General features: G+C 40.4%; 1 protein-coding gene across 1 annotated transcript; it reads right to left on the bottom strand.

The window, feature by feature from the left end:
* Positions 1–6,464: 6,464 nt before the first annotated feature.
* LOC124144324 (protein white-like) lies at positions 6,465–48,169 on the bottom strand. Its single transcript, XM_048381317.1, has 20 exons — positions 48,033–48,169; positions 41,821–42,169; positions 38,434–38,482; positions 33,272–33,458; positions 31,887–31,958; positions 30,529–30,627; positions 28,159–28,325; positions 27,386–27,457; positions 25,604–25,706; positions 24,664–24,765; positions 22,604–22,635; positions 19,444–19,549; positions 18,549–18,680; positions 15,529–15,621; positions 14,119–14,176; positions 13,054–13,131; positions 12,230–12,335; positions 9,783–9,883; positions 7,759–7,862; positions 6,465–6,953 (listed from the first exon to the last, which is right to left on the bottom strand). The coding sequence occupies exons 2-20, from the start codon at positions 42,131–42,133 to the stop codon at positions 6,849–6,851; spliced, it is 2,079 nt and encodes a 692-aa protein (XP_048237274.1). The 5' UTR covers positions 42,134–42,169; positions 48,033–48,169; the 3' UTR covers positions 6,465–6,848.
* Positions 48,170–55,154: the final 6,985 nt, after the last annotated feature.

Genomic DNA, 55,154 nt, shown 5'->3' with positions numbered 1-55,154 from the left:
ATCAAAAATATAATATTTCGGAAAACTAGGATCAACCTTAAACTGCACAGCAGTCTAACAAACCAAAGTGAGTGAGTATGGAATATCGAGGAACATAGAGTATGCAAAGCCTGTGAAGTAAGACTATGAATAGTACATCAGAAACATAATATTTTGGAAAACTAGGATCAACCTTAAACTGCACAGCAGTCTAACAAACCAAAGTGAGTGAGTATGGTTTTACACCGCTTTTAGCAATATTCCAGCAGCAATATCACGGCGGGGGACACCGGAAAATGACTTCACACATTGTACCCATGTGGGAATAGAACCCGGGTCCTCGGCATGACGAGCCAACGCTTTAACCACTAGGCTACCCCACCGCCTCCTAACCAACCATAGGAGGCAGGTTTAAACATGAATTCACAATGTGACTATGAGCAATAAAACAGCACAACCGTTCACCACCATTATACACAACCACACATGAAATATACCACATTTTATTTACTATATCATTCAGAGCTTTTTGCTAACCCAAACAAAAAACAAAATAACATTTAAACCGTTCGTACAACTCAAAATTTCTAAATTTTACTTGGCATGAAATTGTTTGGGTTGGTAAATTTAGTGGAGAAAATTATGCTAATTCTGTACAAAGAGGGTCTTGAGTATTCTTACAGTAACATATATATGTATTTATTTCAGGGTAGGCTAAATTTTCCAAAGTTGCCAGAGACTATATTTATTTGATCAATTATTACTTAAAAGACAACTTTTCCTTCTGTTTTATTTTTGAAAATGTTTTTATCTTCATAATCTTTCAAATATCGTCAATATTTATCAACTAATATATACACCACGTTCCTCCTCCATCTGTGAGCGAACGAAAACTAGGCTCATGTCATAACTAGAATGCAAGGAAATCATAAGTATCCCGGAATATCGAGGAACATAGAGTATGCAAAGCCTGTGAAGTAATGACAATGAATAGTACATCAAAAATATAAAAAATATTGTTGAACTATTTGTATGTATGCTACTTTGTGCTTTTGTCGAGGTGTGAACTCACCTAAGAACTAAACACCTGATCCTATAAATAGAGCATCTTCCCAAAGAAAGCATGTCCACCAGCTTATATCAAAGCCTAGTTTCTACCCTTGCCACATCAAGGCCACTTTACTTGGCTCGACCCTGGCGCCACCTCGCGTAGATCATGAGTTGTACCCCTTGTAATGAAAACGCAATATCCAATCAGATAGCTGTTCTTATCTCGTATACCTTCACAAAGATGGCGACTACAACAGTCGACAACCTAGTCGATCAGATAACGAAAACATTCACAATTTGTTCCCTAACACAAAAACATAGGCAATCGTTTGGGAGTTTAAAAGAAGAAAAAGCAGTTACAACAAAGACAGGCAGCGGTAAATCACTTTCATACGAAGGTGAACCAGTCGTGGACGTTGATTTTGTCAAACGTTCTCTGATTGGAGTATCGATATGTGAGGTAGTCCAATCATATTCGCACAGGAAAGTGGGCTTGATGTGGCAACGGCGGAAACAAGAGGTTGATAAAAAGGCTAGTGGATGCTCTTGAAGATGTCAAATGAGGGGCATAGAGTGATCTTTCATGTTAAAACAAAAGTTGGCACTGCAAAAACACCACAAACATTTACAGAGACAATCAGGGCTGTCGGGTAGCCTAATGGTTAAAGCGTTCGCTCGTCACGCCGAAGACCCGGGTTCGATTCTCGACATGGGTACAATGTGTGAAGCCCATTTCTGGTGTCCTCCGCCATGATATTGCTGGAATAATGCTAAAAGCGGCGTAAAACCATACTCACTACAGAGAGAATCAAGAAGTCACTTAGCTTCAGGCTGGGATGGAGAGAATGGGACAATTTCACCAATACAACCTCATGCTGTCAGGTTAGATGCCCTTTGATCACATTGGCCTGGTTACAGGCTATGTCTTGATGTGATCCATACATATGCCAGGATGAATGTAAATACCATTAAACCAATAATAAATATTTCCAATTATGAAAAAACATTTGGCACAGACTCAGCTACATGTACAAAAAAGTCGACAAATAGTTGTCAGGTAAATAGTTTGTAAAATATCATGAAACACAGTGCCTAACTGTACAAGAAAGAAAAACGTTCCTTGGTGCAACAATCTTAGCACTAAGGTGATCGTAACTCCAATACCCTAACCGACACTTACAACAGTCATGGTCCTTAGGTTGTTTTCAATCTCATTAAAATCAGATCTTAGTTCTCGCTGCCGCTAAACAAAGATATGAGGACATGCCATTAGGGGTTACGTCAGAACGACCTTTCATTCGACCAATCAGAGCGTCCCTTAGCAGATAATGAAAGTGACAGTCGGAATGTGATTTCTAATCATGCAACCTCGAAAACTTTAACACGGGGTATTCCAAACGATAGTTACGGGTAAACTACTGAATCCATACAATCTTGACCATATATTTGCCATTCCAGAATGTTCTTTTGTTCAGGTTTCAAATTTTTAATCGAGAATTTGTCAAAATATGTTTCGAAGCGTAGTCGCCAATTTGAAATTAGTGCCTTAAAGCATGAGAAAGCTGTCTTCTGATTGGCTATTGTCGACATCTTGTCAGTCCTTCAATTGGTCGGTCAAAATTTGTGCTAGGTCGGTCTGACGTGACCCGTCATGGGATGTCCTCAGATCTTTGTTTAGCTATAGCAAGAACTAAGATCTGATTTTAATGAGATTGAGGCTGTTTTTTATACCAGGGCATCCTGGGTTGCCAGAGACAGTGTCTGTCAACATGGATGAATTACAAGACCAATGGATACCGCTACTTCATAGGCCTATGAATGTGTCATAAAAGGGACAGAAAAACAAAATATCACCACGGATTTGTTGAACGTAACAACAAAAAAACATTTTATACCATGACAGATTATTGTTGGATGATGCCGCACTAAGCAATATTCCAGCTATATCACGTCGGTCTGTAAATAATCAAGTCTGGACCTGACAATCTAGTGATTGACATCATGAGCATCGATCCACGCAATTGGGAATCGATGACATGCATCAGTATAATGAAGTGACCTTATTTATTTCCACTGAGAACTGGACATTTGAGTTTATTTTCTAGGTACCGAATTTAGATACCTTGGTCTGAATGTTTTGCTGATTCGTACTGAGAATTTGGAACCTCACTGCTGATTGGCTGATTAGTAAGTTCACCCGTTGTGACTCCTCTGGAGGGCTTGTCCAATCTTCACACAGAGAGGTATGGTATCGTAGTAAAAGATACCTTCTAAATGACACTGAGACTTTGTTAACACAGTCAGCTAACTCTTTCTGTGACAACTGTAAGTCTAAGTTAGGTATGCAGGTATACAGTTGTCGCCTGTCTCATGCCAGCCATCTTCCCGACGCAAAGGAGTTAACTGACCATAAAGGTCCAGTTTCCACACTTGCCAAACTAGGCTGGAATTATGGAATTATCGTAGAACAAAATCGACATTAGGTTCGTAAAGTGACGTGCAGATTTCAGTCGATTCCAGGATTTGCAAAGCATCTCTACTGACAACCCTTGAAGTGCCCCCCAAAGGCTGTTCTTTTACACAACTTAGAGATATTTTCCAAATCTTTTCATGTTTTTAATCAAGGTGCCCACATGATTTGATGCACTTCACGAAGTACGACCCGTTTTATTACAGTATAGATCGTATTATTGATCAGATCGTCTTCACTAGGCGACGCCATTTTATTTGAAGAAAATGCAAGGAATTTGATTGGTCAATAGGAGGGACATATGGAAGGGATATAATTCGTAATAGCCACTGGTGGCAGTATGATTGAGCACAGAAATTCCAGCCTAGTTCAGCAAGGGAAGAAACTGGACACTTACAGTCAGTTAACTCCCTTGCCTCGGAGAGATGTATGTCAGTTGTTTTCTGTTCATCATTGTCAAAGTTAGCCACCATGCCCTCAATCCAAACACTGCTACAAATTCCCAACTAAGGCTTCCACTTTCATGATATTTGTAACATCACACGGTTTTCCACTGGATTTCTGGACTACCGTATTCGACATAATAAGCGCCCCGCTCTAATAAGCACCCACTATATTGGCTAGTGAACAATCTCAATTAGCACCCCTTTCCGATTGATCAATGTACACAAGACATATTTATTCGTGTAAAATACGCATTCGTGTGTTATATGCACCCTTAATTATGGGTAATTAAATTCTGGAATAATATATCTCTCGTATATAAACATTTCAGGCTGTCAGCATAAACCACGAAATTTATCTTTCAACTCTGTTTTTTTTCACCAAAATAATATCCTAATAAGAACCCCCTATTTCTAATTTTGAGAGCGCCCTGGGCGCTTATTACGTCAAATACGGTATTCTCACTATTATAGTTTGATGATGCAAATTCGGTCATGACCTGGTACAGTGTGGTACACACAAGAAAAACATCAGATGTGCCAGAAATGAACCTTTGATATAATCTCATGAGGTGAGTTGGTAATTATTCTATGAATATCTATTTTACAACTTTTCCACTAAATAAACTCTGTCTTAAAAATTTTCTTTGACTAGTAAAATTTATACCAATTCAAAACATCATCAAATAAGAGAGCAGCTTGTCTTTGATAAATAGAAATAGAAAACATAGATAAAGAAATGCTTGTATAAAAGTCTGTACACACAAAAATAAAGCAGTCAGACTTTACTCCAGGCTTTGAGGTACAACCTCTATGTACACAAGATAGGAACATGGAACTCCGTGTGAAGAAATCCTGCAACAAACTTGGACAAAAACATAGGATTTCAGTCAAATAATCCTCTTGGTACACACCAGTTTTACAAGTAGACACTGTTAATCCTTGTAGCAAGGTCATTGAAATCAGATCTTTTACTCCGATATGACACCTCTCTGCGTGACGATGGGATGACACATCTATAGGACGTTCTTGTGACCTTGAGTGACCTTGAGTGACCTTTAGCACCCAATCTAAATGGAGGATGCAAGAGTTCTAAGCCCTTCAGATGTCAGTATTAATTCTTTATAACCTCAATTTCAAAATTTGGATTTGTACGAATTAAACCCCACACAGAAGGCAATTATTCCTTTGATGGTACAGTAAACTACGGTTACAACGAACTCAAAGGTACCACTTATTTTAATTTTGTTATAACCAGATGTCAGTATTAATTCTTTATCACCTCGATTTCAAAATTTTGATACGTACGAATTAAACCCCACACAGAAGGCAATTATTCCTTTGATGGTACAGTAAACTATGGTTACAACGAACTCAAAGGGACCACTTATTTTAATTTCGTTATAACCAGATGTTAGTATTAATTCTTTATCACCTCAATTTCAAAATTTTGATTCGTACGAATTAAACCCCACACGGAAGGCAAATATTCCTTTGATGGTTCAGTAAACTACGGTTACAACGAACTCAAAGGGACCACTTATTTTATGTTCGTTACAACCAGATGTCAGTATCAATTCTTCATAACCTCGATTTCAAAATTTTGATTTGTACAAATTAAACCCCACACAGAAGGCAAATATTCTTTTGATGGTACAATAAACGACAGTTACATCGAACTCAAAGGGACCACTAATTTTAATTTTCGTTATAACCAGATGTTAGTATTAATTCTTTATAACCTCAATTTCAAAATTTGGATTCGTACGAATTAAACCCCACACGGAAGGCAAATATTCCTTTGATGGTTCAGTAAACTACGGTTACAACGAACTCAAAGGGACCACTTATTTTATGTTCGTTACAACCAGATGTCAGTATCAATTCTTCATAACCTCGATTTCAAAATTTTGATTTGTACAAATTAAACCCCACACAGAAGGCAAATATTCTTTTGATGGTACAATAAACGACAGTTACATCGAACTCAAAGGGACCACTAATTTTAATTTTCGTTATAACCAGATGTTAGTATTAATTCTTTATAACCTCAATTTCAAAATTTGGATTCGTACGAATTAAACCCCACACGGAAGGCAAATATTCCTTTGATGGTTCAGTAAACTACGGTTACAACGAACTCAAAGGGACCACTTATTTTATGTTCGTTACAACCAGATGTCAGTATCAATTCTTTATAACCTCGATTTCAAAATTTTGATTTGTACAAATTAAACCCCACACAGAAGGCAAATATTCTTTTGATGGTACAATAAACGACGGTTACAACGAACTCAAAGGGACCACTAATTTTAATTTTCGTTATAACCATAGCTGGTTATAAGCCTATGTACAACATATATACAGCAAATGGGTGGGACCAAGAAATAGTTCGTTATATCCGTCAGTTCGTTATAAGCGTGTTCGTTATGAACATAGTTTACTGTACTTCCATTTGGCTGTGATGCCATAGAACTGAGAAAAATCAGGGTGTAACGCCAAAAACATAAACACCAATGTTTTAATACTGCTGCCCTATTTATCTAAATTCGGTACTTGTCGGTTTAATTCATTTTCGATATATAGAAATCAGATATTTCTAAATACTTCACTCAGTCATACCAAGAAGTTGAAAGCATGAGAAGGTATAGTATTGCAGTAACACATCTGATTTTAAAGAGACTGATCTTTGAAGAAGACATAACAGTGGTAAACAAATGACATTCGTCATTTTGACAGTCATTTTTCTAAATACTTATATTTTCCCTGTATCTCAAGTCCACTGTGAAATCACAGAATTCAATTGCACAACAAAGGACACCACAAGTTGTGATTGGTTTGACTTTGTGGGTGTCTAGATGATGATTTGTCCGACAGCGCCGACACCAAGTGGAATCTCCACCTGTCTAAGACTTTGACCTCCGTGCCTTGATGAGGAGCACGAGGAACGAGAGGAAGCGGAATCCAACCAGCAGTGCACACATCAGCCCCAGATCTAGGACCACGTTGTCCTACAACATATTAAACATTGTTATCACATGCTGCATTTCGTTGTCTCTTTGTTTGTGTGTTTGTTGTTTAATGCTATGGGAAAAAAAATACATAGTTGAAATAACGGAAAAAAGAATGCAATAATACCAATCTCATTAAAATCAGATCTTAGTTCTTGCTACCGCTAAACAAAGATCTGAGGACATCCCATTAGGGGTCATGTCAGCTGAGCTGAGCTGAGCTGAATTTGGGTTTAACGTCGCGTCCAAGATTATTGCACTTATATATGCACGTGTGTGTGTGTGTGTGTGTGTGGCTGCTTGTACTAGTCCAGACTGATGTCGATTTATAGTGCTAGCACACTGAGATACCATGCCGCAGTTTAACATGAATACCCCACTCAGACACAGTATACCAACTCCGAACCGACCAGTCCTTGTTTTAGCCCCTTAATGCTGAGCACCAGGCAGCAGGGTAACAACAAGCACCATCTTTTAAAGTCTTTTGGTGTGACGTAGCTGGGAATCAAATCACCGACCTTCCATTCTCCATACAGACACTCTATCCACTAGACCACACACGCGGTTCAACAAAATGTGAAAATATCAATAAAAAAATTCAAAAATAATTAATATCCTTGAGTGTATCACAGGGTAATTTGTCCTGGAAATACAAGTTTCCATAGAGAACAATCTCATTAAAATCAGACCTTAGTTCTCGCTACCGCTAAACTTTCTAAACTTTGTTTAGCGGTAGCGAGAACTAAGGTCTGATTTTAATGAGATTGCCATAGAGAATTAAACCTAGAACCTAAAGCTAGGCTACCTTAGAGAAGTTGAGGTAGTTCAAGACATCTTTGCCATCCTTGTAGCACCGCTGAGGCCCATCGGTGCCGTTGCCGGGGAAAGTACCGTTGTTACCGCCACACTCTTTTAGGAAACAAACAATCAGAGGTAAAAATAATAATTTAGAGATCAAACAAAAAATACAAAAACAAAGCAACTAGGTTCTGCAGCTTGCCTGAATTATGAAGCAATAGCTTTACCATGCTTCATCCTTAATATGTGAGAAACATCTAGTCAGTCACATTGTAATTGGTACAATGGGAAAAACAATGAAGTAACAATGTATAAACATCATTTACAATAATGAGATTGCATGCAAATCAACAAATAACTTGAACAAACTTGAATTTTGGGGATTTTCTGTTAATTCTTAGCTTCGTTTTTTGGTGTGTTTAACCCCTGCAGTCATACTTTTCTTGAGTATAGTGCGCACCCAAGTATAATGAGCAACCCCCCTCTAGTGGATTCAGTATTTTGGATTTTTCTTTTACAAATATTATATTCAGAAAAAAATAACACAGTACCCCTTCAGTGAATCCTGGTAAACAAACGGGTGATAAGAAACTTGGTCAGTACAAATTTGAAATTTTAGATAAAAAATCACCAGACATGTTTATTTACTGTTCAAATTGTATTTTTTGTTGTGCTAGGCATTATTTTACATCCAGGGATTAAGATTACCTTGTGTATTTTCTCGTAAAGTAAGCCGGAAACAGCAGTCAGCTGTACACACGTTTTCTTGGAATCTACCGGTGATTTGGTTAAAACTTACCCAATGATTTAACAATAAAGGATTTTGATGCAAGGATCGGGAAAAATTGTATCTGGAACTATTTTTTTATCAGGAATAATATATTCCAATATCTTGTTATTTCAGTGGCAGCTTTTACTAAATATATCTAAAATAATAATAACCCTAAGCTTAGCTGATCACTATTGCCAGTTATTATCTTTCACATGGAACAATTTGACCAGTCACCGTAGAGTCTCCCTCGCACGTGACTGCGAGAACTACATGTTGACATAGATTCGTCAAACTACAACAAATATGACTTTTAACAAGTCAAAGTATGGCATTTATGATTTATGTATCCATTCTCTGTCAACTTAAGTTCATTTCAAGGCGTCAATAGCGGTAATCTGACCGTGGTTGGTGTTATAACGGAGAGTTGTGCTATATTCCGATTATTTCACACATGATTTCACCAGAAATTAATTAAAACAATATCAAAAGGAATTTTGAATAAAATTAAGGAAATAAGCCCCAAACGTAAGTCCAGATATACAATTAACACTTTTTATAACCAGTCAGTGTAATTACATGATTAATTTGCGTACTTCAGTATGGATTTGTTGACATGGTATTTCTGGTGTTGCGTGCTCACGGTAGTGTCTTTGTATTGGAGGAAAAAAACATCCAAACTCAAACCAAACCCTTCTACATAGCTGTGTTTTTTGGGGAAAAAGTGTGCACTATACTCAAGAAAATACGGTAAGATGCATTGGATGCCTGTTGTCAGAATACGTGGTCAGATGTGTGGTCATTTGTTGAAACCAGTCCGTATCACTCTCGACATTTAATCCCAACAGCTTGAGCCTGACCAATACTCGGTCAGGTACACATAAGTCAGGTATATGTATACTGAACAACAAAAGTTCCTGTGACATTGAATAAGATTTAATGCAAAGTTATGTTTTTTACCAAATCTGAAACAATTTCGGTTTGCTACAGATAAAAGACTCCTGTAAGTGTTCAAATGGTTTAATTTGCCATACTGACTTCAGAAAAAGCGTGATTTCATAAAAAACATGAACATGCCAAAATGTCATTTTACAAATCAAAAGCGTGTGTGTCCACCTCTGGACAACACATCTTCATCTAATGGAATGGACCAGGCGTCGCACAAAGTCCTGTGGGATGTGGCAGCCATGTTAAAAAAATTGAGTGTAATTCTGTCTGCCGTGGATATCCTCCCAAGGTAAACAGTCGACATTGAGCCTCACCTAGATGGTCGACATTTTCCCACTGGTTGACAGACAGGACCTCATTTGCATATTGGAACCATGAGAGGTACTTGAGCCAGATGAAGTACACGGGGACTGAGCTGGAAACAGTAGTTTAGTATCATTATCCATCAAACACATATTGGTTGGTTGGTTGTCTAACACCACAGTATCACATCTAACAAACACATATTGGTTGGTTGGTTGTCTAACACCACAGTATCACATCTATCAAACACATATTGGTTGGTTGGTTGTCTAACACCACAGTATCACATCTAACAAACACATATTGGTTGGTTGGTTGTTTAACGCCACAGTATCACATCTATCAAACATATATTGGTTGGTTGGTTGTCTAACACCACAGTATCACATCTAACAAACACATATTGGTTGGTTGGTTGTTTAACACCACAGTATCACATCTATCAAACATATATTGGTTGGTTGGTTGTCTAACACCACAGTATCACTTCTAACAAACACATATTGGTTGGTTGGTTGTTTAACGCCACAGTATCACATCTATCAAACATATATTTGTTGGTTGGTTGTTTAACGCCACTGTATCACATCTATCAAACACATATTGGTTGGTTGGTTGTTTAACGCCGCACTCAGCAATATTCCAGCTATATGACCGCGGTCTGTAAATAATCGGGTCTGGACCAGACAATCCAGTGATTTAAGGGACCGGTCATTTATGACACGGGTGGGTGGGTTGGAGATTGTTGATGCACTAATTAAGGCAGGGACAGGTAACTCAGGTACTCAGGTCGAATGGGTACTGAGTAGGACCCATATACCTACAGGACTACCCGGACCGTGATATATTGCTTAATGACAAAAATTGTCTAGAACACCACGGTTACTCTACAAGTCACTAATGTCGCATTTGTGTCTGAATATGCAAACATTCCTTCTGACTTTTACATGTTTGAATAAAGATAAAACTTCTCAACTTCAGTGTATGCATGACCAGATCGTTTTATACGTGCACATCTAAATACATTTTTCCAAGGCTACGGTCAAACTGTTCCCAATCAGACATTTTGTACCTATCTCTTGAGACCTTCAGTGGGTACCCGGGTAGGGTCGGGCAATAAGGGTGTGGGTACCTGGGTGAGAAATTTGGACAAGTCCCACCTCAGCCATCTTCCCAAGGCAAGAGAGTTAACTGACTTTAAAAAAACAGTTTCCACCTTTGCTGAACTTGGCTGGAATTACTGGGCTCGATCGTAGTGCCACCAGTGGCTATTACCAGTTATGTCCCTTCTAAGCCTCTCCTAAGGACTAATCAGATTCCACCTCTCGTATCATTTGCGTTTGCTTCACACAAAATGGTTGCACCCAGGCAGGATCGATAATCAAGATCTACATTGGGATAAAATGCGTCTTACATCGCAAAATGCATCAAATCATGTGAGCACCTTGATTAAAAACATGAGAAGATTTGGAAAATATCTGCTGACAACAAGTTGGTGGTGCACATGCTTTGCAAATCCTGCAATCGACCGAAATCTGCACGACAGTTTACAAACCGGATTTCAATTTCGTTGCGCGGTTTTGATTGGACTATGCATAGACTCGTAAGTCCAGCCAAAACGTAACTCCATAATACCAGCTTTTTTTTTTATAGTCAGTTAACTCTCTTGCCTCGGAAAGATGACCTCAGCACAAATGTACTGAAAATTATAACCCCCCCCCAAATGCTTGTCATATATGCCATGTCCTTATACATTTTTGTCCTAATCCTCCCTGGAAGGAAACATGCAAAAGCACTTTATATTTTATTAGCAAATGTCCATATACTCATGACCCTCCTCAAATTTGTTTATTATTTTTTTAAGACTCTCCTCAAGCCATTGTCATATTTTACTCCCTTTGATCCACAAGTACAGGTTTGTTGGTGACTGGCAAACCAGGATTCGAACCCATGATCATAGATTTCTGGTACGCAACTCTGCACAGCTGATTGGGCCACCTGTAGGGCTGGGACGGGTAACTCGGGTACTCGTGTCGGGTGGGTCCTGAGTATGATCCGGGTACCCACAGGACTACCCGGACTCGTGGTTAGTCACATGATTGATTGTTTAATGCCGATAACAGTCCAACTCTATGGTTACACAAAAGTCGCTAAATGTTCGCATTCCTTTCTGACAATGATTCACGCATTCCTTCTGACTCATATATGTTTGAGTAAAGATAAAGCTTCTCAATCCGACATTTTGTACCCTACTTGCGACTTCCAGCGAGTATGGGTCGGGTAATAGGGATTGGGTACCAAGGTAGTAAATTTGGACTCGTCCGATCCCTAGTCACCCGTGTCCCCTTATCAAGTGTAATACCTTATTTCACATTGAAAGAATTAGCAGAAAAGGTCTTACTTTCAAATATGAGTTTGATATAAAAATGGTGAGTTCAAGAGCGCTCTCAGCTCTTACCCATTATTGAGGAAGAGTCCACCAAACAACATGAAGGGGATGAGTAACGGGGGTGCAATGGCGAGAGCGATGTTCACGGAGCCCGATACTGTGGAGATGAGGTAGCCTGAAAATAGCATATCAACTTTGTTAGAATAGAAGTCCATCAAACCATTTTTACCATAAAAACACTCTCATCAAAAATGTATTTTTTAGAGTAAAAATATCATTTATACTTATCCTGACTCATACTATTGCTTATCTCAACTTATGTTTTAAAGGCAGTGGAAACTTGCTGAGCTGTGTTCCCAGAGAACATTCCCGAATGCACCCCTAAGCCACACAGGTGCACTGGAACCACGTGACCTAGCCGGTTCTCGGTCTTACAAATCGTCTACATCGTTGCAAGAGTTGCGCCCCTTGGACAGGCCAGAAACCTATGATTGTGGGTTCAAATCCTGGTTCGCCCCGATTATGTTTCTAGGGTTTGTCAGCACCATACCCATGCTCGTGGGTTTCACCAAAGAGGTAAACGTCTAAGACCTGCATCACTTGAGGCTTTAAGCTGACACGCCGTGATATAACTGGAATACTGTTAAAAGCGGCATTAAACCCAACTCACTCACTCATTCGCTCACTCCGAGTCATTCTTTATCCTTCACATAAACACACATAACTTCACATAAAGCATATGACTGGCTCAAACACCAACACATCCGTCATTCTAGCTGAGCAGTAAGAGTTTGCTATGAGTTAATCTGACGTAATCTACTACGGCCGGTTTGTCAAATCTTTAATATGAGAAGCATCAAGTCTGAATAAAACCTTTTAATGTAGCAACTTACCAAAAGATACTGCCACATTGGCTACAAGTATAACAACTCCAGAAGTTATCAAGAAGGTGACAGCATCATTGTACAGCCCTGCAACAAATCAATCAGAGCACATGTTACATATGTATGCCTTAAAAACAGACTAATCAGAGCACATGTTACATAGGTATGCCCTCAAACAGACCAATCAGAGCACATGTTACATAGGCTTGCCCTCAAACTGAACAATCAGAGCACATGCTACATAGGTATGCCCTCAAACAGACCAATCAGAGCACATCTTACATAGGTTTGCCCTCAAACTGACCAATCAGAGCACATGCTACATAGGTATGCCCTCAAACAGACCAATCAGAGCACATGTTACATAGGTTTGCCCTCAAACTGACCAATCAGAGCACATGCTACATAGGTATGCCCTCAAACACACCAATCAGAGCACATGTTACATAACAGTTGACATTGTAGAGATTACAAGAAAAGAGAGAAGGATTTTCCATAAATTTTAGTATAAATAATAATTGTAAACATAAATGTCTAAATCAAAAGGATACAAAATCTTCTGATTGCTTCTAGTCCTTATTAGATGAAGCAAAAGGATTCAATGATAAAAGATCTGACAGCACTTTTATATCGTCGGATCATAGGTGTTTTCAAACGGCCATGTTCATTGCAATTACTCGGGCTATAATGGGGGTGGGGGGGTGGTGTAGCATCACACAGACATTGTAAATACTCAGATGATGGTTTGTGTTGAAGAGAAAGATGTCTTTTATAAGTGAATGAGGTGTTTTACAGTTGTTCATGTGATAAGAGAGAAAACAACGAATGTTTCTTAAGCATCCGAAAACCAATAACACAGGGATAATAGATGGATACTTGACCTAAAACACATGTTCAGTAACAACAAATAATTGAGTTAATTAATTACAAACAGGCAGATATTTTTTATAATGCCTCTTAGAATTTTATGCAAAATGGCACAAATTAAGCACCACAAAACTTTGTATCATGAGTCAAGTATTGCATATGTATCGATACGTTAAGTAGGGGTATGGTGACACCTCTAGTATTTACCTATCATCCAATAGAGGACTAGCACCATCAGCCAGGGCAGGAACACAAAGGTTGGCAGCTGCAAAAACAATCAGAACCATGCAGCATGAAATACACATATCCCTGCCAATACTGCCATTTTCAGTCTAAGTCAAAATCGTTACCACGGAAACTCGAAAACAATTTTTTTTTATAAATCACAAACTATCAATCAAGGCACCAGTTCACAACAGAACCATCTATGTGAGACAAGTTTGGTTAAGAAATAGCTGTTGAAAATAATTTTATCTTACCTCCATGTAAGAATGTTGAGATCTGATTTGTTTACGTGATCTTGATAAAGAACTATGAATACTATAAATAAATTTCTGAGACGGAGAGTAAAATCCCTAATACCCCGCCATGAAGGAAACAGGCAGTGTGTGGATTTCTTAGCAGGATAATAAATCCCATATACCCCGCATCGAAGCAAAAGGCTGCAAATTGCTCACAAGTCTATGAAAGTCATGTATAAAACCCAACGAGGGATGCATAAAACTAATTATCATACCGCTATGTCATAATAAGATCCGGGGTAGAATAGGTCTCAGCAACACATGCTTGCTGTAAAAGGCGACTTTGCTTGTTGTAATAGGCGACTAACAGGATCGGATGGTCAGACTCGCTGACTTGGTTGATGCATGTCATCGATCCCATATTGCGTGGATCGATGCTAATGATATTAATCACCGGATTGTCTGGTCCAGACTTGATTATTTACAGCCTGCTGTCAATAGTTGGAATATTGCTGGATACGGCGTGAAACAACCAACCAACCAAAACCAACCATGTCAGAATGATGTGATCTGATTGGTCCACATGATCTTGATAAAATACTGTGTATCCCGCCTTTGAGGGGAATAATTTTCTCAGCTGGGGAATAAATATCTTATACCCCGCCACGAACAAGACAGGCTTCACATGGATTTCTGAGAAGCAGATAAAAATCCCTTATAACCCCGCTTCAATGTTAAAAGCCGCACGCTTTTTCTGAGAGAATGGAAGTCACGTGACATAGCATAAGCTTACCTCATCTCAATCAAACAGTTATTTTCTATCAATTTAGAATTTGTTTTTATTCCTTTACAATGGCAGATTGAAACATGTCGGTGTGATCAATTTGTTGTAGCTGGAGCACGAGGGGTACATGGGGTTTACAGCGTCCATGATCAGTATTAAAAACTGATAGGAAATATCCTTGGGGCTCAGGTTAACTTGTGTCACGTGACTTTCATTGACTCGTAAGCAACGTACAGCTTTTTTGCTTCTTAGCGAGGAATAAGGGATTAATTTCCGACTAACATTGGACGCATAAAACTTCATACACCCATGTGATACTGTTGCAACTTATATTATGTCATAATTATTAAATTCTTCATTGTTCATGCTCACCTCTGCAAATGTTTTTGCCAAGTAGTAGACATCAACTCGATATAAGCCGCTCCCATACTCCCTCATAAAGATGGCGATCTCATTAGGAAAAGACTGGAATCAAAATAGATGTCCATCAACAGATGACACAAGAAATATCTCCAACACTCTGACCACTGCCATGATATACTGACACTGCCATGATATACTCACACTGTCATGATATACTCACACTGACCTGATATACTCACACTGTCATGATATACTAACACTGCCATGATATACTCACACTGACCTGATATACTCACAATGACATGACATACTCACACCGACCACTGCCATGATATACTCACACTGACCTGATATACTCACACTGACCACTGCCATGATATACTCACAATGACATGATATACTCACAATGTCATGATATACTCACACTGACCACTGCCATGACATACTCACAATGACATGATATACTCACAATGTCATGATATACTCACACTGACCACTGCCATGATATACTCACACTGACATGATATACTCACACTGACCACTGCCATGATATACTCACAATGACATGATATACTCACAATGTCATGATATACTCACACTGACCACTGCCATGATATACTCACAATGACATGATATACTCACACTGACCTGATATACTCACACTGACCACTGCCATGATATACTCACAATGACATGATATACTCACAATGTCATGATATACTCACACTGACCACTGCCATGACATACTCACACCGACCACTGCCATGATATACTCACACTGTCATGATATACTCACACTGCCATGATATACTCACAATGTCATGATATACTCACACTGACCACTGCCATGATATACTCCCACTGCCATGATATACTCACACTGACCACTGCCATGATATACTCACACTGCCATGATATACTCACACTGCCATGATATACTCCCACTGCCATGATATACTCCCACTGCCATGATATACTCACACTGCCATGATATACTCACACTGCCATGATATACTCCCACTGCCATGATATACTCACAATGACATGATATACTCACAATGTCATGATATACTCACACTGACCACTGCCATGATATACTCACAATGACATGATATACTCACACTGTCATGATATACTCACACTGCCATGATATACTCACAATGTCATGATATACTCACACTGACCACTGCCATGATATACTCCCACTGCCATGATATACTCACACTGCCATGATATACTCACACTGCCATGATATACTCACACTGACCACTGCCATGATATACTCCCACTGCCATGATATACTCCCACTGCCATGATATACTCAAAATGTCATGATATACTCACACTGACCACTGCCATGATATACTCACAATGTCATGATATACTCACACTGACCACTGCCATGATATACTCACAATGACATGATATACTCACACTGACCACTGCCATGATATACTCACACTGCCATGATATACTCCCACTGCCATGATATACTCACACTGACCACTGCCATGATATACTCACACTGCCATGATATACTCCCACTGCCATGATATACTCACACTGCCATGATATACTCACACTGCCATGATATACTCACACTGACCACTGCCATGATATACTCACACTGACCACTGCCATGATATACTCACACTGACCACTGCCATGATATACTCACACTGCCATGATATACTCACACTGACGACTGCCATGATATACTCACACTGCCATGATATACTCACACTGACCACTGCCATGATATACTCACACTGCCATGATATACTCACACTGCCATGATATACTCACACTGCCATGATATACTCACACTGCCATGATATACTCACACTGACCACTGCCATGATATAATCACACTGCCATGATATACTCACACTGCCATGATATACTCACACTGACGTGTGCCATGATATACTCACACTGCCATGATATACTCACACTGACCACTGCCATGATATACTCACACTGCCATGATATACTCACACTGACCACTGCCATGATATACTCACACTGACCACTGCCATGATATACTCACACTGCCATGATATACTCACACTGCCATGATATACTCACACTGACCACTGCCATGATATACTCCCACTGCCATGATATACTCACACTGCCATGATATACTCACAATGACATGATATACTCACACTGACCACTGCCATGATATACTCACACCGCCATGATATACTCACACTGACGACTGCCATGATATACTCACACTGCCATGATATACTCACACTGACCACTGCCATGATATACTCACACTGCCATGATATACTCACACTGCCATGATATACTCACACTGCCATGATATACTCACACTGCCATGATATACTCACACTGACCACTGCCATGATATACTCACACTGACCACTGCCATGATATACTCACACTGACCACTGCCATGATATACTCCCACTGCCATGATATACTCACACTGCCATGATATACTCACACTGCCATGATATACTCACACTGCCATGATATACTCCCACTGCCATGATATACTCACAATGACATGATATACTCACACTGACCACTGCCATGATATACTCACACTGCCATGATATACTCCCACTGCCATGATATACTCACACTGACCACTGCCATGATATACTCACAATGACATGATATACTCACAATGACATGATATACTCACAATGACATGATATACTCACACTGACCACTGCCATGATATACTCACACCGCCATGATATACTCACACTGACGACTGCCATGATATACTCACACTGCCATGATATACTCACACTGACCACTGCCATGATATACTCACACTGCCATGATATACTCACACTGCCATGATATACTCACACTGCCATGATATACTCACACTGACCACTGCCATGATATACTCACACTGACCACTGCCATGATATACTCACACTGACCACTGCCATGATATACTCCCACTGCCATGATATACTCACACTGCCATGATATACTCACACTGCCATGATATACTCACACTGCCATGATATACTCACATTGACGACAGAGAACATGCTGCTGAAAGAGGCGTTGGTGATGAGGAGGAAGAGAGCACCGTTGATGTTCATGACGCCCTCCTGGTCGTATACCTGATTGAGGTAGATCAGCCCCAGCACCACAGCAATCAGCTGGAAAAACAACCAACCAATAGATCAGTCGAGTAGATCAATGCTCATGACGTGAATTATTTACAACCGCCACCATGTTGCTGGAATATGGCTGAGTGTACAGTTAAGTCTCGTTAATCCGACGATCGGCTTTATCCGACACTAATGATGGGAACCGATTATCCAACAGTCAAATTGCAGCACCATCTGGCGTTCTGTATTGTCAACGCCTTTCGTGTTCACTGACGTTCTGTATTGTCAACGCCTTTCGTGCTCACTGACGTTCTTTATTGTAAACGTCCTTTCGTGTTCACTGACGTTCTTTTTTGTAAATGTCCTTTCGTGCTCACTGACGTTCATTATTGTAAACGTCCTTTCGTGCTCACTGACGTTCTTTATTGTAAATGTCCTTTCGTGCCCACTGACGTTCTTTATTGTAAACGTCCTTTCGTGCTCACTGACGTTCTTTATGAACACATTATTCTTTCTTTTCTTATGGCGTCTTTTCGTAACATTTGACTATTGATATTAATACTTTCGACCTTTGTTTCAACTTTGTATTTGTTTAACCAGCGTCTGTTTGTTTTGTATTTTGACCTTTATTAGTAACATTTAGTTCTTTATTCGTAATATTTGACCTTTATTGTGTACTTTTGCATAATCATATGCAACCAACCATGTCAGAATAACGGGACTTGACTGTAACTTTCTCCATTAATATAAACTAACATGCAAAATCTTGCCATTACAACAAACATAAGTTGCTATGGTTACTATTACTTACCAACGTCTGAAGGACCCTGATACGGAACAAGATGGCGTCCCGGAACACACTGACCCAACTTCTCCACAGAACCGTTCCGAACTGCCGTATCCACGAAATCTGATACCTGTCAGGAATATCCATCATTAGTATTATCATAATAATAAGAAATCTCCCAAAACTCCAACGATCGCCTCCATGATCTCGTGGATAGTGCGTCTGCCTGGAGAGCAGAAGGTCAGAAGTTTGATACTCGCACCATTCCAAAAGACGTTCAAAGATGGCTTTTTTTTTAATATATGTGACGTTTGTAGAAAAGGGACCTTATGGCTGCTAGGATACAACTGGGCTGTGATGTCATAAAGATGTTGGATGTCAACTTACTTCAGTGAAGATCAATGTGTGCAGACTGCACAAAATATCTCATTTTTCTTTCGTTAGTTCGTAATGTAAATAAAAACTGTATTTCAAAACCTTTCAGCATTCATGTCTACCTTCAATTCAACAATGATTAAATTTTCATTGTGTTCATTGAAATTCCTGCATTTTGATTAGCTGAATTGGTCACGTATTATTGCATTCATTTCCCAATGAATGTAAAAAATTAAGCCACCCCCACGCGCACTACTTTTATTACTGCAGAATGTCCAGAATTCCAATATTACAGTCGAGTGAATTCCCTTTCTGCTGATGTGTATCGTCGTGCACAGCACATTTAGAGACATTTAGGCATATTCATTGTCCAAACTACCCTTTGGGATCGAAAGCCGAGAAGGAATGAAACAGCAAATATGCAGGCTCGCTCAGCTGATTTATTCCCCACTCGCCTCGGTTCCACAACTTTGATGTGTTCAGGTTTCATTTCTAACTAGCATTTTTCCAACTGTGTTTTCCCATTTTCAGGGAACTTATGTTTGAATCTGGCGGTAACTGACCATGTCATTTGAAACAGCCGCCTTTTCCCGGACATATTTCTTTCGGTTCGTTACAGTCTGACTGTTGCAGTTCTTCTCGCCTCTTGCCTTGATTGACAGGTCCAATGAACATTGTTTTGATCCTACTCTCCATTGATTGGCTACTGATTTTGTAGGCGTGTCAAGTTATGTGCATAAATTAAACGATCACCTGATTCATATCATGCCACAATATGTATTCATACACCTGGAATGTTTATCAATCTCGTCCTTTTTTGTCTGTTTTGAGATATACAACTGTTTTTGGTTAAACTATTGTAGATAAAACATGTTTTACATTGTTGAATTTAATTATAAGCATTCATTGTGTATTATGTCTAAAAACTGCAATTATTGCACAAACAACTATAAGTCGGAAAATGAGTCCTAATGTTTGATGTCATGTATCTGAGTGAGTGAGTGAGTGAGTGAGTGAGTGAGTGAGTGAGTGAGTGAGTGAGTGAGTGAGTGAGTGAGTGAGTGAGTTGGGTTTAACGCCGCTTTTAACAGTATTCCAGTTATATCACGGCGTGTCAGCTTAATGTGGGAGGAAAGCCCGAAGCGATGCAGGTCTAAGAGGTTTACCACTTCGGTGAAACCCAAGAGCACGGGTATTGTGCAGCGAATCGCGGCGCCTTAGACGACTAGGCCACTCGTGCCCCCGATGTCATTTACCTCTGTAATAAATATGAATTGAAGCTTGTGAATGGTTTTTTTGTGTGCTGAAGATACTGTATTTCTAATATATCATGAAAAGTCAAAATGTGATTTTTCACCCATAAGGTCCCGTGTCTCCTGGTGGGTCCCATATTTCATTGTCAGAAAGTCTCCAGTGTACACAGAAATACACCGTTCATATCCCCAGCTATGTTATACCAAAAGAATGCCTGGCGCTCAGTATTAAGGGTGAGGTGAAATTAAATGGGGTTAAACGTCGCGTCCAAGATTATTGCACTTATATAGCGACGTGCATGTACGTGTGTGTGTTTGTGTTGCTGCTTGTACTAGTCCGGACTGATGCCGATTTATAGTGCTAGCTAACTGAGATACCATGCTGCAGTGAATACCCCACTCAGACACAGTATACTGACTCCGAGCCGACCAGTCCTTGTTTTAGCCCTTTAATGCCGAGTGCCAGACAGGGTAACAACAAGTACCATCTTTTAACGTCTTTAGGTATGACGCGTTCGGGGATCGAACACCGGACCTTCCGCTCTCCGGGCGGACGCTCTACCACTTGACCACGGAGGCGGTCCAGTATCAAGGGGATAACATCGGAAGGCTCGGCTTCAGTATACTTTGTCTGAGGGGAATATACATGTTAAACTGCATCACGGTATCTCAGTGGACCAGGACCATAAACCCACCAAAACTTGTACAAGCAGCTGCACACACACATGCATGCTAGGACTGGGATGAGTCCAAATTTACTACCCGGGTACCCAACACCCTATCACCCGACCCTACCCGGGTACCCGCTGTTGGTCTCAAGAACTAGGTACAAAATGTCTGATTAGTAATTGTTTTACCACAGCCCTGGCCAAAACATGCGTTCACTGAAGTTGACTGAAGCTTTATCTTTACTCAAACGTATACAAGTCAAAAGGAATGTGTGCATCGTCAGAAAGAAATGCGAGCATTAGCGACTTGTATTATTACCACTGAGCTATAATGAGTTTTTGTCATTAAACAATATATCACAATACTAACCACGGGTCCGGGGAATCCTGTGAGTACCCGGGTCCTACTCAGTACCCACCCGACCCGAGTACCCGAGTTACCCGTCCCAGCCCTAGTGCATGCACATTGCTATATAAGTATTCTTCAGAGTTTGGAAGTCTTGAACCTCCATCTCTTTGGGCTTTCCCAGTTCTTATCTGACACGCTGTGATATAACTGGGGTGTGAAGTTCACTCAATCACTTGTGTGGGAGTATAATCAACAATGACTCTGATAGAAATTTACCATTTTAGTGGACTCATGCAGAGAAATTAAGGCTACTTTTCAGGGGAAATCTAGGATTAGATTCCATGATCAGTGTATCCTGGCACATATAAGGGACGCAACTCTGCAAATCAAATCGTGGTTGTTAAGACCCCTTGGCAACCCATGCCCCAAAAGGTCCTAGGGAAAACAAAAGGATTGTGTTTTGAATGCTTTGATCATTGCATGTCATTTACCACAGCTACTAGAACTTCAAGCAATCCAAAAAAACTAAGATAACGCACCTGTCATTTCCATTGGAAAAAGCATCTTCGAACTGTAAGATAAAAATACATAAGTTAAATACATAATTGATAAAATTATTCAGTCTGCATCAATCTAAAAAAATCAGATCTTAACTCTCACTACTGCTGAACAAAGATCTTAGGCATCATATCACGGCTCATGTCACATGACCTTTTATCCAGCCAATCAGAGCGTCGCTTACCAGATTGGGAAAGTGACAGTTGGAATTAGGGCTGGGACGGGTAACTCAGGTACCCACAGGACCACCTGGACCCGTGGTTAGTTACTTGATCTATTGTCTGATGACTAAACTTACGCTTTCTTTTTGACAATGCACCATTCCTTCTGATTTTTCATATGGTTGAATAAAGATATAACTAAAGTCAACTTCAGTGTATGCATGATCAGATTGTTTGATACATGTATCTTAATACGTTTTGCCAGGGCTATGCTAAAAAAGATCCCAATCGGACATTTTGACACATCTCCTGAGACCTACAGTCGGTACCCGGGTAGACTAGGGTAATAGAGGGGCGGGTACCCGGGTAGTAAATTTGGACTCGTCCCAGCCCTAGTTGGAATGGCTTTCTAATCATGCAACCTTGAAAAGGTTAACACAGGGTATGCAAAACAACAGTTACAGGCCGTATGACTGATTCCGTCAAAATCATTGTTTTTCTCTCGCTTTAATTGCATAAACATTTGAGTGAGTGAGTGAGTGAGTGAGTGAGTGAGTTGGGTTTAACGTCGCTTTTAACAGTGTTCCAGTCATATCGCGGCGGGTCAGCTTAATGGGGGGGAAGCCCGAAGTGATGCAGGTCTCAGACGTTTACCACTTCGGTGAAACCCACGAGCACGGGTATGGTGCTGACAAACCTAGAAACATAATCGGGGCGAACCAGGATTCGAACCAACAATCATGGGTTTCTGGCGTGCCCAAGGGACGCAACTCTGCACAGCGAATCGCGGCGCCTTAGACGACTGGGCCACCTGTGCCCCCGCATAAACATTTGAAACAAAAGAGACTTTGCATGTATAGTAACTAATTAGCTAATGTCAACTGTTTTATAGTCATTTCATTGGTCATTTCAAGTTTGCAAAAGGTCGTTCTGATGCGACCTGTAATGGGATGTCCTCAGATCTTTGTTTAGCGGTAGTAGCTTGGTTGATAGCCTGTTATCGTACCCCACCAACGTTGATCATAACATCAATCACTAGATTGTCTGGTAAAGACTTGTTTGTTTACAGACCGCCGTTAGACAGCTGGAATAATTGCGGAGTGCGAACCTCATACAACAAAAAAACCAAAACAATTATTATGAGTGTGTTCAAAATAAAACTTACAACCAGAAAGGATATCTCTGTATATATATAGCAAGATCTTGTGAGAGCGATAGTCCATTCAAGATGGCGCGCCCAGTGAGTGATAGTGTTCGATGTCGACAGGGTAACATTTAACTGGTATGCAATGTTCTATGTGATAGTATATGTGATGCAAGGGAGGTAGGTTGTTGGGGAAATGACAGTTAGACGTTAGTGAGGTTGAGAGTGTTGCATGTCTATAACCAATTAAACAACCTTGACTAAAGACATTGTTGTGTCATCAGGGCCATATTCCAATAGACCGTATTCGACGTAATAAGCGCCCCACTCTAATAAGCGCCAGTGGCGATATTTGCTAATATATTGGCTAGTGAGCGATCCCAATCAGCACCCCTTCCGATTGATCAATGTACACAAGACTTATTTATTCCTGTATAATATGCACTCGTGTGTTATATCACCCTTAATTATGGGCAATTAAATTCTTGAAAAATATATCTGTCGTATGTAAACACTTCAGGCTGTTAGCATAAACCACGAAATTACGATCTTTCAACTTAAAATAATATTCTAATAAGCGCCCCCTATTTCTAATTTTGAGAGCGCCCTGGGTGCTTATTACGTTGAGTACGGTAACTGTATTTTTGCATGTTGGGATTGAACACCTGGTGTCTTTTCTGAATGGTCTCCAATGGTAAACACACAGATTATAGCAGGGATAAATGTCAAAGCTTACCACAACCGAAGAAGTTTGGTCCTGAGCGATGCTGTTGACATCCTTGATGTTTGTCTTCATCTTCTCATAGGTCTCGCTGCCATTGAAAGCATCACACAGTTGCTGAAAACAAAGTGCCACATTGTCTCATCTATGAGTGAGTGATGTTTTACACCGCTTTTAGCAACATTCCAGCAACATTATGGTGGGGAACATAGCATAGTCGCTTTTAACGGCAAGCATAGGTTGCTGAAGACATTTTCTACCCCGGATCTTCACAGGTCGACATTGCAACAACAGAACAAAATTAGCAAACTAAGTAAGAACAAATGTTTCGTCATGTAGTACAACAATCCTGAGTAATTTCGTGATATTAATAATGTGCATATTTACAATGTGCCAAATCAACATTGTAGTGAGTGAGCTTGGTTTTACGCCGCTTTTAGCAATATTCCAGCAATATCACGGCTGGGGACACCAGAAATGGGCTTCACACATCCACATTGTAAACAATGCTCAAAGCGTAACATTATTACCCAGGTCAATGCATCAGTGTGCATTTAAATTTTATATCTCAGCTCCCTGGGGAGTATACAACCCAAGCTGAGAGGCACTAGAAGGTTAACAGTCACATTACTACCAGTCCTACCAGGTACCCATTCATTGCTGGGTGAATGATATTTAAATGACACGTGCTTCAGTGTGGGGCAGGACTGAAGCCCTAGAATCTCCCAGGAGCAGACACCCATCCAACTACTCTCCGAGACCAATGTTGTTTAACTTCACCTTATTTGTACGGTAATAATGGAACAAATACAAAGAGACTGCCCTGTATGGCTTTATATCTACCTGAATGATCAAGAAAGTTGACTTTTTATCCAATGAAGGCTCTGCTTAAAAAATCTTGGCAATTGTCTACTAATCTGGTAGTGGTATGCAAGGTATAGGAATCATGAGTTACCTCCACTTTCTCCCGACACTCTGGTTCTCTGCCTGGCACAATGGCCAATGTAAGCACATAAAAGTCTGCAGGGTTGTAGTTTTGAGGGCAGGGGTGGCCCCGGCTGAAGGAATAGAAGAAAAATACAGCGAACCACATTCATCCGTGCCTGAGCCCTTAGTCTCTCGACTATATTGCTGTTTGGATTATCTCTGCATGGGCGGATACAGCTTTTTTGAAAAGGGGGGGTGCATAATTAAGATCTATTTATTGTCTTTGGTGGTAATTTATACAGAAATAAAGATTTTTTTCGAAATAAAAAGGGGGGGTGCGCACCCCCGCAAACCCCCTCTGTATCCACCCATGCTCTGTATGATTTAAGTGACATTCGAGAGTGGGGATTTATGATAGGGGTGTGGGGACAGATGCGATTATAGAGGGGAGGGGAGAAGAAGCATGACAAAATGACGCAGTGAAAAAGGGGAATCGCCAATATTTATCACAACTATATGACACAGCTCTATATTTTTCCATAAACATTTATAAATTTGAACAGTATTTAGGGACTAGTAATTTATTATAGGGAGGGGGATCATGCTAAATGTATCAGAGGTGGGTTGGTTGGTTGGTTTGTTGTTTAACGCCGCACTCAGTAATATTCCAGCTATGTGACGGCGGTCTGTAAATAATCGAGTCTGGACCAGACAATCCAGTGATTGATATCATGAGCATTGATCCACACAATGGGGATCGATGACATGCATCAACCAAGTCAGCGAGCCTGACCATCCGATCCCGTTAGTTGCCTTTTACGACAAGCATAGTCACCTTTTACGGCAAGCATGGGTTGCTGAAGACCTATTCTAACCCGGATCTTCACGGGTCATCAGAGGTGGGAGGATGGGGGTTGGGGGAAGAACATGACAAATATGTTACTATGTCCTTAATGTGTACTATGTCTTCAGCATTCCATGCTTGTCGCAACTTATGGGATCGGGTGGTCAGACTCGCTGACTTGGTTAATGCATGTCATCGTATCCCAATTGCATGGATCGATGGTCATGATATTAATCACAGGATTGTCTGGTCCAGACTTGATTATTTACAGACCGCCACCATATAGCAGGAATATTGCTGAATGCGGCGTTAAACAAACAAATAAAACAAACAAATCAACAAACACATAAATAATAAATCGGTATTCCAGACATTTTCACGGGTCATAATGTATCACAGAGCTAGAGCTAATCACTCTATAGAAGTAGAATCAACAGATTTGAGGGATTTCTACAAACTCAAACCATGTTATGGTTGGTATATACTTTCTCTATTATTTTATATAATGGCCTATAGTTACATAGGTTTTACTTATTGAAAATGCCCATTTACAATGTCACGATAATTCCTGCCTCAGATTCAACTTGAAAATATGTTATATTTCTAAGCCTATGGACTTGACACAAGTTCATTTGAACAGTAGTCTAGGTATGTGAAGTTATAGTTCAAAGGGCATAACTTATGATAACTTTTGGCAACTTGGTCCATGTTGATGGCAGAGTTGCATCCCTTTGGCACGCCAGAACCTGAGTGTGTGTTTGTCAGCACCATACCCGTGCTCGTGGATTTCACCAAAGTGGTAAACGTCTGAACCTGCATCACTTCGGGATTTCCACCCACAAGGAGCTGACACCCCATGATATGACTGAAATACTCTTCAAGTGGTGTTAATCCCAACTCACTTACTACCAATAGAAACAAACCACACAGAACTTCTTCAGATGTAGGTAATCATTAAGTACTGACCTTGAGAAGAAGTCAAAGGCATCTTTAGATGAACCCATGAATGCTGTCCTCCCTTCCGCCAGGAGTAAAACCCTGAAACAGCAATGAGTGAACCAGTGAACCAGTGTCTTAACAAATCAAACTGTGCCCCAGTTATACATGTTTATACTTTGTTCAGATGGACAGAAAGTCCTGCCTCAGAATCAACTGCACCGACAATAGCGTGACATCATCATAAGTGACGATGACATTGCACAACCTAATCTGGCAGGTGTCATAACCCTTACATCACAAGTCTTATGGGTCTCACGTCATACTCAATCTCATTAAAATCAGAACTTAGTTTTCGCTACCGCTAAACAAAGATCTGAGGACATCCCATTACGGGTCACGTCAGAACGACCTTTCGCGAATTTTGACCGCCCAATGAAATAACTGACAAGAAATCGACATTAACCAATCTAGTTTGAAACTAGTGTCGTAAAGCTCGAGAAAGCTGCCTTCTGATTGGTCATTCCACTGGTCGGTCAAAGTTCGCGCAAGGTCGGTCTGATGTGACCCGTAATGGGATGACCTCAGATCTTTGTTTAGCGGTAGCGAAAACTAAGATCTGATTTAAATGAGACTGGGGTTTCACCAAAGTGGTAAACGTCTGAGACCTGCATCACTTGGGGCTTTCCTCCAAAATTAGCTGACACACCGTGATATAACTGGATACTGTTCAAGAGGCGTTAAACCCAACTCACTCACTCACTCCTAATTCACAGCGAGAGAACTATTGGAAGGACACCTACTCGTCAAACATGGCAAAGACCTCTGAGGACGGCTGATGGATGGTACACAGGATGGTTCTGCCCTTGGACGCCATGTTCTGGAGGGTCTGGACAATGTTCTGGGCCATGAAAGAATCGAGCCCCGATGTCGGCTCATCACAAAACATCAGTGGGGGGTTGGTCAGCGCCTGAACAGACGTTTCAATGTAAGTCGTCATGTCAATTTAATGAGAAGACCATTTTGTCAAAGAAATATTATTCAACATCATATAACATAGGTGTGCAAGGCTGTAGTTAACTTATTTTGACAGGGTGGGCAAATATTTGTACAAGTATCACTTGTCCCCAACTTGTATTTTCATGATTTAAATAAAACTGATTTCTATAAAAATCCCCCGGCTGGCTACGCCACTGGTGTGTAAAAAAGTTAGAAAGGTTTATATTATGACCCCAAGAATAACAGGGTGGTGAATATATGCATGGACACCATCAACAACAATACATGTAATAACAGACTGTGACAAGTATGATTGGCCCTGGAACAATGGCTACAAAACTTGTGATCACCAACATCTAATATAAGACTGTGACAAGTATGATTGGCCCTGGAACAATGACTACAAAACTTGTGATGTCCGACGTCTAATATAAGACTGTGACAAGTATGATTGGCCCTGGAACAATGACTACAAAACTTGTGATGACCCACGTCTAATATAAGACTGTGACAAGTATGATTGGCCCTGGAACAATGACTACAAAACTTGTGATGACCGACGTCTAATACAAGACTGTGACAAGTATGATTGGCCCTGGAACAATGACTACAAAACTTGTGATGACGGACGTCTAATACAAGACTGTGACAAGTATGATTGGCCCTGGAACAATGACTACAAAACTTGTGATGACCGACATCTAATACAAGACTGTGACAAGTATGATAGGCACTGGAACAATGACTACAAAACTTGTGATGACCAACGTCAAATACAAGACTGTGACAAGTATGATAGGCACTGGAACAATGACTACAAAACTTGTGATCACTGACGTCTCATATAAGACTGTGACAAGTATGATTGGCCATGGAACAATGGCTACAAAACTTGTGATGACCGACGTCTAATACAAGACTGTGACAAGTATGATAGGCACTGGAACAATGACTACAAAACTTGGGATGACCGACGTCAAATATAAGACTGTGACAAGTATGATAGGCACTGGAACAATGACTACAAAACTTGTGAAGACCGACATCTAATATAGGACTGTGACAAGTATGATTGGCCCTGGAACAATTACTACAAAACTTGTGATGACCGACGTCTAATACAAGACTGTGACAAGTATGATTGGCCCTGGAACAATGACTACAAAACTTGTGATGACGGACGTCTAATACAAGACTGTGACAAGTATGATTGGCCCTGGAACAATGACTACAAAACTTGTGATGACCGACATCTAATACAAGACTGTGACAAGTATGATAGGCACTGGAACAATGACTACAAAACTTGTGATGACCAACGTCAAATACAAGACTGTGACAAGTATGATAGGCACTGGAACAATGACTACAAAACTTGTGATCACTGACGTCTCATATAAGACTGTGACAAGTATGATTGGCCATGGAACAATGGCTACAAAACTTGTGATGACCGACGTCTAATACAAGACTGTGACAAGTATGATAGGCACTGGAACAATGACTACAAAACTTGGGATGACCGACGTCAAATATAAGACTGTGACAAGTATGATAGGCACTGGAACAATGACTACAAAACTTGTGAAGACCGACATCTAATATAGGACTGTGACAAGTATGATTGGCCCTGGAACAATGACTACAAAACTTGTGATGACCGACGTCAAATATAGGACTGTGACAAGTATGATAGGCCCTGGAACAATGACTACAAAACTTGTGATGACGGACGTCTAATATAAGACTGTGACAAGTATGATTGGCCCTGGAACAATGACTACAAAACTTGTGATGACCGACGTCTAATATAGGACTGTGACAAGTATGATTGGCCCTGGAACAATGACTACAAAACTTGTGATGACCGACGTCAAATATAAGACTGTGACAAGTATGATAGGCACTGGAACAATGACTACAAAACTTGTGAAGACCGACATCTAATATAGGACTGTGACAAGTATGATTGGCCCTGGAACAATGACTACAAAACTTGTGATGACCGACGTCTAATATATGACTGTGACAAGTATGATTGGCCCTGGAACAATGGCTAGAACACATGTAATGACAGTTGTCTAATAACAGACTGTGTGGGACAAGTCTGCCCACCTCTGAAGTAGAGGAACCAAAAGTTGGGACTACAGATCTCACTACAGGGAAATTCTCACCTCTGAAGCGAAGGACAGTCTCTTCATCTCACCACCTGAGATGCCCTTGGTCCGGCCTGGCGTCCCGATCTGTGTATCCACACACTTGCTCAGGCCCATCTAAAGGCAAGCAATTACAAGTTTCTGGTGAAGTATGGGATCAAGTTGGTTGGTTGTTTTACGTCGCACTTAGCATTATTCCAGCTATATGACGGCGGTCTGTAAATAATAGAGTCTGGACCAGACAATCCAGTTATTAATATCATGAGCATCAATCCACGCAATTGGGATCGATGACATGCATCAACCAAGTCAGCAAGCCTGACCACCCGATCCCTTTAGTCGCCTCTTGTGACAAGCATAGTCACCTTTTACGGCAAGCATGGGTTGCTGAAAACCTATTCTACCCCGGATCTCCACGGGTCTGGGATCAAGTAGTACCATTCAAATCATACTCAGCAAGAAACCGACAGGTATGGCTTCTTTTCCTCATTCTTAATTTACTGATTTTCTTTTTCAGATCAAGCTTCAGTGGACATGAAAATAAAAACAATCTTTCAAACACCTTTTTCTGAAAGTGATTGAATGTATTGACTGAAAGAAGTATACTTTGGGGAAAAATAAAGAAAAAACAAAATACAATAAAAAATGTTTGTTTGTTCAAAATATTTGTCGTCAGTTCATTGGGTTCAGTCTATTGGGTATTTGAAACCAATGAGTTGACATATTTTAGATAATTTTGCTTAAAACGTTGTTTCCGGTGACTTCTAATTTGCATCTGTTTTTGTGCTGTTGTTTCAGTGTGTTCTATGCATAACCATTGAACGTACGAGGCACAGTGAGGAACATTATAAGTTGTCTCATGTGAATTAGGTTTTATTTCTCTCTCCGTAGTCTTCTGAGCGATGAGGCTGTAAGTACATGGTTTGTTTGTTGTTTAACACCACACCCAGCAATATTCCAGCTATATGACGGCAGTCTGTAAATAATCGAGTCTAGACCAGGCAATCCAGTGATTGATATCATGAGCATTGATCTATTGGGATACGATGACAAGCACCAACCAAGTCGACGAGTCCGACCACCCAATCCCGTTAGTTGCCTCCTACAACAAGCATAGGTTGCTGAAGCCCAATTCTAACCTGGATCTTCACAGGGTGTTTTGGCGAATGCAATTTCAACATGGTCAAATGTTGAAATCTTAGCCCATTACTGGTCTACCTTGGAATTTTGTTCATGACAGAAAATAATTAACAAAAGACGAAAAAAGAAAATTTCTGAAAATTAAAATGTTATTGCACATGTTTTATTTATTGTCGGTACAGTCGGTACAGTAGTTATGATCAGTACATAACTATGTTTATACACCATGCACCCACCTCTACAATCACCTCCTCCACTCTCTGTAACCGCGCCTTCTTCTTCAGGCTCCTGTCCATCCTCAGTAGGGCCTGCAGGTCAGAGCAACAGTAGTAGTAGTTGTAGTAGTAGTAGTAGTAGTAACAGTAGCAGTAATAGAAGTAGTAACAGTAATAGTAGTAGAAGCAGTAGTAGTAGTAGTAGTAATAGTAGTAGCAGTAATAGTAGTAGAAGCAGTAGCAGTAGTAGTAGTAATACTAGTAGTAGAAATAGTAGTAACAGTAGTAGTAGTAGTAGTAGTAGTAGCAGTAATAGTAGTAGAAGCAGTAGTAGCAGTAGAAGTAGTAACAGCAGTGGTAGAAGCAGTGGTAGTAGTAGTAGTAGATGTAGTTGTAATTTTAACAGTAGTAGAAGCAGTGGTAGTAGGAGTAGTAGTAGTAGTAGTAGTAGTAGTAGTAGTAGAAGTAGTAGTAGTAGTAGCAGTTGAAGCAGTTGAAGCAGTAGAAGTAGTAGCAGTAGTAACAGCAGTAGTAACAGCAGTAGTAGAAGCACTGGTAGTAGTTGTAGTAGTAGTAGTAGTAGATGTAGCAGTAATAGTAGAAGAAGCAGCAGTAGTAGTAGTAGAAGTAGTGACAGCAGTAGTAGAAGTAGTAGTAGTAGTAGTAGTAGTTGTAGTTGTAATAGTAGTAGAAGCAGTAGTAGATGTAGCAGTAATAGTAGTAGAAGCACCAGTAGTAGTAGTAGTAGAAGCAGCAGTAGTAGTAGTAGTAGTAGTAGTAGTAGTAGTAATAGTAGTAGAAGCAGTAGTAGTAATAGAAGCAGTAGAAGCAGTAGTAGTAGTAGTAGTAGTAGTAGTAGTAGTAGTAGTAGATGTAGCAGCAATTCTTCAGACATACATGATAGTGACTTTAAATAACCAACTATACACAGCCCTATGATTGGTCCGAACAGACTGCCGAGACCGCCTCTGTGGTCTAGTGGTAGAGCGTCCGCCCAGAGTGCGGAAGGTCCGGGGTTCGATCCCCGGCCGCGTCATACCAAAAGACATTAAAAGATGGTACTTGTTGTTACCCTGTCTGGCGCTAGGCATCAAGGGGCTAAAACAAGGACTGGTCGGCTCAGAGTCAGTATACTGTGTCTGAGTGGGGTATTCATGTTAAACTGCGGCATGGTATCTCAGTGAGCTAGCACTATCAATCGGCATCAGTCCGGACTAGTACAAGCAGCCACACACACACACGCGTGCATGCACGTCGCTATATAAGTGCAATAATCTTGGACGTGACGTTTAACCCCATTTCACCTCCCCTCATCAAACAGACAGCCAGGGGTATAAGTGGACATATTTCCCTGTTTTCTGTCTGTTAATGATTATCTTCGCGTTGGATGACATTACAATGTTTACCCTGAATATGAGATGTTCTTTGACAGTGAGAGTGCCAATGAAGAGTTCATCCTGCTGGACGTAGGCGGAGATGTTCTTGATGCCCCGCCCAACATCCACACCGTTGACTTTTATTCCTCCTTCTACGATATATTGTGCAACATTTCTGTTTGTCAGAACATTCATTAGAGTTGACTTGCCAGCACCACTATGAAGAAAATAAAAGTTTGATAGCCAATGATGACGATGATGATGATGATGATGATGATGATGACAAAACCTATTCTATATTCATTACAAATCCCTGCTAAGTGCAGGGTCGAATGTATGATTCTGACCATATAATGAGCATGTGCTTCTGAATGACTATCAAACAGTGATGATACCAGGTGCTTGAGAAAAGATGAGTGTATCCTGCCCCATCGGTGGCACCCGTCACAAACACTTGCAAAGGAAAGTCAATTGATCACCTGAAAAAACACGGGAACATATGGTACAAGTCACAACAGGGATTTGCATCACTTTGGTCACTGATGCATCAAATGTGTTAATAGCATTTAGTGATTAGAACTAAATGCCTTTATGTCAGGCTTGGCATCGCTGCTATTATTATTACAGCTAAATACCTTCATTCTGTACGTCTACATGCTGATTTGCATAGTGCCATCGTCTCTGACCTAGATCCGCTTTTGGCACGTCCAGCATAGAAGCGTTTGTTTATATTTCCAGGACATCTTGTAGCGTGGCATCAGCTCACGCAGCACTTGCTCTCCAGCTTTCAGCCGTACAACACATAGTTATATTCGCGCATTCATCTGTAGTTTGTTGCACCTACCCACCCACCCTGTTATCCTTAATTACAAGTTATTCAAGCTTTGCAGTTGTCAATTTGGTGGAACTTTACTGGAGCATTATGTTTGTATATAATGATGTCGTCATGAATAAAATGTTGCGGATGGGCGGGGTGCTGGTGGACTGCATTACAAGCTACATTTGGCGTCTTTGGATACATCCCAAAATATAAATTACCGTATTCGACGTAATAAGCGCCCACTCTAATAAGCGCCCACGGCGATATTTGCTAATATATTGGCAAGTGAACAATCCCAATTAGCACCCCTTCCAATTGATCAATGTACACAAGACCTATTTATTCGTGTATAATACGCACTCGTGTGTTAAATGCACCCTTAATTATGGGCAATTAAATTCTGGAAAAATATATCTGTCTTATGTAAACATTTCAGGCTGTCAGCATAAACCACGAAATTTACGATCTTCCAACTCTGTTTTTTTTTCACCAAAATAATATTCTAATAAAAATAACCCCAATTTCTAATTTTGAGAGCGCCCTGGGTGCTTATTACCTCGAATACGGTTTATAGGATAGGGTTGCCCTGGACTTTGAGTTGAAAAATCCGTAATCTTAAAAATAAAAAAACCCTAGCCTAATTGACTCCTGTTACCAGGTGTGGGTTTTATCAATAAATTTGTTATGACGAAACATTGATCAGATGAATTGTCAAATATTATACTGTTATTTACAATAACATAACTTTCTATGAAGCACAGTTACTTTTTTCCATAAGTATTTTATTAAAAATCCAATATATATTATATTTCTTGCATGCTAGAGCATGATGAACACATGGGTACCGTATCACATGGATCAGTTAAATTGAATATATCAGTGCACAATGGAAAATCGTTATTAAAAATGTTAATTGTGATTGCAGCTGTGTGAATGATATATATCTGTCATTTGTAAATATCAAAGCCATAAATAAAAAAGATTGAGCACAGCTTCTGCATGTTCTGTAGGCATTTGGTGAATAAAAAAACAAAATGTAATAAGCTCATGTATACTGAATCAAAAAGACTGTTGATTAATTTTCCAGTGAACATATGCTGCCTGCTTATTTACCCTGCTTGGTGCTCGGTCTTCTATTGGTCAAAATGTGGATTCAAAAACCCGTCTTTGAGTACATGTACCTGATAATGGGTCATCTTTGTTTGTCAAACTCATTAAAAATCAGACCTTCATCTAAATTGCATTTTATCGGTACGATAATGCAGCAAACAGACTAAAGGTCACTACAACAAGTCCACAATCCAGAGAGATAACCTTCAGCAACCCATGCTTGCTGTAAAAGGGGTCTATGCTTGTCGTAAGAGGTGACTAACCGGATCGGGTGGTCAGGCTCGCTGACTTGGTTGAAGCATGTCATCGATCATAATTGTGTGGATCGATGCTCATGATATCGATCACTGGATTGTCTGGTCCAGGCTCGATTATTTACAGACCACCATCACATAGCTGGAATATTGCTGATTGCGGCGTTAAACAACAAACAAACAACCAACTAGAGAGATAGCATAAGTCCATCCAGACGTCACTGGTCGACTGTTTCAATGATCATAAAAAGTTTTCATTGTTTATGTGGACACCTTTCATGCTAACAGTGCCCTCGGCCAAGTCACTTTCATTCCCCTCCTTTTTAAAATCCTGGATCTGCTTCTGTCTTTAAAACATACCATGCACAATAACACCCAATATGACACCATGCTTATATACACCAGCTAATGAATATAGAAAATAATAACATAAATGTTTAATAAATAAACATTAAGAGGGGTGTCACTATTGTCCAATTTATCGATACATTGTGAATTTACACCTCACGACACAATACACCATATGCCCTTACGTGATGTATCAACTGACTAGGAATAATTCTGTATCGTTTAAAAAAAAGTAATATTTAAGTTTTGCAATAACCCGGCCTGACAGGCACTCTGGCTAGCATCTGTCACAAAACAAACAGCTAAATCTGACTACAGAAAACTAATCGAACAATCCTAAATTTACCAAATATGTGAGAAACACAAATTGGTTGATAGGCCTTAAGAAAAATTTTAGTTGGTTTGCAAGACTAAATGATAAAAAACACCTGCATAGAGAATTAAGGAAACAGAATGACTTTTGACAAACTTGGGGCGCTGACTCTGCTTTACATTTGAGGTGAGGTGAGGTGAAATTGGGTTTAACGTCGCATCCAAGATTATTGCACTTATATAGCGACGTGCATGCACATGTATGTGTGTGTGTGGCTGCTTGTACTAGTCCGGACTAATGCCGATTTATAGTGCTAGCACACTGAGATATCATGACGCAGTTTAACATGGATACCCCACTCAGACACAGTATACTGACTCCGAGCCGACCAGTCCTTGTTTTAGCCCCTTAATGCCGAGCGCCAGACAGGGTAACAACAAGTACCATCTTTTAACGTCTTTTGGTATGACGCGGCAGGGGATCGAACCCCTGACCTTCCGCTCTCTGGGCGGACGCTCTACCACTAGACCACTTTACATTTGAAGGAATGGAAAAAACACATGGAAAATATAGAATACTAAACGAGCTCCCGTGTAATACCAATTTTATGAAACGAGTGAATAGTTGTGGTATCTGACGAGCGAAAGCGAGTCAGATACCACAACTATTCACGAGTTTCATAAAATTGGTTTTACACGAGAGCGAGTTTAGTATTTTATTTATTACTTGCAATTTATAACGTTTTTTGAATTATACTGTTGAGTATGAATAGGCTGACACCTACATGATCCACGACATAGTCCAATTGAGTTTAACAGAATAATACTTCAAACACGTCAAAAGTTGAAACGTATGAATTTCATACCATACAACGGGTCTACCTTTAGAATTCACAAAGTTATCGTAGGGCTAAGACTTTCGCATCTCACATACTTTAACTTAGACCAACGACTGTCGTTGCGCTACAATACGATCGCCTTGTGGAACGGGCCTTGCACCTCAAAGTTTTCAATAACGTCACAATACCCGATGACGTAATTTGTGGAATTTTGATGCAAGACCATCGGCGAAACAATGCCATGTGATGTCAGCCTAGCAACAAGGTTGCTGGGGTCATCGAGTGTGCATAAGCTCCTCTCAGTGATCTATCAACTCCACACGCAATGTCGTTGAATAAGCCAAGGGATGTTGAGAGCTTTCAATATTTGTTCGTGAAACGTGTTCCGAGAGTACATAAGCACGCGTTTTGGTATTACACAATGTGTAATAAAGCTGTATGTTTATTAAACGGGTGATCTCATCACGGGCAAGTAATAAAGAGACCTTATGACTGCAATCGCTATTTGGGTAAACCTACACTAACCCCTGGATCCATTTTTTCTGTGTTGCTCGCGATCTCAAATTACCCATCCTTGATCTTCTTTTGCAAATTTGATTTGCTACGCTACTCAATCTTTAAATATAGTGAAACAATACAGTGTGTTGCGGTACAAAAGGAATTCGATCAAAGCGTGAGAGAGAAAAAGCACATGCAGCATGCACACAACTGAAGTCATGGCACGTAAAATTGAACAACCTTTCATCACCTGCCCTGGTGGTTCAGTGGGGAAACAGTGGGTTAAAAGTGAAAAAGACTTTTCACCAATCAAAATTTAACATTCTATTTACACCAAAAGGCCAGTTTATAACACATTTTAACACCTAGGTTTTACAATTCAAAAGTGAAACCTCAAAGCAGGTCTCACTTGAAAGTAGTACCTCTCACAAGGTTTTTATGAGATAGGAAGATACCTGCAATACAATCAGCTTCCTGAGGCAAGAGAGTTAACTGACTATAAAAGTCCAGTTTCCACCCTTGCCGAACTAGGCTGGTATTATGGAGTTAAATTTTGGCTGGACTAACGAGTCGAAATCCGGTTCGTAAACTGTCGTGCCGATTTCGGTCGATTGCAGGATTTGCAAAACATGTGCCTTGCCAACTTGTTGTCAACAGATATTTTCAAAACCTTTTCATGTTTTTAATCAAGGTGCTCGCATGATTTGATGCACTTCGCAATGTAAGACTTGTTTTATCACATTATAGATCTTGATTATCGATCAGATCGTCTTGACTGGGCGCCGCCATTTTGTTTGAAACAAATGCAAGTGATAGAATGCGATTGGTCCATAGGAGAGGTTCAAAAGGGACATAACTCATAATAACCACTGGTGGCGCTACGATCGAGCCCAGGAATTCCAGCCTAGTTCGGCAAGGGTGGAAACTGGACTTTTTAAAGTCAGTTAACTCTCTTGCCTCGGGAAGATATAATACAATAGGCAAAATAGGTTTATAATCAGTGACACTTACCTGGCCCCTATAATAGCAAGAAGTGACCCCGGCTTCACCATTCCTGTCACTGAAACACATAGTGCACAGGTTTACATGATTTGTTACTTCATACAACAGGTACAGAAGCTCACCTTCTGCCACACTACTTATTATTTATAAAAGACATGATACCACATAAATGGATATTTTTTAATATCATAAATCTTCAAAGTTCTCAGAACATTTGTGATACCTTTTTGGATGATGCCTGCATTCACTGAGTAAACAAAGATCAGTAAGCATGGGAAGGACTAGGGCTGGGACGGGTAACTCGGGTACTCGGGTACTCGGGTCGGGTGGGTCATGAGTAGAACCTGGGTACCCACCTGACTACCCGGACCCGTGGTTAGTCACTAATATATTATTTAATGCCAAAATTTCACTTTAACTTCATGGTTACACAACAAGTCACATACCTCCTTACTATTATTCAAAGCTTCAGTCAACTTCAGTGTAGGCGTGACAAGATCATTTGATAAGTGTATCTAAATACTTTTGTCAGGGCTCTGGTAAAACAATTCCAATTGGACGTTTTATAGCCAACACTTGATCAGGAGGCCTTCAGTGGGTACCTGGTAGGGACGGGTAATAGCGGGTTGGGCATATTTTAAGCAAATACATGCCAATCTGTAGTTCATTGTCAGTGTGATTTGCAATATTTTCAAAGCAGAAGAAGATCTGATTTCTTCTGTTGTCATTTTCAATATGAATATGTTTGCATATTTTATACAGTTCTATGTTAGTGTTCTTTGCAATATTTTCCAAACAACAGATCTGATTTCTTCACTGGTGTAATTTACATTTTGTTCTCCACAAGCAAGTCCAAAAACCAAGTAAGGGACCTACCATTTGATATTCTGGGGGACCTGGAGATTTTATAAAAAAAACATTAATTGTCCTCCCAAATTCTTGAAATAAATAATTATGCTTCAGACCATTAAAAAAAGAAAAAGAAACTGCCTGCCACAAAATTACATTGCGGCAAGGTGTTTTTCATTAAAAAAATCAGGCTCACAGTTTCAATAAAAAATATCCAGCTTTGTAGCTGCAGCTGACAAAAATATCTAATCGTGATACAAATTACATTGTTGCAAGGTGTTTTTCATTTTAAAAAAAAATAAAACAAGAGTTTGCCACTAACGTGGCTATATCCCCCACCCCTGTTGCAGAATTTATGACATAATTAAATCTAAACAAACCCCAATGTTTTTTAACCGAGGTGGAACTTTTGTCATGGAAATTGTAAAAAAAAAAAGAGTTTGGAACCTAAGTACATCTTGTTGCCATGGAAATGTAAAAAATAAAAATTTCTAACATTTCTAAATAGCAAAAGGCACCAGTTCAGCATATACCTGACAGACATGCAAAGTTTCTGAGTTATGGCCCGGAAATGAAATTTGACAGACGGACATATGGACGGACGGATGGACGGAGCCCGTTTCTATATCCCCTGCCAACTTTGTTGGGCGGAGGATAAAAATATCCGGCTTTGTGGCTGCAGCTTAAAAAATATCTAATCGTGCTACAAAATCCCAGGCCCCCAACAGAACCTCAAATGGTCGGTCCCTATTCTAGTGGGGGAATTTTGTCTCTTCATCTCCATGCTCCTGACCTGACCTGACCTTGATGATGACCAGCAGGATGTGATTAGCCAACTGTCACATGTGGGTCAGTCTAGATTAGACATATCAGTAGCGTGTTGTACCCCTGTACACACCTTCCACTGCAGATTCTGTAGATGTTAACGATCCAACCATGTACTAGTATAGGGATGGGGACTGGTTTTTTTTGTGAGAGACAGAATATTTTTTCAGCCACTGCAACGCTACATAATTTTTCTCTCAGAGAAGCAAAATAATTTTATTTCTTTTCACTCCACATCTTTTTTAGGGGCATTCAGCATGTCCAGTGGACAATTAAATTTGTTTTAAACTAAGCGTGTCAGCTAGAACAGTATCTTTACCAGGAGTTAAGCTGTATATTTTAATCTATAATGTATAAAGCACTATATATTTAATCGTTAACAGAGGACAATGACTGGGACCCACCATCTTCTGAGGCAAGCGTGTCCTCTAGCCCCTTTCAAATCCTAGTTTCTACCCTTGCCACATCAAGGCCACATTTCTTGGCTCGGCCCTGGTTGGTAGATCGCGTAGATCACGAGTTGTGCCCCTTGTAATGAAAACGTGATATCCAATAAGATCGCTGTTCTTATCTCGTATAGCTTCACAAAGATAACAACTAAAGTCCGTTTGACTCCAAATGAGAACGATGAATTGCAAAATAACTCGAAATCCAGAAAAGTGTATGAAACATCAATACGGTACTTGACCATGAATACCCTGTACCCAACAAAATCTGAATTTTGATTAATTTAAGACCCATGACAGATGAAGTTCTTTAAGAAACTATCAAGTAATTTTGTATAGAAATGTGTACATGACACGTAGGGGGATGTTATTGATGTTTCATACACTTTTCTGGATTTCGAGTTATTTTGCAATTCATCGTTCTCATTTGGAGTCAAACGGACTGTACCATAGGCGACGACCTAGTCGATCTGATATTGAAAACCTTCGAGATTGCATCCCTGACACAAAAACAGGCAATCTTTTGGGGGTTATAAAGATGAAAAAGACATGTCAACAAAGACAGGCACGTTTCTTACAAAGGTGTACCAGTCGTGGATCGATATGTGTGATAGTCCAATCATATTTAGCACAGGAAAGTGGGCTTGATGTGGCAAGGGTGGAAACAAGACTTGGATGAAAAGGCTAGTGGACCAATCTCATTAAAATCAGACCTTAGTTCTCGCTACCGTTAAACAAAGATCTGAGGACATCCCATTAAGGTTCACGTCAGAACAACCTTTCATCCGACCAATGAGAGCGTCGCTTACCAGATCATGAAAGTGACAGTCGGAATGTGATTTCTAATCATGCAGCCTCAAAAACTTTAAAACGGGGTATTCCAAACGATAGTTACGGGCTTAACGACCGAATCTTTACTACATAGACCATATATTAACCATTCGAGAATGTTCTTTTGTTCAGGTTTCAAATTGTTAAGTGAGAATTTGTCAAAATACGTTTCGAAGCGTAGTCGCCAATTTGAAATTAGTGCCGTAAAGCACGAGAAAGCTGCCTTCTGATTGGCTAATATCAACTTCTTGTCAGTAATTCCATAGGTTGGTCAGAGTTCGCGAAAGGTCGGTCTGACGTGACCCGTAATGGGATGTCCTCAGATCTTTGTTTAGCGGCAGCGAGGACTAAGATCTTATTATAATGAGATTGCTAGTGGACGCTCTTGCTTCAGGAAGGTGGGGACCCACTGACTTCAATTAATAATTTAGTACAACTTCCTTACCGTTGCGTAATATCTGTTTCTGTTTGACTGCTTCCGAACCTCCACCACAACACTTCTTTCTCTCCGATTTCACATAAACATTAACATTTTCCCACGACAGATGGATGGGATCCACCCCTTCACTGTAGCTTTTCCTATGATGGGACTGTTCTCGTCTTTTTGCAATGTAGGGCTCGTAAATTTTGTTTTCTCTGACTTCCAATGATCCATCAATTGGGGTCTCAGACTGCCCCCTTGGTGGAACATTGACATATACATGGCTGTCCCTCGCAGTGTCCTCCTTAAGGAGAGGAACTTTCTCACTCGCCGACATCCTGGACGGTCAGTTATTGGAAATCTTTGTTAAATTCTGAAAAAGAAATAATAAATATTATCAAACACGAATAGTGACAATTATGTACTGTAAATCGTGAAACTAATGCATCTCCAAAAGAATGCGACCACTGGTCCCTAGCCAAAGATGCGACTCAATATGAATGCGACACCCCCCTCCTCTCAAGAATCAGTGGATTTATGTATAAAGAAAATGTCCTCTGTCAGGTTTACAGAAGAATCCACACCGTAATCCATCCTTACATTAATTCAATCACCAACCAAATAGCACCGCTTAATAGCGCTGAGTAGAGTACTTCTGCTAAAACAATACATGCGCGCTGGATCGTGTCGGCCTTTGACGAAGTCGCAAAGAACAAAGACACCGTGTTGTGTGGGTGGCGTCTGTAGGGACTTGCAGGTGTGATCAGTGATGACATAAGTGAGTAGAGCGCTTGTCTTGACCGCAGCAGTGACAATTCACAGGATGTAATTTGTGTTTGAATGACAATGTTTGTATACTTACAACAAGTGCTGCTAAAGAAATCAGTGTTGTGGAATACATAGCTGTATGTTTTCTGCATATGTCTAAGTTGGTATTTCTCCTATCCAAAATGTCTTATTGTTGATATAAATGCGATGTTTAATAATGCGAACAAAGACCACTCGCATTTTTCGCATTTAATTCACAGAAAACCTTCAAATAATGGTACAAAACATCATCAGATATTTTCAAATTGTTGACATTTTTTTCTTTCTTGAACTTGCAAGACTCACAAGAAATACCAAATAAGTGACAAAGTTTAATTTTCCAAGTTTAAGAGAAAATCTAACTATCAGCAAGTCGGTGACCCCGAGATGATTGTTTTATATACTGAACTGCAAAAGAAACATCACCCCAAGTAACAGTGCATGAAAAGTTGTCATCTAAATATCTGGGTAATTTTTGTCAAAGCTTCTAAAATTTAACATTACCTTGTGAAAATTTGATGATAAAAAAACAAAGCAGATGACAAGAAAACCGATCGCCCAAATGCATCACGGCAAAGGCCATGGTTACCCGATGCACGTGAGTTTCGTGCAAATTGAAATGCACATGCGTTCCCCCATTTCTTGCCATATAAAAATCGACCCAGATTGGTTAACATTCATTCATTATTGAATTGCTACCACATGCCAAGATTGACAAGAAATCAGCGACACCAAGTCCTTGGAGGATTGCAAGCTGGACAAACCACCCGGCAAGTAGCCAAATCATTTCAAGTCCACGTAAGGACCATATACAGGCTCCAGCAACAGTACCAGACCACCAACACTACAGATGACCGACCATGTAGTGGAAGGTCAAGGGTCACCAATAGACGTCAGGATCGTCAGATTGTGCGACAGCAATCTTCAAGATCCCTTTGTTACTGCTGCGGAAACTGCTCGACAGACCATGGGGACACATCAGCGACACATTAGTGCGGACACCGTGCGTCGACGATTGACGAGCAGACACCTCCACTGTCACAGGCCACACCGAGGACCAATTCTGACACCATGTCATCGCTGGGACTGTCTTCAGTGGGCAACACAGCACCAGCATTGGTGCCACCAGCAGTGGAGAAGAGTCCTCTTCTCAGACGAGAGCCGTTACTGTATCTCAACAGCAGATGGCAGAGAGAGGGTCTGGCGACGCCGTGGGGAACGTTATTCGGATGCTTGTGTTGTTAAGAGAGACTTGAGGATCATGGTTAGGGGTGGAATTGGTCTTGCATAGACGGTCGGCCCTGTTGTCTTCAAGAACATCGGTCCAGCGAGAGGCAATGGTGTCACAACAGCTCGGTACATTGATCACGCCATACCTCACGAGTTGCAGCATAATAAGGCCCGTGTCCACACTGCAAGAGCAACAAGAGACTTCCTCCAGCAGAATGGCATCAGAACCATGCAGTGGCCTGCCCTCAGTCCCTATTTATATCTCCTTGAGCACCCGTGGGATGAGATTCAAAGACGGCTGAATGACGTCCGACCAAGGCCGACAACTGCAGCTAAACCGTGTCAGGAGTTCCTCAGAGTGTGGGCTTAAGTGCCTATGGCCTTCATCAACCGCCTCATCCATTCCATGTATCGACGTTGCAAGGCAATCATCAGTGCACATGGTGGACACACGAGATACTGACTTGTGATGCCATTTTCTCAGAGACTAGTGTTGTGTTTCACTTTAAGAACATTTGACACTTTAATTTCAACCTTGAAGATCAGTTTTGCCAAGTTTCATCTTTTTAATATGTCTCAAAGTAAGTTTACAGTGTTTGGACAAATAAGGTTTCTCATATATCTATCCATGGTGATGTTTCTTTTGCAGTTCAGTATACTTTTATCAACATCTCCAAGTTTCACTAATTTCTTAAATAATGTAGATCCTGTGGGACAAAAAGGGCCCTTATCATACCTTGTCCTCAACTAAAGAGTGAGTGAGTGAGTGAGTATGGTTTTACGCCGCTTTTAGCAATATTCAAGCAATATCACGGCAGGGGACACCAGAAATGGGCTTCACACATTGTACCCATGTTGGGAATCGAACCCTGGTGTTCGGCATGACGAGCGAACGCTTTAACCACTAGGCTACCCGACCGCCCCCTCAACTAAGGATCAAGTGCATGTTCCTGAGTCAGCATAGCCTCTGGCAGAAGTCAGTCCCTCTGAATGTAATAATCTTAAAAATTTAAATGACCTGCAAAAGTTAAGTTATATATCATCCAACCCCAATGTTTGCCTTCTTACTGCCAAAATCTGCCATTTTATACTTTTAAAGCAAAACCCTTATGTATATTGCCGTTAACAACTTCTTAGTATCTATGTATAACTTTTTCCATGTCTTCCTGTACATGTATATTTAACTGAATGTATATATTACGAATATCTTCGTTCATTATACATATATATAACAGTCTCTAATAACTCCAAATAGGAGTGGCTCAGATGTTATTGACATTTTTACTGTGCACTCAATGTATTCAATTGAGGTGAGACCATAATAAACAATCTGTCTGTCTGTCTGTATGAAGCCTGAATGACCCTCACTTCAATAGGGATGATTCAGTCCACATGCTTACGCAACCCTGCCAATCTTTTCACGGTTCACTGGTCACATGACCCATATCTCGGTTTGTCTCTGAGTTCTCAGTTGCCAGCTCACATCGGCATGGATAACTCACTCTATCTTATAATAAGACTGTCATTTATAGTTTGGCCAAAAAATTCAGGTCAGTAGGCCGCAAAAAATACAATAAACAAATTACAATTGCAAATTATTATTTTTGTATTTAATCCAGATATTAAGTAGGTAGGATAAAAATAATTTAATTGTAGTATTTTACGTACAGTTTACTACGGTTATAACGAAGTCAAAGGGACCACAAATTTTAATTCGTTATAACCGTAGTTCGGTGTAAGCAAATGTAGGGAATATATACAGCAAATTGACAGGACCAAAAATAGTTTGTTATATCCGTCAGTTGGTTATAAGCGTGTTCGTTATAAGAATGTTTGTTATAAACGTAGTTTACTGTACTTTATTTATATTGATAGCAAAAGTAAATGATTTGTTGTTTTTTCTATTTTTGGGAGTTGGTAGATCAAGTTTTCAAAAAGTCTGACTTTACATGTAGTTTTAGACCTGTGTCATGACTGTGGAATATATGTTTTTTTAATTATTGTTTTACTAAACACTAAAGCAAGTCTAGATCAACCCAAACCAAGTCTAGTGTTGTTGATTCCACATGAAAACAGCAGAGTAGGAAAGTTTCCTTTGAGATACATAAATCACAATTATTTAAAAAACATGTTTTCATAGACTAATGTTGGTTTGACACAGGCCTATACAATCTACAGAGGCTACAATCCTGCATACCCTGCAGTGATGTCCTACAATTGTACATGACCGCCTCTGTGGTCTAGTGGGAGAGTGGAAGGTCCGGGGTTCGATCCCCGACCGCGTCATACCAATAGACGTTAAAAGATGGTACTTGTTGTTACCCTGTCTGGCGCTCTGCATTAAGGGGCTAAAACAAGTACTGGTCGGCTCAGAGTCAGTATACTGTGTCTGATTGGGGTATTCATGTCAAACTGCGGCATGGTATCTCATTGAGCTAGCACTATAAATCGGCATCAGTCCAGACTAGTACAAGCAGCCGCACACACACACCTCACATCACAATTGTACATACCCCAGTTTCTGCTCTATACTGTGTGTTTGAGTATAGTTGCTTCTGACTGAAGGCCCACAAATAACAATCAGACCAATGACCCTGTGCATGCACCCTGGAGTAAGGGGAGATGGTTTTCATGAGGGTCACTAGGAGTGGGGACAGTCAGACATTCAAAATGCCCACATATCTGCTTCAACTTTCAGGCACCCTTACAACACTGTTGTGATTAGCATGTATAATTGGAAAGAAATTTAGTCTTTTCCAAAATTAACAATTATGGTTCTAACTTTCATTTGCATTTGCCAAAGTGTATCTAATATTAACAGATCCTAACAATACTGGATACTGTTCCCATGAAGTTAGGCTTGCATGATGTAGCTCTGAAACAGTCTTTACTACCCGGGTACCCACACCCCTATTACCCAACCCTACCCGGGTACCCGCTGTTGGTGTCAAGAGATAGGTACAAAATGTCCGATTGGGAATAGTTTGACAGATGTATTTAGATACACGTATAAAACGATGTGGTCATGCATACACTGAAGTTGACAGAATTTTTATCTTTGTTCAAACATAAGTAAGTCAGAAGGAATGCGTTCATAGTCATGAACAAATGCGAACATTAGAGACTTAAAGTTGTTGTGTAACCATGTAATTATATAGTGAATTTTTGTCATGAAACAATATATATCACGTGACTAACCATGGGTCCGGGTACCCACAGGACTACCCGGGTCCTGCTCAGTACCCACTCGACCCGAGTACCCAAGTTACCCGTCCCAGCCCTATTACAAACAATAAAAAAGATCTTTTGCATAAACGTTTCATGCCTTTGTCTTCTTCAACTTCTAAACGTGAATCAAAGATTTCAATGAAAATCTAATATATACTAAACGTATTGTAATCAAGTATAGATATAATTAATGGATAACAATTTCTTTATTTACTAGTACTGAAAAGGCGACGTTTCAGTATAGATCCTTATACCATTGTCTTGCTTGACAGAAATTATCTCTACTTTGTCATCTATTAACTTTTAGTAATGCGGGGCGGTCGGTAAGCCTAGTGGTTAAAGCGTTCGCTCATCACGCTTGAAGACCCGGGTTCGAATCCCGACATGGGTACAATGTGTGAACCCCATTTCTGGTGTCCCGTGATATTGCTGGAAAAGCGACTAAAAACCATACTCACTCACTCTAAGTAATGCCTAGCAAATAAATCGTATTGTGACCAATAATTTGACACACTGGGCAAAATAACTTGAGATGTCAATATTCGAAAGTGTTACACAACAATACTCTTTGATAGATCTAGTGAAGTCTGTGCGACTGAAACCATGGACATAAATAATATTGTTATTTAGCCCCGTAATGAAACTTAGCATAGCGACAATATGTAAAACTGTTATATAACCACTTAGTGTACACCCTCGTTGTAATAAACATAATGGACGCGCGTACTCAAAAGGGACTATTTAGTTTCACGTGTGAAGAAATTGAGCGCTGGGTTTACATCAGACTTTTCTTCATTAGGCAGCCTTTGTGATTAGTTCACATTAGTGACGTTCCCGGCCAGTGATCACGACTTGACATTGACCGTGTCATTGTTTTGACAGCTGACACTGTGACAGGTGATCAACTCGCGGTAAGCATTGACTAAAATCATAACCAATCGCACCAATTTCAAATCATTATCTAGATCTACCTGCAAACTTTCTCCACAGCCTCGAAGACACCAGCTAGCGTACCCGACTGTCTGATCCACAACGAGATGGGAGTATTGACCTAGATCAATCCAAACGTCACATTTTCCTACACGTGTTGTTTAGTTACCATTCACTATCGCCGATAATCACGTGACTTCCATTTATAGAACCAAGCGTCGACGCAAACCACGTGATCGGATATTTGCACACGCAGTGGAGTTCGCGAGGCCCGATCTAGGATCAATTTGTTATATAGGCGGTGGTGGGTGGTTGGTTGTTTAACGCCGCACTCAGCATTATTCCAGCTATATGACGGCGGTCTGTAAATAATCGAGTCTGGACCAGACAATCCAGTGATTAATATCATGAGCATCAATCCACGCAATTGGGATTGATGACATGCATCAACCAAGTCAGCGAGCCTTACAACCCGATCCCGTTAGTCGCCTTTTACGACAAGCACAGTCACCTTTTACGGCAAGCATGGGTTGCTGAAGACCTATTCTACCCCGGAATCTTCACGGGTCTGTTATATAGGCAGTCCTGTCTAACAGATTCCTATAATCAGATATAAAGTGGGAACATTGACACGGCAATAAATGTCACAATAAATATATTAAGTTATTTCTAGAAAATAAGATATAGAGACTGAAAGGACACCACGTCAAAACGGCACCAGAATTCATTTGGAAAACGGCATCACATATATGGTGAATAAAAAAAATAGATTATTTGTTATAATTCAGTCTGGAAATTACAATACCACACACACCTCTACCTTGACGTTAAAGAGAGCGCGATTTTGATAAGAACACACAGTGCCATTAAAAAGCGGTCAAATGCAATACTTTTTTTATATTTGGGATAACACTTTCTTAATAAAGAACAGATTCTAGTACTTTTGGGGGGTGGGGGAGGTGAGTCCCATCCGGGATTCGAACACACACTGTCAGTGTGAGGCACCTAATCGCTAGCACACAAAGTCAGCAGTCTAACCCACTCAGCCACCGAGGCTTCCACAAAAGTGAAAGTCCAACGACTGTTAGTCCAGATCACGTACTGTGTGTACCCCTCTGACAAGTGTTGATTGGTATGGCTCCCATGGCCGAAAGCTATGAAAAGACAATGACATTTAGAAAGTGGTGAATTGTAACACATGTTATATTTGGGATAACACTAGTAATTCTAGTACTTTTGGGTATTGAGTCCCATCGGTATTCGAACCCACACTGCCAGAGTGAGGCATCTAATCGCCAGCGCACAAACTCAAAGTCGAACACACTCAGCCACCGAGGCTTCCACAAATGATTCTGATTCAAATCATTCTGAAACCGTGCGTATGAATACATCGATAGTTTATGGCACACCGATCCATAAAAATGGCTTCTGATAAACCACAAGGACTGCATACGTTCGATATCGGAACATTATTTGATGTTTTTGGCGAGGCTTTTGGCTTTAGGCCTTACCCCCTGACTGGTGTGATGCAGTCTCATTAAAATCAGACCTTAGTACTCGCTACCGCTAAACAAAGATCTGAAGACATCCCATTAGGGGTAATGTCAGAACGACCTTTCATCCGACCAATCAGAGCGTCGCTCACCAGATTATGAAAGTGACAGTCGGAATGTGATTTCTAACATGCAACCTCGAAATCTTTAACACGGGGTACTCCGAACGATAGTTACGGGTTTAACGACTTAACGATCAAAAGAACAATCTGGCATGGCTAATGGATGGTCTCTCATACAATCGAGACCATCCATTAGCCATGCCAGATTGTTCTTTTGATCAGTTTTCAAACTTGTAATTGAGAATTTGTCAAAATATGTTTCGAAGCGTAGTCGCTATTTTGAAATTTGTGCCGTAAAGCACGAGAAAGCTGTCTTCTGATTGGTCATTCCATTGGTCGGTCAAAGTTCGCGCAAGGTCGGTCTGACGTGACCCGTAATTGGATGTCCTCAGATCTTTGTTTAGCGGTAGCGAGAACTAAGATCTGGTTTTAATGAGATTGAGTGTGATGATGACAAATGCATGTCGTTTGCATACAAATGGTAACGTTATTTAAACTATTAAACACAGTAGGTTTATCTCCAAAATGATTAATACTGTGCGTGTTTCTTAATTAAACAGTTGCATCTCCAACAGCTAAATATTAAAAGGGCGTATTTGTGAACTATTAAGGTCCAAGGATTTTTATCAACCCGCTTATTTTTAACCATATGGATTTTAAATAGGAAATCGGCCCCTCCCATAACCCACTCTCCCATCAGCCATAGTAGACGTATTATTAGTAGATTTACTCATAGTGGGAAAAAAAATCTATTAAAACATCTATGCGCTTCATATTTACCTGCCCTAATTATGTTTTTAGGTTTGTCAGCACCATACCCGTGCTCGTGGGTTTCACCGAAGTGGTAAACGTCTGAGACCTGCATCACTTCGGGCTTTCCTCCCACATTAAGCTGACACGTCGTGATATAACTGGAATAGTATTAAAAGCGGCGTTAAACCCAACTCACTCACTCACTCATATTTACCTGAGTTAAAAAATAGGGGGGCAGGGGATTCAAAGCCTTTAATCGTAAGGGTCCCAGGTTAAAACATGGAGGTCCCATAGCAATATCAAAAACTGAATATAGTACTCGAGAACAAGTGACGTAAAAATAGACCATGGGGTTCTTCAACTGAAACGAATCAGAGCTGAAAGATCGTATTTGTTTGTTTGTTTGTTTGTTTAACGCCGCACTCAGCAATAGTCCACTGATATGACGGCGATCCAGTTATTGACATCATGAGCATCGATCCACACAATTGGGATACAATGACATGCATCAACCAAGTCAGCGAGCCTGACCACCCGATCCCGTTAGTCGCCTTTTACGGCAAGCATTGGTTAGAAGATCGTGAATTATATTGACTGTGTAAGTATATTTTTACAATGATTGCGTACAAAAAATAATTATAAGTGGTAACAAATTATGAAATAACAGTATTCATTCCTAAAGATGTATACACATTTTCTGCAGCCCACTCTGATGCACTCTGTATATTTGTTATATTTGTGTATTGTCCGTTTTCAATTTGTATACGTACGTATAATAAAAGCGTATGAATAATGCATATAGGATTTTGCGTCCGATAGTCCCGATAATATAAAAGCGCTTGGATGTGCATTATATCTTAGTATGTAAATTAAGTATATAATACTTGATTGATAACTATTCTTAATACCACAGGAATTACTAACTATACATTATACTTGAGGGATTACTATACATAACAGGGGGCACGGTTGACCCAGTCGTTTAAGTCGCCGCAATTCGCTGTGCAGAATTGCGTCCCGTAGACGCACCAGAAACCTATGATTGTAGGTTCGAATCCCAGCTTGCCTTATGTTTCTCGGTCTGTCAGCACCATACCTGTGCTCGTGGGTTTCACCAAAGTGGTAAACGTCTGAGACCTGCACCACTTCGCGCTTATTGTACATGCACACTGAGGGATTACGCATATTTCCTGGCATAGTGATGATAGGGACATAATTCGCAATAACAAATGAATGTCTCTAGGACGCAGAAAGGTATCACATTGGAGTAATAGATCTTACTAGATGATACTGAGACAGGCTGATAACACAATTATAACATAGGCTGTTCATCGTCTCGTGACTGTAATTATACAACCCCGACAGGGCCTCAACTGCATACCGACAACTCCGTTCTCCGAGGGATCAATATGGAGGACGACGTGTCCTAATTAATGACAACCTTGACATTTAGCTTGACATTTGTAACAAGTTATCAGATAGTGAGTGACTGAGTTGGGTTAAACGCCGCTTTTAACAGTATTCCAGTTATATCACGGCGTGTCAGCTTAATGTGGGAGGAAAGCCCGAAGTGATCAGGGCCCACTTGCACAAAACGATCTTAGCGCTAAGACTATTGTAAGCCTATGCTAAAGTATGGGAGTAACGATCATCTTAGCGCTAAGATCGCTTTGTGCAAGTGGGCCCTGGTCTCAGACGTTACCCACGTTGGTCAAACCCACTAGCAAGGGTATGGTGCTGACAAACCTTGAAGTATAATCGGGGCGAACCGGGATTCGAACCCACAATCATAGGTTTCTGGCGTTCCCAAGGGACGCAACTCTGCGCAGCGAATCGCGGCGCCTTAGACGGCTGGGCCACTCGTGCCCCCAGTTACCAGATTATAGTAATTATGGCATAAAGTGTTTCATAGTTTACTGATGTATTTGTGACCCTCATCAATGCGACCTGCACATACATATTGACACCAGCCTGTATAGTTCGTTCTCAACAAGCAATATGACACCTTATATTATACAACATCTATTTACACAGCATCGTATTATACAAGGATGAGATTTGAACTACCGCAACGTTATCATAATGTGCGCAGGTGTATGAGTCTGGAGCTTGATAAGTTTGTTTGTTTGTTGTTTAACGCCGCACTCAACAATATCCCAGCTATATGACGGCGGTCTGTAAATAATCGAGGCTTGACCAGACAATCCAGCGATTGACAACATGAGCATCCATCCACGCAATTTGGATACGATGACGTGCATCAACTGAGTCAGCGAGCCTGACAACCCGATCCCGTAAGTCGCCTCTTACGACAAGCATGATCGCCTTTTACGACAAGCATGGGTTGCTGAAGACCTATTCTAACCCGGATCTTCACGGGTCTAGTCGCCTTTTACGGCAAGCATGGGTTGCTGAAGACTTATATTCTAACCCGGATCTTCACGGTAAGTTTGATAAGTAATGTACATACAGTTGTTTGGGTTTTTATGGATTACATTAAGGTGTATGAGGTCAATGGGGTGTGAGTTACCCCCCTCTCATACCTACCCCTGTGTATAGGTGAAATTAGTTTGAAGTTGATAAGTAATAAGTACTTTGTGTTTGTGGTTTATAGATGACATTTTACCTGCGGGGTTTCCGGGTCAGAATATACAGCGCTATCGTGTAAAGCTAGAATATTGCTGACTGCGAAGTTAAACAAACAACCCAAAAATAGATTACATATAGAGTTGCACGAGGTCCATAGAGCACGTGTAAAGCTGGAATAATGCTGACTGCGAAGTTAAACAAACAACCCAAAAATAGATCATTACATATAGAGACGCACGAGGTCCATAGAGCACGTGTTCAAACTACCCTAACAGATTCAGTGAGAGTTAACTCCGCTTGCATCTGGGAGAGAGCGAGAGAGAGAGAGAAAGAGAGAGACAGTGGGAAAGGGAGAGAGACAGACAGAGGGAAACAGACATGCAGACAGAGAGGAAGAGAGAGACGAAATTACTACTATTCGCCTGTATTATTCCATAAAAAAACATACACTATTCAAATAAAACACTTAATTCATCCGGCACCAAGCAATATTAATTCGCTCATTCGCTCAAGCCGTCATGTTGCTGGAATAGTGCGGCTCTCAACAATAAATAAACCATTTCATCATTCCATCTTAAAATGTCATTCACCTGGGTCGGATAATCCGTCATTTCTCGTAGCTCGTTGGTTATTCTGTAAATAGGTTCCAGGGAATATGTATAATACCTGAAATATGCATAGATTGTGTGCAATTCTTGATTCACTCGGACAGAGACCATGTACCGATGCATGGTCTCTGACTCGGGCATTAAAGGATAATACCCGAGGGATAACGCATATTCTCTGAGAAATTGATGCTTTGTACATACTTTGCGACTTTACCCCTAGTTCAGAGACGGTGAATATCTCTAAAACGTAGGTGGCACGGGTGGCCCTGTCGTCTAAGCCGCCGCAATTCGCTGTGCAAAGTTGCGTCCCTTGGGCACGCCAGAAACCGATGATTGTGGGTTCGAATCCCGGTTCGCCCCGATTATGTTTCAAGGTTTGTCAGCACCATACCCGTGCTCGCGGGTTTCACCGAAGTGGTAAACGTCCGAGACCTGCATCACTTCGGGCTTTCCTCCCACATTAAGCTGACACGCCGTGATATAACTGGAATAATGTTGAAAGCGGCGTTAAACCCAACTCACTCACTCACTCTAAAACGTAGAGAGATATCGAATTAGAGCAACATATCTGGTTTTCATGAAACTGAAACAAGATGATAACACAGTTATTGCAGGGACTTTTCATCGTGTATTGACTGTAATTATACAACCTAAACAGGGCCTCAACAACATCCAGGAGTCTGAGGGTTCAATATATAGGACAATAAGTAAGTACATATGCTTGTGACCCCCATACATACATATTGTCGCCTAAGATCTAAAGACGCGATCTACATATTGCGCATCATTGTATACACTAAATGATGGGTCGGGAACTGATGCAACGTCCTAAAACGTACCCGTGTGTACAGGTGAGCGACTTTGAAGTTGATAAGTTTTGTTTGTTTGTTTGTTTGTTGTTTAACGCTTCACTCAGCAATATTCCAGCTATGTGACGGCTGTCTGTAAATAATCGAGCCTGGCCCAAACAATCCAGTGATTGGTATCATGAGCATCGATCTACGTAATTGGGATACGATGTACATGCATCGATCAAGGCAAGCAAACAGACCCTGAAACAAATATATCCAATACAGCCCATGCAAGTCTATAATATTTAGCAAGTCTAAAGTCTGAAAATGAAGAGAGTCTCTGGGCTCCCTTTTATTATATTTCATAACTATCATTTAACAACTGTTTTTATCCTTAAGATATGTTCATTTCAGAAACTAGATGTTACTCTAGACAATCCTAATCGCCTCTTAGAACAAGCATGGGTTGCTGAAGACCTATATTCTAACCAGGATCTCCCACGGGTCGAAGTTGACTAATATACGTACATTTGTTTGTGGTTTATAGATAACGTTTAAGGTGCATGAGGTCGATAGGGTTCTCTTCTCGTACAACGTGTGTATAGGTGAGATGAGTAATACGTTTTGTTTGAGGTTTATGGAATACATTTGACCCATGGAGATTCCGGGTCAAAATCAATCTCATTAAAATCAGATCTTAGTTCTCGCTACCGCTAAACAAAGATCTGAGGACATCCCATTACGGGTCACGTCAGACCAACCTTGCGCAAACTTTGATCGATCAATGGAATGACCAATCAGAAGGTA

This window comes from Haliotis rufescens, unplaced genomic scaffold (genome assembly GCF_023055435.1).
Source record: "Haliotis rufescens isolate VD_foot unplaced genomic scaffold, xgHalRufe1.0.p SCAF_37, whole genome shotgun sequence".
Lineage (NCBI taxonomy): Eukaryota > Metazoa > Mollusca > Gastropoda > Lepetellida > Haliotidae > Haliotis > Haliotis rufescens.
The sequence above is the reverse complement of the archived record's forward strand: the minus strand, read 5'-3'. Positions and strand labels throughout refer to the sequence as shown.

Coding starts and splice junctions, on each gene's coding strand:
- LOC124144324 (XM_048381317.1), bottom strand. CDS start 42,133: ATGTCGGCGAGTGAGAAAGTTCCTCTCCTTAAGGAGGACACTGCGAGG. Junction 31,959..33,271: donor AAGAACATCTCATATTCAGG/GTAAACATTGTA, acceptor TCTGACCTGCAG/GCCCTACTGAGGATGGACAG. Junction 22,636..24,663: donor ACCAAACTTCTTCGGTTGTG/GTAAGCTTTGAC, acceptor TTTATCTTACAG/TTCGAAGATGCTTTTTCCAA.